This window comes from Quercus lobata, chromosome 8 (assembly GCF_001633185.2).
Source record: "Quercus lobata isolate SW786 chromosome 8, ValleyOak3.0 Primary Assembly, whole genome shotgun sequence".
NCBI lineage: Eukaryota > Viridiplantae > Streptophyta > Magnoliopsida > Fagales > Fagaceae > Quercus > Quercus lobata.
In genome coordinates this window covers 28,692,756-28,756,529 of record NC_044911.1, presented here as the reverse complement: position 1 = coordinate 28,756,529, position 63,774 = coordinate 28,692,756, and the positions used below count along the sequence as shown (strand labels likewise).

The following is a 63,774-nucleotide window of genomic DNA, read 5'->3' as shown; positions in this document are numbered from 1 at the left end:
CTTGGAGAAATAAGAGTCATTATAGAAGAAATTTCAGCAGGATCCTCTAAGTCAAAGAAGACTTACCTGAAGGTGGTACAAAACATCCAACTTTCTGGACGACCACCAAGGACCGGAGGGGGGGGGGGGGCAGATGAGCAGGCCATTACCTTTACAGACAAAGACGCTGGAAGGGTTCATCACCCACATGACGATGCAATCGTCATAACTTTGCTCATTGCAAATTACACGACTAAAAGGGTATTGATAGATAATGGAAGTTCAGCAGACATCCTGTATTATCCCGCTTTCCAGCAGATAAGGCTAGGATGAGACCAACTTCATCCAGTGAACTCTCCCTTAGTAGGATTCGGAGGAATGAAGGTACAACCAATGGGAACTATTACTCTACCTATAGTAGTAGGAGCGTATCCATAGCAGATAGCCAAAGAAGTAAACTTCCTCGTCCTGGATTGCTCGTCTTCCTACAATGCCATCATTGGACGACCAACTCTGAATAGTTGGAAAGCAGTGACATCCACCTACCACCTGTCTATCAAGTTCCCAACAGATTATGGAATAGGGCAAGTACAAGGAGATCAACTAGTAGCTAGGGAATGCTACTTAGCCATGTTGGCTATGGATGAGCATGTGCAGACGATGAATATAGAGGAAAGAAGGGTTGTTGCAAAGCCCACTGAAGTACTAGAACATATCCTTCTCGAAGAGGGTAATTCTGAGAAGTTTACCAGAATAAGAGCAAGTATGGAGGATAAGATAAAGCAAGACCTCATCCAGTTCTTAAGAAAGAGCATCGATGTTTTCGCGTGGAGTCATGAAGACATGCCAAGAATTGACCCAAGTGTTATTACTCATCAATTGAATGTGTATCCATCTTTCAAGCCTGTTTGTCAGAAGAAAAGATCTTTCAAGCCTGTTTGTCAGAAGAAAAGAGTTTTTGCTCTTAAGCAAGATAATGCTATTCAAGGAAGAGGTCCAGAAGTTAGTCACAACAGATTTTATTTGGGAAGTCTATTATCCAGATTGGTTATCCAACGTGGTGATGGTCAATAATGCAAATGGCAAGTGGAGAATGTGTGTAGACTTCATTGATTTAAATAAGGCTTATCCCAAGGATAGTTATCCTTTGCCACGCATTGATCAGTTAGTAGATTCAATGGCGGGTCATCAGTCGCTGAGCTTCATAAATGCCTTCTCAAGGTATTATCAGATAAAGGTGGACGAGGGAGATCAAGAGAAGACATCCTTCATTACCAGTCAAGGCCTGTTTTGCTAAAAAGTTATGCCCTTCGATTTGAAGAATGTAGGGGCAACCTATCAAAGGCTAGTTAACCATATGTTTAGTCCACAAATTGGACGGAATGTAGAAGTATATGTAGATGATATGTTGATGAAAAGCTGGGACGAGGACAAGCATCTGGATGGCTTTCAGGAGACCTTTGATACTTTGAGACGATATAACATGAAGTTGAATCCGAGCAAGTGTGCCTTCAGAGTTTCGTCAGGAAAATTTCTTGGGTTCATGGTTTCACATAGGGGAATTGAAGCAAATCTTGATAAAATCCAAGCAATGCTAAATATGGAACCACCGAGGAATATCAAGGACATCTAATCTCTCACCGGACGAGTTGCAGCCCTTAACAGATTTGTTTCAAAAGCAACTAACAAGTGTTTGCCATTTTTCAAGGTTCTCAAAAAGGCATTTGAATGGATGGACGAGTGTCAGAAGGCCTTCTAAGACCTTAAAGTCTATCTTACCACAACCCCCTTACTAAGTCCATCCATACCAGGTGAGGAGTTGTATTTGTACCTAGCAGTGTCCCCACATGTAGTAAGTTCAGCGCTAGTTAGAGAAGAAGGAAAGATACAGAAGCCTATTTATTATACAAGTCGAGCATTAAGAGGGACTGGAGGACGGTATCCCATGATGGAAAAGCTGGCCTTTGCACTGGTAACAGCTTCCAGGAAATTAAGGCATTACTTCCAAGCTCATGTTATCAATGTCATGATAGATCATCCACTCAGGAAGGTAATGAACAAGTTGGAAGCCACATGACTATTGATATAGTGGGCCATTGAACTTAGTGAGTTCGATATCAGGTATCAACCTAGGAATGCAATAAAAGCCCAAGCCCTAGTAGATTTCATTGCAGAGTTTACTCCAAGCCATGGTGATTTAGATGAAGAAAATAAAACTAAGGGATGGATCATCCAAGCAGATACGTCCACACTATATGCAAGAGGAACAGTAGTTGTATTGAAATACCCAAAATGGGATAAGTTGAAGTATACAACTTGTCTGCAGTACCAAACAACCGACAATGTAGTCAAGTATGAAGCCCTTCTTAAAAGGCTAGAATTGGCTAAGTCCTTAGGGACAGAATCAATAGTCGTCCAAGGAGACTTTCAGTTAATCATAGGCAAAGTAAATGGAACATGTGAAGCAAAAGAAGAACGAATGAAGAAGTACCTCAGTAGGGTGAAACGTCTTATTAAGAAATTTAAAGAAGCCACTTTCATTCAAGTCCCAAAGGAAGAAAACATGGAAGCAAATGCTTTAGCAAAGGCAGCCTCCACAAATGGATCGGTGGACGAGCTTGATGAAGTCCAATACATGCCTAGCGTAGATCTTCTAGAGGTGTAGCAGATAGAAGGCCAAGGGAATTAGATGACCCCAATAATAGTTTACCTAGGGGATGGAAGGCTTCTAGAAGAAAGAGATGAAGCCAGAAAGCTAAGGATTAGATCAGCTAAATATGTCCTTATAGACGAGGTGTTGTACAAAGGAGGTTTTTCTCAACCTTACCTAAGGTGTCTGGCTCTAGATGAGGCAAACTACGTCTTAAGAGAAATTCACGAAAGAGCATATGGAAACCATCCAGGAGCAAAAGCCCTCGTTCACAAGGTCGTCCGCGCAGGTTACTACTGGCCAACCATTCAAACAGATGTTAAGGCCTATGTAAAGGTGTGTGATCAGTGTCAATGCTTCAGCAATGTCCCTAGACAACCGTCAGAGTATCCCACCCTAATGATGGCTCTGTGGCCCTTTGCATAAAGGGGATTGGATATTTTGGGTCCATTTCCGATGGGAACTAGACAAATGAAGTTTCTAGTAGTGGGGATTGATTACTTCACTAAGTGGGTGGAAGCTGAACCTTTAGCAAAAATCACACAACAAAATGTAAAAAAGTTTGTCTGGAAGAGCATTGTGTGCCAATTTAGGGTACTTAGGATACTAGTGTTAGATAATGGACAACAATTCGATAACACACCCTTCAGAGATTTCTGCGAGCAACTTGGAATCAAAAATCATTATTCCTCACCTTCCCACCCGCAAGCAAATGGACAAGTGGAAGTAGCAAACCGATCCTTGTTGAAGATCATCAAGGCTCGACTTGAGGGGGCAAAGGAAGTATGGCCAGGCAAGCTACCAAATGTTCTATGAGCTTACAACTATGAGGACCCCCACAGGGGAAACTCCTTTTAAATTAGCCTATGGAAGTGAAACAATCATAACTATAGAAGTACACGTGGCTAGTCACAAGGTGATGAAGTACCAGGATAAGGAGAATGAAGAACAACTTCATCTTAACCTCGATCTAATAGATGAGGTAAGGATGGAGGTAGAGCAGAGAACAGCAAAGTATAAAAACCTCATGGCTAGAAAGTAAGATGCAGTGGTGAAACCCAGGTGCTTTAACATTGGGGACCTTGTCCTAAAAAGGGTCTCTTTAGCAACCAGGAACCCAACTCATGGGAAACTGGGGCCTAATTAAGAAGGACCTTACAGGGTTATTAATTGCAAGAGGCAAGTATCATAGTACTTGGAAGCCCTGGATGGAAGAAAGCTGGAACACCCTTGGAACGTTGAGCATTTAAGGAAATATTACCAATGAGGTATCATCCTAGACGAGCATCATATTAGACGATCATTCTGGACGAGTCAAAGTTTGTCGTTTTCTGTTACTTATGTTTACTTGTATTTGTTATTAGTAATATATGTTGCTTAGTATTTTAATTCCCTAAAAAAGTGTTAGTTTCTAACTTATGCATTGTCTAAGGACAAGTTTATGATAGACGAAGTTATGTACTTAAGGCACTAGCTTCTAAGCATGTGCCATGCTTGTGGACAATGTTTATGTTATGTTTGAATTCCCAATATATATATTGTTGTGTGAAATTCTAACTTTCATGTTATTTTCATTTAAACTAATCCACAACAAGGCTATAGGCACAAGACGAGTAAAATCTCTAGACACTGGGATGTAACGTCTATAAGCTTTTCATAAGGATAAAGTAAAGAAAAATAAACCTAAGGTACACTCGTCTAATAAATGGACGAGGTAAATCCTAAGGTATATTTGTCTATTCAATTGACAAAATAAAGCCTAAGGTATATTCCTCCAAATAATGGACGAGAAAAAAAACGTGCACAAAAATATTCAAAATCCATGGATAAACCTAACCAATTAAACAATCCATTTTCTGGATGAGTAAATGCTGGAAACCGTCTTGCCCAAAGACGAAGATTAAGCGAGCTATAAGTTAAACTTATAGACAAAAAGCTGGCAAAAGAAATTCCATTCATAGATGAGTTACACGTGCAAAATATAGTGAATGGAATGTTGAGCATAAAAAGTTGTCCGAATATGGATGAACTGAATGCCTTCACAAAGTGGACATACCACACAAGCCATTAGACATTACACGGACGATATAAACAAAAGAAAACTCGTCGATGAACAAAATATAACATGTCCAATAAATAATAAAGAATGAAGATGGAAACAAACATTCATTCATAAATATCTAAAAGGGTAGACAACCATAGTCCAAAAACCCTTATAAAGTTAGCCTAAAAGGCAATTGTATCAGGACTCGCTTCAAAAACATGGACGAGTCAAATGTACTTAAATAAATTCAAATGGTCCAAAACAATGGACCTTATACTTAAATATATAAAAAGAAAGGGAAATAAATTATGACAAGATAAAATTTCAAACATCTTCTACTGAGGTGGGTTCTCTCCAGAATTAGGCTCGTCCTAAGCAGACTAAGTAGTGGCATCATTCTCAATCTTGACATCCTCAGAACTCGTCTGAAGGAGAGAGCTTGCAACACCAGTATTGAGCTTGATGGAGCTAAAGTCAACTTCAAGGAAGTGTTCTTCAGCATCCATACGGAAATCCTCAAAGCCAGCAGCGTAGTTCCTGTCTAAAAGGACGGTAAACTGACTGCAAGCTTTGAACTCCTCAATAGCATCTTCTTTGGCTTTTTTAAGAAGGGCGCGCAACTCATCATTCCCTTTCTGAAGATGGTCAAGACGAGTATCCTTTTTGACAATGTCAGCCATGATTGTATGTTATATGCATACTAGCGTGTGTGTGAGTTAGGATACGAAGTGTTGAACATGTTTTTAATAAGATTAAGACGTAAGACACAATGATAGGAGGCCAATCTTAGGGTTGGGCGATCTTGGGTGTCTAACATCTTCCTAAGAACATACCTAAACTCCGAACTCATACTTTTGTAGTAAGATCAAAGGTCCTTCCTCGAGAGGACGCTATATATATGGTTCCTAGACCATTGCAAAAACTAGGAGAAAATGGGCAAATGCCTCTTTCAAAAAAAAAATCTAGCATTTTGCTCTCTTTCCCAAACTAATTAGGGAAATGTCACTCTTTTGAAACTCGATTTTCTCAAAATTGAGTTATAAAAAAAAAAAAAAAAAAAAAAAATTCTGGAGTCCTATAGTGGCGTTTTAAGGACCTATAGTGGCGTTTTAAGGACCTATAGTGGCGTTTTGTAATCCGATCTCCATGAAGTTGAGTTACATGCAATTTTTTTTTTTTTTTTACCTATAACTCAACTTCATGAATATCGGATTACAAAATGTCACTATAAGTCCTTAAAACGTCACTATAGGCTCCTTAAAAACGTTACTATAGGGCGTAACTCGATTTTGAGAAAATCAAGTTTCAAAAGAGGGACATTTCCCTAATTAATTTGGGAAAGATGGCAAAATGCTGTATTGTTTTTTTGAAATGGGCAAAAGCCTATTTTTTCCCAAAAACTAAGTAGCAACTTCAAAAACCCCTTGTGTCCATAACGGGTACAAAATAAAGTGTGTATAATATTGATGGACCAATCAAGGAGCATATTAGGCAAGGATAGAGGACCAAAATAGGCCTTCGCATCGCCTTCAAAGATGCCTTGTTGCCAATGCTCCTAGACTACAATTTCAACTGCCTATTGGAGAGCAACTGTTTCAACTTGGAGGGAAGAGCAAAAGAGACTACCTTTGTCGCATACTCTAATTACCTCGCCTCTATGGCATCTAGCAATAGTAGCCAATGTTGATCTTGACCCTGACAAAGCAGCATTGGCGTTGATTTTGATCTAACCCAAAGGATGAGGAGTCCACATGGGGAGGTTTAGAGATGCAGGGATGGCTGTAGCTGACACCATCTTGGAGTATTCAAGGAACTTGGTTTGAATATTGTGGATTGACTAGGGAATATCTATGTGCCCCTCTTGGAAGTGACGTGATTCCTCAAACACTAAATCTCGTCCACAGTGTGAGCCATATTAAGGGAGATAAGCCATTGATCGTGACTAGGAAGGGGTGAGTTGGGAGGTTCCATGATCAGCTTGACAAAGCTTCCAATGAAGGGAAGGAGGCTTGTATCAAATCTGAACCCCCAGCATGCGGATAGCCATATAGCTCTAGCTAGGACGGACATTGAAGGAAAATGTGCACGCTTGGTTTTGATTCATTTTTGCAGAGCACACATCTAGGATCGATATGATCCAGCTTTGCATCAAATTTTCTTTGCAATTTTGAGTGACCCTAAACTAATGCCGCTCATCCCCTTACTACTAGCTTTTATTTAACTAAAATATACTTTTTGACTCTTAATGTTTAGGAAGATATATATATATATATATTGTCCCTTAGGTTTCAAAATTTTTTATTTTAGCTCTTCATGTTTGATTTTATTTTCATATTTATATATTCTCTTCGTCCCAGTTTATTTGCCCTCTATTCCATTTTGGAATGTCTCAAAATATTATCCTGATTATAAAAATAAAAGTCATTAATTTACTAATGTTCTCATTATAGCTCTACTTTATTTTCAAGACTATTTGAAAAGAAAACTAACAAATATTTTTAAAAAATTAATCTAATTGGGACACCTTTTTAGTTGTCTCATTAATAATAACTCTTTAAAAAAAAGTTGATAAATTTATTTAAGGGTAATTTTGTAAATTTATACATTTTTATAAGACAGACAAGATAATAAATGATGTTCCTTTAAAAATTGGGACATGAGAATATATTAGAATTACCATTGCGCATTTCCATTAGTATTATGATTGTCCATAATTGATTTGTTTGCTTACAATAATAAAATTACAACATTTTAAAATTAGTATTTTAGGAAATAGTCAAATATGAAGACACTTAAATTAATGGAAATAACGACAGGCCAATATAAAAACAAGATAAAACATTTTTTTTTTTTTAAATGTTAAAAATGAAAATTCAGAAACATTGAAGGACCAAAAATATGTTTTTAAGTAGTGTATTTATTTATTAACATCCCCATCGAAACGCAAAGACGTAAAAAGAGAGCACAGACAATAATAATTCCTACTCCGCTCGCTCGCTCATCTTCTCCTCCTCCCAATCCCAATCCCAATCCAAACTCGATATTTTTGGGATTCGACTTGGAAACCTCTTCTCTCTCCATCTCAATCTGTAACTGGACCCCACACAATCGACGGTTGGAATCCCGAGAGACTTGATGATCGACGGCAGTGATTAAATTAAAACAAAAAACAAAAAAAAAAAAACAAAAGTCAAAGAGAAGAAACGGTTGCACGTGGAATTGGAGCAGCTGATCAGGAATTGCAGCAGTTGGTTTAGAACTCCGAGGACGAGGAGACGAAGGTACCGTAATAGTAGTATAGAAAAGAAAGTTTGATTGCAAAGTTACTTGTTTTTTACTAATTACTATTACGTCTTTAATTCTTCATTTCTAAAATTAATACACTCACCCCTCTTGTAATCGGAATTGGAGGGAGCTCTTTAATTTGTTTGGCTGCTCGGGCTCTGAAAGATAATTGAATTTCGACTTGAAGCATCTGATTTGACTTTTAGAGCTCACTAGTTGGACTAAAATTTATCTAAACACCGTTTGAATTATCTTTCTTTGTCTTTAAATTTTAACTTTCGTTTCGGTTTCTCACCAGCCAAACTGTGGGTTATCTTGTTTGTTGTATGAACTTTGTTTGGCTGCAGAGAAAATTCTCAGCAGCCAAACGGGGGGTAGGTTTGTTCGTTCGTTCGTTCTGCGTTAATTAATTGTACCAACTCTTGTTTGGCTGCTGAGAAAAATGATAGAATTGACCGAGGCTATTAGGACTTTTGTCTAAGCAGCGGTGAATTACCATTTTTTTTTTTTTTTACTCTTTGTTTTCTCAGCAGCCAAACGCAGGGTTAGTTTATTTTCAGTTCTAGGTAATTGTTAGTTATTATTTATATAGATATCTATTGATGGGGTTGGATTCAAGTTACATCTTGTGTATTTCTAAGCAATATTACACCAACCAATAACTTGTTATTAAATTAATATTTTGAAAATCCAACCGTTGAGTTACATGTTTTATATGTTCTTAACATGCATGCCAATTTTCATATCAATTGAATGTTATTTACCATTTTATTTATAAACTCATTTTTTATGCATTATTTGAAACTACAAAAATTTGAATTTTAACAATTGATTGATGACATGACTATTAATTTTTTATCACCTCAAAATTTTGCAAGCATGAAGAATATACGAAGATAATGTAATCTAACGATGGATTTGTCAACATTCGTATCCAATTAAAAAAATATTGAGTGGTATAATATTACTTAAAGTTACACAAGGTATAACTTGGACCCAACTCATATATATATATATATATATATATCTATGAGAAGATTCTGAATCCTTGTTCAAGTAATTGTTACTAAATTGGTTAACATATGTGGGAATTATGGTTTTTAGTAGTTGTTTTATGTATGTGTGGGCAAGAGACTGGTGAATAATTGTACAATTTTCGTTACTTTGCCTTTGCCTTTGCCTTTGTTAGTGCGTAAACGTTGCAAACGGTAAAGGAGGAGGGTTGCGTTTGGACAATGGTCTCTATAAATTTTAGTTATTTTATTGTAAATGGATGATGATGGATCCTTGGTAGTGGAAGACTTAAAACAATCTAATCTAGGTAGAAAAAGTTAAAAAAGACATGTTAATTATGGAGGTGACAAATAAAATAATACGATTATTGATAGGATGAATTAGTGGAGAAGAATACATGTGATGTGGCTGAATTCAATTAGTCTATTGAGGATCCATAAGTAACTTGAAGTTGAAAGTTTTGGGACTAAGGCTTTTTTGTTGGTTGTTTGCTGTTTGACATGGTAAATTTGAAGAATATGATTTATTCAATGTTATTGCATTCCTACCATATGAAACTTATTATTGATCATAGTTACTCGTATGGTATTTAAAATCTTGTGTGGTTTATTCTCAAATTACTTAGTCCTTTACGAAGCAAAATCATATGAATCGGAATGGTATAATTGGAAGATTTTACTGTCTTAAGAATGAAATTCTAAAAGGATGACATGAGTTATGAGTACAAGCCATCTTCCATTATTTGTGTGGTTAGTATAATTTCCAATTGGGCCTCATTGCAAGTTATTAATATGTTCTTGTTTATGTAAGTTTCTTTTTTATGGAATCTTTTCAGGTCTGAACAACTGGTAGCATGTGGGATTTCAATCACAGTAAGGACATCCTGAGTTAAATTGAACTCTTCTGTTTCCACTACCAATTATCAGATTCACATGATTTCTTCGGGGGAATGTGCACCAGATGAAGGTGCTTCAGATAAAATGCAGCATAGACAGAGCTCTGATGGTGGAATTGCATTGGATCAGATACCTGATGATGGACTTCAAGCAAAACAATCAGATCAAGAAGCAGGCACTCCCTCATCAATACCTGAGAAAGCTTCACAGGCACCTCATGCTGCAGTTCAGACAAGTCAATCAGATCAAGAGCAAAGTCCTTCCTCTATAATTTCTGAGAAAGGATCACAGGCCCGTGATCCTAGTAACCTTACATCACAATCAGGTCAGGAAGGAAGCACACCATCTGTAATACGTGAGAAAGTGGTGACAGAAGATGGATATAATTGGCGGAAATATGGACAGAAACTTGTTAAAGGAAATGAATTTATACGGAGTTATTACAAATGTACACATTCAAGGTGTCTGGTGAAAAAGCAACTGGAACGGACACATGGGGGGCAGATTATTGATGCTACCTACTTTGGTCAGCATGATCATCCCAAACCTGAACTTATTGTCCCTGGATCTGTTGGTTTAGCCTTGTCCGTTGTAGATGAAAAACCAAATGAGCCTTCTTCAATTGGTGCGACAGGTGAGAAAGACATATCTTCAATATCTAGTTTTGTTCCATTAATGAAAAAGTGCTTGATTTATTTTGTGACCTCGTATTTTGAAGACAAATCATTGGTTGAGTATGGCCAAACACCTCATCAAATGAAGCCAGTAGATGCCTCTCCATCTCGGTGTTCAATAGTTGCAGTAAGTGATGATGTGAAAGGGGCACTTTCACAAACAAGTAGGATAAGGAATGAGGTTGTTGATGATGATCTAGACTCAAAAAGACGGTATGTTAATGAACTAGCTACTTCAAATTTCTTGTCTACTAGTAGATATTTGAACTAACTCTTTTGAACTGCCAAAAATTGAAATTATTAAACAGGAAAAAGGAAGAGTGTAATGTTGCCGTTTCAGCGGAGAAGCCTAGTGGTGAACAACGTTCTGTTGTTCAGACTTTGAGTGAGGTTGATATTGTAAATGATGGCTACCGCTGGCGCAAATATGGGCAGAAAATGGTGAAAGGCAATCCAAACCCGAGGTATTTAACAATTTCAATGTTTATATACAGTTTCAGACTCTTTATATAATTCCTGCTCGTAGATTTTGGATTACTGGAAATTGAAGATCTTGTCAGTGTGGTTTGCCTTTCTGCTCATGGGTTTTGTATTATCGGAAATTTAAAACTCTTGTCACTGTGATTGTTACAGCTACTTGATATCGTCACAACTAATGTATATCGTGCAAATATCTAGGCAGGAGCAGAGATATAGTTGGTGATCCTTTTTTGTTGGATTGATATAACACCCCATTAATTTCCTCTATTGTAATTTTCATTTCTTAAGGAGTAATTTATCATGCCTTGGTTGAAAGATTAGAAGGATAAGATTATGGACATTTTAGAATACTAGTCTCTTTTAGAATGGGGCAGCCACAAATTCAGGCCACTATAGTATCTGCAAGCTCTCTCCAATTTAATATCTTGCTTGTGGTTTTGATTGGTTGTCTTCTTTGGCGTGTCTCTCAGAGAGGGCTGTGAACCTAATGGCTTCTTTATAGTTGTTTGCTATTAGAGCTTCTTTGGTATTTTGGGTTTGTAATCCTCTTTGACTTACTGGAAAGTGCTTTTTTTGTTTAACTTTTTTGTTCCCAAAGATTAGGTCATTCCTGGATGGCTTCAAAATTAGCACCTTTAGTTCCAATGCTATTAGTCATAGAAAGTTTCCCTTTCATTTGAATATAAGGGTAGATTAGTGATAAATCAAATGTGAAAATATAGGTAAATTAGTGATAATACTTTGCAATCAAGTTTTATACTGACTCTAGTTTTGCAATCGGTTTATGCAGGAGTTACTACAGATGCTCAAATTCTGGATGCCCGGTTAAAAAACACGTAGAGAGGGCATCTCATGATCCAAAAGTGGTTATAACTACATATGAGGGACAACATGACCACGACATGCCTGCTGCAAGGATTGTTACCCATAATACAGCTGGATCAAATGTTCACACAACAGCCCATAACGGTGAGGCAGGCACTAAATCAGAGGAAGTAGATGCTGTTTGCACTGAAGATGAGGAACTGAAGGACAAGCGTAGTAGAACTAAATCAGAAATGAATGGCAAGCCAGGGATTGAGACAAATATAAACGAGCGACAAACGCCAAATCCAGAACCTGTCCAAAGCTGATTCATGATGCTGTTTCTGGTTGCGGCAAGTCAAAGCCTGTATGGACGATGTTTATTCACATGGATTGGGATGGACATGTAGCTTATAGGAATGCTAGAAGAGCACCAACAGGTGTTTTAAAATATGTGTCAAATAACAACAGTACAACACAGAATTTTTCTGCATTTATAATATATATGATAGATGTTTTAGTATTTTCTTGTTAATAACATTGATGCATATTTTTTATTTTTCTGTTTTTTCTTCTCCTGCTTTTATTGTGTGTTGCTATGTATCTTGACAGGGAAGATAGTTCCAATATATCACTGATCTAACAAAAACTATACATAATGCCTTTGAAGGATTATAAGCACAAGCCATAAGCAATGCCTGTGAATTATTCCATAACTAAGTGCGGCCAGTGATTTGATTGTTTCCACAACTACGTACGGTCTACCAAAAACATGCTTAGGATTGGTTTGCTTATGATGCGGTGACTTTGACTAACGCGTATTTCCCCATGCTAGTTTGAGGGAAACATTCAGTCATGGCTCAATTTAATCAGCACAAGTAAAGCCGTTTCAAGCACGTTGAGGGGCTGACTTATTGAAGCCCGCCTCTTGCTCATGCTCAAGTACCTTAAATCTTAATCATGTGGCTTCTTCCAAAATCAATATTTTATTTTCTTGAAAAAGACATAATTTATGTCAAAGCACATCGATGATTAAATTCTGCAATTGCACCAGAATGCCATTCTCTCTGAGCCAGCAAACAATAACTTTCAGGACATTAAATTGGTCTAAATGAAAATGGCCATTTTGGATTTATAAAAGAGTACACACGTTGACAGCACCTTCTTTAGAGCTGTCGACACGGTAAAAACACAACAAAAGCACTAGTTCTACTGCAGCTTTCGATGCTGATTCCTAAAAAATGTCTCAATTGTGCTCTGTAGTTTCACTTCCACGCACAAGAAGCAACCAAGTCTCTGTCCATCCAGCCAAGATACAGAGCTCCGTCTCGTTCTTGAAGCCTATATTTGTTACAGTAGTTCTCCAGCAGTGTTTTAATGGTAGCATTCACCAAGGAGCTTAAAGGGTAAGGAGTAAATCCCGCCATTTTGAACCGTGACCTCCACTTACCAAGAAGCTCATGGCGTTCCACCCTCTCAGGCCCCTCACATGCTAATATGTTAACCACCTCCCTTGCCAAGCAGTGCTGCTCAACATTGATTCGCTCCTTGTGCTCCCTTGGAAGGGTCACATCAATCGACTCAAACATAGCAGTGTAGTAGCTCAGCGTTTCAAGGAACCGTGGATAGAATGCAGCAGTATTTGTGTTAGATTCTTGCTCAACAAGGGTAACCACCTTTGGAGACAGGCTCTTGACCAGCCTCAGCAGCCTGTCCCGATGATTCTGGGTGCTGACACTTTCATCTGGCATGTGATGTAGCATAAAAGCGAAGTTCACAGCCAGAGCTTCCCCTGGTCGAACTCCAAGATTTTCTAGCTGAACCTCGCAACCAGACACGGCCACAGCATGGAACTCAAATGGCACCTTAAAAGACTCCGCAAGCTTAGATAGCCTCTTTCCCACAATATTTAGACCTCCTCCACGAGCATAAGCTGACATGGAATCATCAATACCTGTTATGCGGATGTGGGGTGGCCCACCAGGCCTAGATGCAAAAGCCTGGATTAAAGTAAGCCATTGACTCCCCTGAGCAATTTGGAAATCAATTATGTGAACTCTCTTTTCATCCTTCATGGCTTCTGCAATAGCTCCATTGGCAGACATATACCCAAATTTGAAGTAAGGGCAAACCTCATAAAGAATGTGCATATAAGAGAGGAGATCCTTGCTTTCTGGTTCTTTACATTTCACTGCATTGCAAATCGTACTCCCTGAAGAGGCCAACCGCGCAACAAGCCCTTCCAACATGTATGCTCCCAACCTTTGAATTGGTTCACCAGTAACTGACACCATTTGACGTAATTCATCCATCAACCAATGTGCCATTAACAGATCATTATCTGATACTGCTTTTGCACAGAAGATAAGGATCTGCTTTAAGTTCCTATTAGAAATTGCTTCCATTACTTGTCTACAGCTGTCCATTTCCAGTGAAGTATTGTTTATACCATTCTGGAAGGAACTATCATAGCTATCAAGAAAATTGCAATCAGGACCCAGCATTACATTGCAATCAGGACCCAGCATTACATTTTCCAGTTCTTTCAGTTTGTGCTTGAAATCATGTACTTCATCAGTTATGCAGGACCCACTTATTGGAGAGCCATAGGTATTATCAGGGGAATAGTGTGGGTCGGCAGGGTATGAATGAGAATCTTGCTGAGACATCGGGCTACCATTGGGCGAGAAACTGACAGTTGATGGGGAATTATGAACAGCATAGCTACCATTTGCCGAGGATGACTCCAAAGTGCAATACCGCTCATAGAAATTCTGAGCCAGGTAGTTGTTGGATGCTTGGCTGCTATCATTGTAGTATGGCTGACAGTCAAATGTTTGAAATTGAGGCAAGCAGTTGGCCTCAACTTCTCGAATTGGTTGATAGTACAATCCGTTGGACATGCCTGAAATTCTGAGCCGTTGTGATGCTTGCATTGAAGAATAACTTGCTCACAGAGTCTGCCAGGTCCCTCAACAGAGTCTGTACAGGGAGTCTTTTCAGGGTAGGGCTGTTTTGGAACTCAACTGAAATCAACTGGCCATAAGTTGGCCTCTTCTTCACTGTTATTTGGTGTTCATGGCAGCAACATAGAAAGCCTTGAATTTTCTTTCATAATGCAGCTCAATATCTGTATCACAGTAACAGACATTGGTTACACAAATATAAGCAACTTCATAAAACTTGTCTAAATTTTTAAATGAGTTCTTCTCTGTTGACATGATACATACAGATTTGAGTAATTTGCATAAATAAGTAACAAGATCATATGGTAACTTTCAGAGAATGACCAAAAACACACACACACACACACATGGATGGAATCCTGTGGCAGCATTTGTAAGTGAGTATATCCTAATTTACTTCAGAGAGGAAGTGGCTGTTATATTGTTCATCTCAATAATCCACAAATATCCAGTACTTCTAGGGCATATAAATAACAATTATTCCCCTAAAATATTTCTCCTTCTTCCTTAAATTTCTTCAATCATATCAATTGTAGACAAACTACAGAAACTGTAATCTCTGCATTTTATTAATCTCAGTTAGATAGACTCGAATAATTAAGTGGTCAAATTTTGTAAAACATAGAATTCCAAATGCAAGTCAATATTTCGTGCTCTTTAATTTTATAACACAAATATCACAATCGTTCACATTCATATAGTGTCACACCAATTAGTCAGTGATTTACCTTCCTTTCTCCCTTCAAGGTTATCTTAACCCAGATACCAAAAATCAAGGAGTAACCACTTCACAGATTTATTCAATTCCAAGATAAGTAGATACAAAGTTGAAGAACACTACATAAGATGTCATTCTCTAGAACTAACTCACAATGAAAAACAATTAAGGTTAGACAGTCTTATATTCTCTTTAAACCCCACCCCACTCCACACCACCCCCCCGCTATTACCACAGAATGCATCCTCCATTCCCTCTCTGCATTAAAAGTTACCAAATCTTCCTTCAGCTCATAAAATTCATCCAATTTGATCACGATCTTAACAAGCAAATAAATTATAAGGAACTGTCCAACTAAATGCGTACAATTCTTAAGAAAGAAATGGCAATTTGAAAGACCATAAGATGTAAAAAAGGATCTGAAGTTTAGTATACAATTCAACAATTCAACATATAGATTAACACCCACAAGAGGAAATAAACCATGAACCACATTTCACCCACAAAGTCATCAGCAATCCTCCTCTGACATAAAACAAGGTATTCATCCCTAGCCACAGCACCACAACATTGGAATTGGCTTAAAATCAATGAAACAAAAAAGAAAAAAACAAATGAAAAACTTGTATGCCTCAAGCCAATGACATCCCTCATAAACATGCGAATCCTACTTCACAAAAGGAAAACCATACAATCAACAAATAAGTTCAGTTCCAATTATCTCATTACCATAATTGGTCATCAAATCTCTCTCACACACACACTACCACACTGGCATTCCAAGTAAGAGCCATTTAGAGAGGAAAAAAAAAGGTTCAAGCTTCAATCTTTGAAATCATGAAACAAATATAGATAATAATAAAAACAGAGCAAACACCAAAAGAGAAAAAAAAAAAAATGCATGATAGCTTTTAAAGATCCAACACCAAACCATTTTGAGAAATACTGAAACATGTTTGTGAAAAAGAGTTGGGCCTCAATATTTTGCCTCAAAGAAGTGATTTTTACATACCCAGCAGTAGTAAAATCAGAGACAAAGCAGAGAAGAACTGAAGGAAAAGAAATAAGAGCAAGTGAATTATTAATAATAGGGGTTGAATAGTTTCAGTTTCAGTCTCAGTTTCAAAATCATATCAATATGAGTTTGCTGACAAAAACCCACCTTGCTTCAGAGGAAATTTCAAGGTTGGAATTCCACTTTCCACCACAGACCAAAGTCTTTGAGTCAGATAGAAAGAATGGTCTCCTGTGGCCAAAACCATCTGTCTATGGACTCTATTAAAATAAGTCAATTAGCAAAAGACCTGTAATTAATCAGAAAATACTAATCTGCCACTTGTACGTGTTGATCTTTTAAGGACTTATTTGTTTTAGCTTAAAATCTTAATTCAATTATTGTCATTATTTTTTTATAGAAATTATTGTGCACTTTAGCATTTTACGCTCTTTTTATGTATAATTATGTTTTTTTTTTTTTAATTTATTTCTTTTAAAATATAAGTCAATAAAAATAAGATCATGATGGCATCTATTATGATTTAATTAATTCAGTTTATTTTTTTGGATATATATATATTTTTAAAGAAAAAAAATCTTTTATTCATTTATAAGTATATATACCTTAAACTTAACTTATTTCTATCTCACTAAAATAAATTATATCAAACACACACTTACCTCTGTTTTTTTTTTTCTTTTTTGTTGAAAAGGACACACTTACCTCATAATCATATAAATAATACAAATTACATAAGTGCTATATTTACAGTTCATTGAGTTTTGTTAAATGATAATTTTTTTTTTCTAAGAAAGAAGCAAGAATATCATGACGAAAATGTGTATAGGTATTAAAAAATGAGTTGATCTTTCATAAAATTATATAGTTCATAGAAACTTGTGAAATAGTATGTTTTATATCATTACGATATGGGGTTTTTGTATAGTTATAAATTTATTGTATGTTCTCGAATAAATGAAATAATTATTAATTTATTATTATTATTATAGAATGAAACTTGGGAATTTTTATTAGAAAATCAACCAGTATAGGCTAACAATACAGAATAAAGATGCGAAGGAACATCCTCCATCCACATCGTGTAACCACTAACATGTCAAGTATGTTTAGCTAGATTATGAGCAATAGAATTACCAAGTTGACGTACATGAGAAAAAGAAATACAGTTGGCTTCTGTCATGACTTTGACTGACTTAAGAATATGACCAAAAGCCGAAAGGGAAATCTCTTCACTGCTAAGGGTCTTTATCACAAGTTTTGAATCACCTTCAAGTATAAAGGAGGAACATTCTATTTCCAGAGCAAAAGAAATAGCCTTCGTTGCTGCCAAGGCTTCAACCACATCTGAAGAAAAGAGGAGAGGAATCTGTTCCTACAGAGAAGCAATGGCCTGACCTTGGCTGTCCCGTATCACCACACCTAGTCCTGCTTTGCTGATATCCTTGAATGTCGCTCCATCAAAGTTTACCTTCCAAGAGTTTGAGGGAGGGGGAGACCATCTACTTTGTATGGGAACGTGAGTGGAAATTGGTGATGAGGCTGTGCTGTTTGTTATGCTGAAATTTGGAGTGTTTGTTGTGCATTCGAGGCAATGAAATTGGGTAATCTGCATTCTTCACTCTTATCTGATTTCTGTGAAACCAAATAGTCCATAACAGCATCACCATTTTTTCTAGGTTTTTTCCTTCTTTCGGCATCTAAAATGAGTTCTGTGTTAAGGACATATTTTTATGTAATTGGCACATCATTTGATAAAACGCATTTTACTTGTATTTGGGTAATCTGTATTCTTCATTCTTATATGATTTCTGCAAAACCAGATAGTCCATAACAGCATCACCATTTTTTCTAGGTTTTTTCCTTCTTTCTTGGCATCTAAAATGAGTTCTGTGTTAAGGATATATTTTTATGTAATTGGCACATCATTTGACAAAACGCACTTTACTTGTATTTTGGTAAATTTAAGAAAGTTCAAGATGATCATTACAAGTGGTTAAATTGAAGACATGAAAATTACTCAAGAACAGTTCAAGAAAAGTGCAATCTACAGGTCTCAATACCTCCTCGACAAAAGCTCAATCTGTCGAGATTCATTAAAGCTCGATCTGTCGAGATTTATTAAAACTCGACACATGTCTTGATCTATCAAGCTTACAAGATTCAAACTATAGCCAACAACATTTTTATTCTTAAAGGCTATTTATTTATGGGTTTGTATAATCCTTATAGGACTAGGAAAACCCAAGGTTTGTGGGTTTATATAATCCTCATTGGACTAGGAAAGCCCAAGGTTTGTGTAAACTTATTTGGAATAGGAGAGCCCATTAAGCTCCTATTTAAAGGAGGTGGAAAAAGAAAAACCTAACCCTAGAGAGCTTCAAAAGGTTTTTCTTTTTCGAAACCATAGCCTCCTCCTATAGAAGAAAGAATTCTTGTTGCGTTTCTTGTACGCCTTTGGGTTCTGTAACCAAGCAAAGTCTCTTGCACCAACATTGAAGATCTTATTGGTGTTTTTATGTGAAGCTGCTGCAAATCAACTACAACAATCAAAGGGTTGTTATGGAGTTAGTCAAGTCCTGGGATCTGTACATCATTGGTTAGTCACGTACTGAGAGCCATGCATTGAAAGGAGAGATTGCCACTACATTACAAGTCTAATTGGGTATTGGAGTAAGGATTCAACTGTAGATTGGTATTAGGTACTGAGATTCCTTTTACTTGTAACCGCTTGTTTTGAAAATAGTGGATTTTCGGGAGTGGTAACCTTAAATTCACCCAGTAGGGTTTTGTCTTAGTGGTTTTCCCCATTCATAAACAAATCACCTGTGTCAAATTTATTTTCCACTATATTGTAACTTAGTTGGTGATTTGTTTGTGTTACCACACTTATTGGATGTAATTGAATCTAATTAATTTCACTTGGCTAATTAATTGATTAATTTACCAAATGGGTCAATACATTCTTGACCTATCATTCTGAGATGGTGAAAAAGCCATGAGAGAGATGAAACTTGAACTCTGAGGTAGAGCTCTATACCTATGAGATTTCTGGACAATCCCACAGAGCATGCAACACACTTTCTAAGGCCCTGTTGCAGTGATCACAGGTATCAGATAGAAGGATTTTTTGCTTTTTTAAATTCACCTTCACTAGTATTACATCTCCGCTTGACCTCCAGAGGAAATTTTTGACTTTGTTTGGAACTGATAAGGACTGGACCAGCTTCCAAACTCCACCATTAAGGTTCGGACTTACAATGATTGAGTTATTTGTGTTCTCATTTGTAAGAAAACTACCCAACTGCATTGTTTATTAACCCGAAGAAGTATAAGGCAATATTAGCTTGTCATCAGAGTAAGATCTACACAATGGGATGCTTCTTTTCAAATAAATTTTATGAGGATTAAACAAACCTTGCAGTAGAATTGAATCCCGCTGTCTAGAAACCGAATCAATAAGATTTGCCACCCTTGCTTCCTCAAAACCATCAACCATTGGGGACAAAACTCTTGGATGCTTACAAGATGGTAACCATGAATCAAGCGAAACCCCAACTGACTCTCCATTGCCCACTCTCTATCTAGCACCATTTAAAAGGACATCACTACCTTTTAATATACTATGCCATGCATAAGAGCCAGTACTAGAATCAGTGGCTTCCATGATAGAACAATTAGGAAAAATTTTGGATTTAAAGACTCGGTAAAATAGTGATTCCTTATGATGCAGTAGTCCCCATGCTTTCTTTGCTAACAAAGCATCATTAAAGAGAGCTAAGTTCTTGAACCCCATTCCTCCTTCAGATTTAGCTTGACATAGAGTTTCCCATTTAACCCAATGAACTTTTCTTCGATTACCCTTTTGTCCTTACCAAAACTTCCTAATTAGACTTTCAATCTCTATACATAAGCTCTCTAGGAGTTTGAAGCAACTCATTGTGTATGTTGAGATAACTTGGACCACTGCCTTGATTAATATTTCCCTTCTAGCCTAAGACACTAGCTTTTCTCCTTGAGTTTTTTTCCAAAAATAAGGCAATATGAGAAGTATTTAGGATTATCATTACTTGTGGGGAGGAATAAAAAGGCAAGCTTCTATTATTATTACTAATTGATCTAATGATTTTACTTATCTATATATATATATATATATATATATATATTAGGGATGGCAATTTTTCCCCGCCTCGCTTAACCCGCCCTCCCTGCTTTACCTCATGCGAGTTTTCCCCACCCCGCAAAGGTGGTGGGGTAAGGATGGGACAAGATTTTATCCCTGCACCACAGGGCGGGGTGGGGCAAGGATGGGTTTAAACTTTTTAGACCCCCCCCCCCCCCCCCCCCCCCCGGCCCTGTCTCGCGTTGCTAAGGGTTATCATTGTAAATTTTTCATACCCTAAAACCCTACTATTTAAACAAACATATCAATATTAGCTTATTTTATTATACCCAATGTGATTCTTTGCCTTTATTTTGTTATGTGATTCTATGAGATTTTTTTTATTTTTTTATGATTTTCTTGTTAAACACTTAGATATATTATTCAATTTTTTTTTCTAAAAATTGATTTGATTTGATGGGATAAATTTAGTTGTAATTTCAAGTATATTTTTATTAATGAAATAGGTTTCATTAATAAAATTGTACTAGTTGTAGGGAAAATTAACAAAAAACAGAGTTTTACAGGGTAGGGCTAGGCTTCGCGGGGCCCCACGGGGCAGGGATGAGGTGAGAAAGTTTTCCCCGTCATGCAGGATGAGGCAGGGATGGGGCAAGACAAAATCATGTAGGGCGGGGACGAAGATCCCATCCTTCGGCCTCGCCCTGCCCCATTGTCATCCCTAATATATATATCTAAAAGCTGAAACGTAACGTTTAATATTGTTGCGCTCCTGTTGAGCCACATTAGCGCCACATCATCAACCTATTTTCAATATTTTCTCTCTCCTTTTTAGTTATTTTTCTCCTTATTAATTTGCCACTTTACAATTACACATTCTCCAAGATTTACTAACTTTTACCTTTTTATCTCCTCACTATTCTATAGTCTATACCTTAACCTTACAATTTCTCCATCCCTTCATCTTCTTTTTATTTTGACTCTTCTTCTCCCTTTTTTTTTTGCTATAAAAATTTGTTATGTTCTCTTCCATTCAATTCATATTTTGCTCACACAAAAAGGTGAATACTGTCTCTCTCTCTCTCTCTCTCTCTCTCTCTATATATATATATATATTTTTTTTTTTTTTTGCTTTTGGTGGATGTTTAATTCTTTAGATTGATGGATTTTTATGTTTAACTCTATTTTAGGTTAATATGAATGGGTTATATTTTAATTTTTTATCTTTTTTATTTTATTTTCTTTGTTTGTTATGTGTTATCCTATAAAATTACAGAATGATTTAATGTTATTTTATTACATAGCATGACTTAAATAATTTGGTGTTTACAACTATACATTTTCTTTTGAATATTTATCTACTCATTTTCTTTTATATAATTTTGTTATTTGTCTCACATGCTCTTCCAAAAAAGGTGATTGTTCTCTCTCTCTCTCTCTCTCTCTCTCTCTCTCTCTCTCTCTCTCATATCAAATCTTTTTTGCAACTCTATTTTAGATTGATGATTTTTTTTTTTTTTTTGTCTCTACTTTTGGGTGATACACTTTAGTGGTGTGTTTTTTGAGTTATTTATCACATATACTCTCTATCCCTCTTATAGTTTTGGTTGGAGTTAATTTTTAGATATTTTAAAAGTGAGATGATTATGTATTTGAATGTTTCTATAAATTATTTAAGTAATATTAATTGTAAATTTGTGATGAGGTTTGGTTATCATGATAAGTTTTTTAAGAGAATGAAAAATTCAAATAATTAATTTTGGAACTTAAAAATTTTAGTTATTGAAAAAAAACCATAACACACTATACAAAAGTTTGAATAATACAGATTACTTAAAAAAAATAGTATTTCTATGTTTTATCTCTAAAATAATAATAATAATAATGAAATAATAGTTTAATATTTTCACGAATCGCATGGATATGTGACTAGTATTATAATTGAACATGATCAATACATGGCCAAAAGCAACGCCATCCATAGCTAGCAACAACTTCTACCATAAATGTTTTATTTTTGTATTGTTTTTTGGCCCTAAAAACCTCTGCCATAATTCATAATCGTAGTACACTATTAACTGGTTGGTTTTATTCACATCAGTCACCGGAATAGGATGGGAGCAATAAATGAGATTAGCTTGTGACTTACGAGAGAGGTGTATGAAAAAGATCATTAATCATATAGAAATAAATAAGACCCATGGGCTACCAAATTTTTCAATAAGATAAAAGTTTGCTTGCAAATGAGAGAGAGAGAGAGAGAGAGAGAGAGTCATTAAAATATTTCAACTAGGATTTGTATGGATGCCTAGGCATCTATATTTGAAAAGAAGGTCAGTATATGGTTATTAAAAAATAATATGGTTTAAGTGTAGCTAACTACTACATCTACATGATGACACATTAGTGATTTGTATACAATAACCTTTTTATCATGTGTTTGCATGCGAGTGCCAACTACTAGGACTACCTTAAGCTCCGTTTGGCTCACCTGCAGAGGATGAACTCCACTGGGCTGGGACTCCCAAATCCCTATACTGGAAAATTAATAACTAAAAATTTGCTTTCATGCCATTTGAATGGAGAAAAATGCTAATTTTGATTAATTTATCAAATATTGGAATTTAATTAATTTATCTCCCGTGTACACACACAAAATTGAGAATCATGTGGTTCTATTGCTGTGGAATTCACGTATTAACATTAGGGCTGTACATTAATCAAATGGCTTATTAACCGTTTGGGTTCGAATTTGAGAAAAAAAAATTGTTTATATTTGTTTATTTAACAAATAAGTCAAGTTTAGTTTATGTTTAGACTCAACTATTAAACAAGTCAAATTCAAACAAATAATGTGCTCGTGAACAAATTCATGAACATGAGGCTCAATTAATATATATATATATATATATATAATATTATATCTTTATATATATATATAAATTTTTAATATATATAGACTAAGGTTGGACTATGTAAAATTGTAAAGAAGTTCATGCATCAAATTATTTCCATGTAAGTTTGATGATATGAATAGTTCATTTTGTGGTAATATTATAGGACAAATTATAACTTACTCACCTATCGTTTGGTTGAAATTTAAGTTGCCAACTTATGGTTTGAAATTTGACACTTTACCTATCTAAGGTTGGACTAAAATTTAAGTTGTCTATTTGTGATTTGAAATCCAATGATGCAAGTGTTCCGTTAGATTCTTTTTTATCTTATTTGATCTTGTATTTTCGTGTTTTTTGTAATTTTGGAAGAGGTGGACATAAAAATGGAGTAAAATTACATATTTAACTATGTTTTTAACAGAGATGGGTAATGGAAATCTAATTGAGCTAACCTCAGTTGGGTAAAGTGTCAAATTTCAAACCACATATAAACAACTTAAATTTCAGCCAAATTACAAGTGGGTAACTTGTAATTTGCCCAAAATTATATACAACTTTTAACAATACAAAGTTAGTGAATGAAATTTTTATAAATTCATGAAAAAAATTTCAATCTAAATTATTTAAACAATATAGTTTCAATTATAATTTAGTTATTAATTATTACTATTATAAAATTTGTGAAGATAAAGATAAAATTTTTAGTTGTAATGTTTAATATATATATATATATATATAATGAAGTAGTTTATAAAACTTGTTCGACAAGAAAATTATATATATATATATATATAATGAAGTAGTTTATAAAACTTGTTCGACAAGAAAATAAATCAAACATAAACATGTAATCTAGTTTGATAAAAAGCTTAAATTGAAAATATATGAACCAAACAAGCCCGTTCAATTGCATTCAAAATAGGCCAACTAAGACCTACCAAGCCGCCAAATGCTTTGTAGCTGAATTGGCACATCCCTATGTACAAAATGCTTGGGATTTAGGAGGAAAAAGATTCGAGCTGCCGGTTAACAACATATTGTAATTATCTCTTAAAAAAAAAAAAAAAAAAAAAAAAAAAAAAAAAAAAAAAAAAAGAGACCACCAAGCCAACCATATAGCATGAAGTTAATGCTAAACCATTAGTAATTGTAATTATTTATTAGATTGTTGCGCATGGATAAGATACTCATTTATTTTGGTTATCTGCAAAATATCTTGAAAAATTGGTGATGAATATGGAAGTCTTTTTGGTTGATGCCTTGCCTGGGGTCTACTACTATACACTACAGTACATGGTTAAGCGGACAGAACTGAAGCTTACGTTAAAGGCATACATGACGTTGAAAGTAGTGCCTTACACTTCAACTAAAAGCTAACATTGCTCCGTTTTTTTTTTTTTTCTCTCCTAGTAACTTGTCCTTTCACTTTCAGTATCTTCAATATTATAATTCCCCCTTTTTTTTATAGGTATAATTCCCCATTTTACTGTCTCTTCAATATCTAATATTATCCCAATATCCACTAAGACCTTACTGCCCTCCTATTGATTCCTTTTAATTTGACATATCAATGAGTTTTTCTTCTTTTTTTTTTTTGGTACTTCTTTGGTCAATTAATAATAATTTGTTATAGTGAAAATTTGTTTTGATATGATTTACATTGATTTTTAAGGTTAGATTTTATTGAAACTGCAAATGATCTTATCATCAAAATGATTGTCTGATATCATGAGTGATATTTACTTTTGCTATTACACATATTTAACTAGGAAAAGTATTTTATCTTCCTATAGCATCTTGTTTTTAAACTTTTTTGATATGCATGCCTTAAGCTACAAAGATCATGTCTTTGACTCCACATTGATTCAAAATTGAACAACCCACCCACCTCAGTCTAAAGATGGGAAGAAATATATATAAAAATAAATAAATAAATAAATAAAGAAGAAAATTGTGTTGAGAAAAACCCCTTTATAAATTAAAAATAAAAAAGAAAAAGATTAATTTAAACAATGTTAGGGAATAGTGGACATCCTCAATGTTGGACTTGGTATCTCATTTACTTATTTTGTCCCATTACTTTATGCGCATGCTAATATAAGATAGAATATATAATATAGTACTGAATTTTGTGAGATCCTATCCTAAGCTCAAATAACAAATTCGTTTATCTAGAAGAACCATAAAATTAATAAGGAATAAGAAGAATTGAAGGGGTTATCTGTAACTCAAAGATTTGAAAACCTTAAACATATCCACTCTTTGATGCTAATTAATGAGCATCCGTGTTTTGAGAATAAGAATAATAATAGTACAACTTTATGATCATGCAAGTAATCCAACCCTTAAAAATAAAATGCTTATGGGAATCAATTGTGCGAAAGAACTGAGAAAAAGGTAATCTTGTTGCTATCTTGTCCCCTCCAAAGTTAGTGTACCTTATGGCCCACATAATTCTTATCTTCAATCTCCCTCTTTAATTCTTGATTGCACATTTGGAAATTTGTCTGTCCTTATACCTGTTGTATGTATTTGTGGGGGACATTATAGTGCTTTTAGCTTTGCTTCAATTCTCTAAAAAATAAAAAAATAAAAAAAAATGCTTTGCTTCAAATTAATACAGCTTGCAAGTGAAAATGACCCACCGAAATGGTTTAATTTTTCTTGATTGTTTGCTTCTGCATATATGACGTTGATTGTATTGGTTGTGGCTGACTGCTTTCTTATTAGAATCTTTCCCACAACCTTACGCCAAGGTCCTTATTATGCCTAAAAAACAAAAGGTTCTGTATGGTTCATACAAACACAACAATGAGAATTTCGAAAAGTCTATCAGACTGCTGTTGCCCATCGTACGCTGTATTGTATTTTATATGGCAATGTTTTTATGATTGATGAACAGGGTTTTATCTGTAGGTTTCTCATGGAAAATTTTAGTAGCAAATAATAATGACAAAGACTCAAAGAGACATGAATTTTTTCATTTTCTTTATCACTGACCAAAAGTTTTCCTTTGACATTGTGATCTATTAGACATATTTAGGTACGTGCCTTGAAACTGTCTGCAGGATGCACGGAGAAAAGGAACATCTAGACATATTTTTGATGAATTGAATTCATGCTAAACAATTAAAATTCTTCACCCATTTTATTTGAAAATTAAAAGATTCTTTTTTCTTTCATCAGAGGCCTATTAAGCTTATAGATGCATAACAGAAGGATATAATTTCTTTCCCTTAAACCTCCTTTCTTTAGGTGTAGGTCAAATTTGGTTTCAAATTCCTTATTTTAACAATAAATTTTATCAATTGAATTTGTTGATAGCCTCAAAAACAAGGCTTAAAAAGAAAGCATTGGTAAAGTGTGCCATGTCCCCCTCACCCTCTCACCAATAATTATTTTCTGTCCAATCTATATATTTTTTCTCCTATAATATGAGAACTCTATACTTGAACAAAATGGGCAATTGTCCCTTTCAAAAAAAAATCCAGCATTTTGCCCCATTTCCCAAACCAATTAGGGAAATGTCCTTCTTTTGAAACTCGATTTTCTCAAAATCGAGTTATAAAAAAAAATAAAATAAAATAAAAAAATTCTAGAGCCCTATAGTGGCGTTTTAAGGAGTCTATAGTGACATTTTAAGGACCTATAGTAGCGTTTTGTAACTTAAGCTCCATGAAATTGAGTTACATGCAATTTTTTTTTTCTTTTTTTTACCTATAACTCGAGTTCAAGGAGCTCGAGTTTGAAAACACTACTATATGTCCTTAAAACATCACTATAAGCTCCTTAAAAATGCCACTACAGGATTTAACTCGATTTTGAGAAAATCGAATTTCAAAAGAGAGGCATTCTCTAATTAGTTTGGGAAATGAGGCAAAATATTGGATTGTTTTTTTAAAAAGGACAAAGGCCAATTTTTTCCCTCTATACTCTATAGTTGAATGGGATTGACACAACTTAAAAGAGATAATGCATATAAGAGATGTCTTTTCCACATTAAAAAGTTAATATTGATTATAATATGACACGTGTTATTAAAAGTATATTAATTAATAAGATAATAAATAAAATTTTTAATTAATTTTTATTTTAGATTTGAAAATTATTACATGAATTTAAAAAATTTTGTATAATAACATTCACAACATCCCTATCAAACACTTCACAACATTGGGATGATAATATAAACATGTGCATGTACCTGCTCTGTGAACTGTGAGACTAAAGGTAACTAGCAGTCCAAATTCATGTCTGAACTTTACAAAGTTCCATGAAGCAATTGGGAGAACCAAAGTCATTATGAGACCTTGACTTTGTATGCATATTTCCCTGTCATCACGCCGACCATGCTAGGGCTTTTGGGAGATTGGCTCTATTAATATTTTTTTTGCTTTGTTATTTGCAGGTTTTGTCCTCATCTTCCCAAAGTAGAAGCCCCGGCAGAATGTAATGGGTCCAATAACCCATTTTGTTATACATTTTAGGTCACACGTGGACCCTTGTTGGCACTTAGCGTATCTATCTTGGACCTCATTGTTGAATTCTTTGCTTCAAGTTTTAGGCTCTTTATTTTATTTATCAATAGCGTGGCAAAAAGCAATATGAGAGATGTCCACGTTTTGTTTCTTGGGCACAAAGATGCCTGGGAGAGAAAAAGACTTATTTTTTATTTTTTTGAAAGTAGACTTCTATTCATTCATCAAGAGAAATTGGAGTACAACATGGTGGAGCAAATGAAAAAACAAAGACTATTTCATAGCTTATGGGGGGCATGGTAGAGCAGGGAATGAGACAGAGGGGGCACAGTTCCTTTCTAGACCTGGGTGATACTTAGGGGTGTTTACAGTGTGTAGTGCAGTTTTGGGTCATTTTTAGCACCGCACTTTGCGGTGTAGTTTAGCCAAAATCATAACTGTACTGCACCTCATTTTTGCAATCACATGTGCGGTGTGGTGCGGTTTAGAGTTTAGCCAAAATCATTACCACACTACACCTCATTTTTGTGATCACATGTGCGGTGTGGAGTATAAGATGCGATTTGAAGCTAGTATTTTTTTCAAATTTTGGGCTTTTCCTGCCCAACCCAAAACTGATTTTTCCCTTTGTTTTGGGCCAAGTTTTAAATTATTGAGCTAATTTTTCTTTATTTTAAGTTGGCTTTTCTAATCAACACTTGCTAGGGTTATTAATTTTTTTAATGAAAACTAGGGTTATTAAACTATTAATAATATATTTAATATTAAAAAATAAATATATTAATATATAGTGAGGGTGTAGTACAGTGCAGTTTATGCAGTTTTCTTATTATAAAACTGCAAATTGCACTACAGCATGCGATGTGGTGCACTGTTACTTACAGTATGGTATGGTTATGCCATTTTGCAGGTGGTCTTAGTGTGGTTTGGTGAACACCCCTACCGCTGCAGACTTTGCAAGTTAAGCAAGATCATGGACTACTTTGTTGTGTTCCCTTTGTAGGCGATGAAGAGTCCAGCTACTAAAGGAGGGTAAAGTGTTGAGGATTCCACTAAAGATGTGGCCAAGTGACCCATCAGTCTTCCTGGCATTGACAGATTGCATAGTGGCTAGAGAATCTGATTCAAAGATAGGGTGGGAGATGTTCATTTCTTGGGAAAGAACGGTACCACTTTCCAAGGCAATGGCTTCAGCTACATCGAAAGGGTAGTGCGCTAGGAGGATTTTGCTCATTACAACAATGACATGCCTAGTGGAATCATGGATGATCACACTGATGCAGGAAGGCTTGTTATCAGGGCTTGTTGCTCCATCCACATTAATTTTATGGAATCCAAGTTGGGGGGGGGGGGGGGGGGGGGCTTTCTAGTGGGTGGTTTAGCTCCTTGGCAACTGAATTATGGATGACATTACACCTTGCAGTCCTTGGCTAGTCTCATAATAGAATTCCAGATTTGACTAGGGAGGAGGAAGGTGGAGTCATGTACTATTTGGTTTCGATTGTACCAGATAGACCAGGCTGTGACAAAAAGAGTCTCAAGGTCATGGGAAGAGCCTTGGCTAATGATTTGTAAGGCCAAGTCTGAGATGTCAATTGATTTTGCGTTAAAATTGACTGGGTAGTCTTCCTAATAGCACTAGACACATTTGGGGATATCACAGGCAAAGAGGGCTTAAGCAGTATTTTCAGGGCAATGGTCACATATGGGGTAACAACCATCTGTGTTGACACCTCATGTCCTCAGATTCTGCATAGTGAGGAGGGCGTTCATGCATGCTCGCCAAGCAAAGATTCTGATTTTTGCAGGAATGTTAAGGTGCCACATTCTCTTCCATAGAAGGGTTCGAGGGTCGCCAGAGGAGCTTTCTCCCTCATGAGTTGTTTCAACAATTGGGAGAGCGACATAGTAAGCACTCTTGACAGAAAATTCCCCCCTTTTGTTCCCGGTCCAAGTGAGCTTGTCCTTCTGGGAGGGAGTAGCTCAGTGGGATGTTTAAGATGGTGTTAGCTTCGAAAGGAAGAAAATTTCTTCAAACTAGGCCTGCATTCCATCGCTTAGTGTCTTGATTAATGAGAGCTGATACCATAGGAAAGTAATCAAAGATTCGGTTAAGACTGATAACCTTGAATGTTGTAGGGGTTGGAAGCCATTTTTCTTCCCAGATATGAATCAGTTTGACATTGCCTACTTGCCATCTTGTGCCTTTATGGATCACTTCAAGGCTATTATGGATGCTGTGCCAAGCATAGGATGGGTTGCTTCCTAAATTGGCATTAAAAATGTTTGATGATGGAAATATTTGGCCTTGTAGATTCTCAAGATCAAGGAGTCAAGACTAGTGAGCATTCTCCATGCCTACTTAGCTAGCATGGCCAAGTTAAAAGCTTGGAGATTTCGGAATCCCATTCCCCCATAAAGTTTGGACTTGCACATCTTTTTCCAAGTGACCCAAGGTATTTTTTGTTCCTGTTGGCATTGTCCCACCAAAAGTTTCACATCATGCCTTCAAGTTCATCACAAAGCCCATTTGGTAGGAGGAAATAGCTCATGGGAGGAAATAGACCAATATGGTGTAATCTGTTATATAAATCATATATTATGTTTGTGTTCAGTGTTTGTTGTTATTGACATTTTGCTTTTGTTTAATCAATTTTGAGCATCACTGTTTTGGCTTTTATTATTAAATAAAATTTCAAGCTTATGCTGTTTGTATTTTGCCTTTTTTTTGAGTTTTTATTTTTTGTATAAGTAGGATATTGTTTCTCCTTTTTGGTTTGTGTGGTTATTATTATTATTATTAGTATTAAAGCATTAATTTTATTGTTATTCTAGTTTGCTAATACATATTTTTTATTTTCTTAGGTCATGGAAACCTCCACTAATGAACCCTCTGTCCAAACACTAGTTGCTACACAAGCTGATGGTGCTATTCCCACCAAAGTCGAAGCTTTTGCTGCTACCCAAGTTGAAGCAATTGCTGCTAATGAGTTGCCCCTAGTTCCACCATGCAAAGTGAGTATGACAATTCTTGTTAGTGGTACTTGTAGTGATAGGAAAAAGTCAATTGTTTAGGGCCATTTTGAAAAAATAAAGATAGGAGAGGGTGATACTAGTAAAACTAAGGCTATTTGTAATTATTGCCAAAAAATCGTATAATGCTGATAGTAAGAGTTGTGGTACTAATAATTTGTTAGCTCATGTGCCAAATTGTCCCAAGAACCCTAATAGAGAAGATCTAGTTAAAGGGCAGCAAACATTAGCTTTTGAACCCAAAAAGGATGGAGAAGATGGGTTCCAGTCTGTGTCAACAACCTTTTCTATCGAGACTTCTAGAAAGGCATTGGCCGAAATGATTATAATTGATGAGTTTCCTTTTAGGTGTGTCAAGGGGTATGGGTTTAAGAAATATGTAACTACCTTACAACCTAAGCTTCATTTAAAGGATATCCCATCTCGTCAAACTGTGACTAGAGATGTGATTGGCATTTATAATAGTGAGAGAGAGAAGCTAAGGAAATCCTTGAGGGATTGTAGGGTGTGTCTCACTATGGACACATGGACTTCTATTCAAAATTTAAATTATATGTGTCTCACATTTCACTTTATTGATGATGCTTGGAAATTGCATAAGAGAATTTTAAATTTTTGTCAAGTTGAAAACCACAAGGGGGAGACTATAGGTAGAAAGATTGAGAATATCTTTGCGTGAGTGGGGTATTGATGGGACATTCACTTTGACAATGGATAATGCTAGCTCAAATTTAACAACAATTAAATTTTTGCAAATGGTGACTAAAGATTGGAATGGGACAGTTTTAGGAAATGAGTTCATGCACATGAGGTGTTGTGCCCATATCCTAAATCTCATTGTGGAGGAGGGTTTGAAAGAGATTGATGCATTTGTCGCTGAAGTGTGTGAAGCTGTGAGGTATGTGAATTCCTCACCCAATAGAAATTAAACTTTTAGAAGTTTTATGGAGAGGTTAGGTATGGAGTCCAAGAGTCTTCTTTTTCTAGATGTACGTGCAACTCGACCTACCTCATGTTAGAAACTGCTAAAAATTTTGAAAAAGTGTTCCTTCGAATGGATTTTTAAGATGATGGTTATTCGTTGTACTTTAGGACCAAGGAAGATAGTGGTGGTTTGGGATCTCCTTGTATGTGTGATTTCCAAAACTGAAGGGCATTTGTGACTTTCTTAAGGCTTTTTTATAATACAACAAAGAAGTTCTCTGGTTCTTAGTATTTTACTTCAAATGCCTTCTATGATGAGATTTTTGTTATTCAGGAGAGTATTTCTAATTTAGTTAAATCCCAAAACACTCTCTTGAAAAACACAGCCACAAACATGCAAACAAATTTGAGAAGTATTGGGGGGAAAGGGAAGAAAATTAATCATCTTTTGTATGTGGCTATGTTTCTTGATCCACGAAAAAAATTGAGGTTTTTGAAGTTTTCTTTTTCTGAAATTTATGGGAATGCAGTGGTAGAAGTGATGGTTGATAAGGTGAAAGATATTTTGTATAAGTTGTATAATTTTTACTCTTCTATTCATTCACCAAATGTGCAAGAACAAAGTGGGAGTAAGAGGACAGAACTGGAAAGTGATGCCAGTGATCCATATGTGATAGTTCACTCGCGATATGAATGTTTCTTGCAAGTTGAGCAATCTGTAGGTTGTAGTAATGAGCTTGAAAAGTATTTGGCTGAAAACTGTGATGGTAGAAAGGATGTGAATTTTGAGATATTGGAATGGTGGAGGGACAAATGTAGTAGGTACCAAGTGTTGTCTAAAGTGGTTAAAGATGTGATGGCTATACTAGTTTCCGTTGTTGCATCTGAGTTAGCATTTAGTACCGGAGGCCGCACTGTTGATCCATTTCAAAGTTCACTCTCTCCTCTCATGGTTCAAAACCTTGTATGTTCACAAAATTGGCTTCAAGCCACAGTTCCAATTTCTCATCGCCAGTCAAGGGATGATGTAGAGGCATTGGAGGAGAAGTTACTTGACTTAGGTAATATGTTTAAATTTTGAAACTTATTGGCTATTAATTGTATTGAATTTCTCATGTATTCAAGCAAAATTTAATCTATTGTGTTTATTTCCTATTCTTTTCTAGTTTTAAATCAACAACCAACAGCAAGTGCAACAGCAAATACCAACTCAAGCAAGAGTTCCACCTTAGGGAAACGACCCTTAATTAGCATTAATGATTAATCATTGACTTGGTATGATTTTTCCTTTAGCCCATTGTTAGTTGGTCTTGAATTTGGTACTAATGTATTGTTTGTTGAATATTTTTTTGTCTATTGTAGGAGGATGGTCATTTATTTTGTAAAGAAAGCAGCTTTTTGGAAACATTTTGGAAGCTTGTTATGGAAATATTGCTTTTCTAACAATGCTTAACTCTCAATGCTTATAGAAAAGAAATCTTAGTTCATAGGTTTTCCTTTCTATAAATTATAGACTTATTAACTATAGAGCAGTCATTTAATACTTTGCAAAAGCTATTTTTTGGAAATACCTATGGTATTTCATTATTGTAACTAATTATATTGCTAGGAACATTGTATAACTAGCAAGCTTTCTGCCTTATGGTTTACTGCCCAAAAAACTTGCAGTAACTCCTCTATGGTACTAGGTATATATATCCATTAATTGGAATATTGTAGTATACTATTATCTGTTGTGATTTATTTGTTGCTGACTTGCTAGAAATATTATTTGTTGTGATTGGCAGGTTTAATAGGTGTTGAGCTACTAGCTTACTGCCGAGATGCTTATTATATTATTTAACATATCACAAGTGGTAAAATCAAGGTTTTTGTAGGTTGTGTTGTGCTATCTTTAGTCTATTTTGTTGTGTTTATTTTTTGTAGTTAATGTGGGAAAGATTATATATTTGGATTGATATGTACTGCTTAGGTGCTTCTATTATTTCAGAGATTAAAAAAAAAAAAAAAAGGCTTTGGTGTGTTGTGTTGTGTTATTCTGTCCAAGTTTAAATTTGTGAAAATTTGTGAGAAACTACAAGATTATATTGGGTTTGATATGTCCTAAAGGCCCAATAAATCTAGTGTAGTTCTTAATATAAGCTAAGCTTGAAGGCCTATTTTAAAATAAATTAAGTAAAAAGAGGCCCAATTTAAAATATATAGGAAATTCAAAAAATCTGAAATCAATATGGTTTATTAAACTGCTAAACCGAGTAATTTGAGCTAAAAAGGCCCAAAAAAAAGAAATTACAATAATTTTAACTATGTCCAAAATTTTGGGCCAATCTAAAGCCCAAACCCGACAAATCGACAACTCCGACCCGGCCAACCGATTACCCCAAACGTCGGATCCGACCCGAATAATTGGTCAAATACGGGTCTGAAACTCAACAACCCGATCCAACTAGGTCAAGTTCAGTTTAGGCCTTAAATCGACCTGGCCCGACCCGTGGACAATCCTAATTAAGAGCATCTTCAATCCTAATAGGTAATGACAAAAGCCTGCTATTATAAACCGGAAGCAAGTTCTTGATGATCATGTTGATTTGGTCTTTCTCATTTGGCCTATTGACCATTCTAGACGCCTTGGTCTTCCATCTAGTCATTTACTCGGAAAATGTCTCCCCCACACCTTGCTTGGTAGTCTCTAAATCTCTTAGAGTCCCATCAATCATGGTGTTGAAGATGAATTGGTCCACAAACAACTCTACTAGTTCATTCCACACCTTAGTTTTGCTTAGGTCAAGGCTATAGTACCACCTTGATACACCTCCCGTGAGTGAAAGGGGAAACGCATGCAAAGTTTGCTTCTCATCTAGCCCTTTTTATTTCAGCAATGCTTAGATATGTTCTTATGTGTTGCATTGTATCCCCGGTCCCATCAAAATTTTCCACATCGAAGATCTTGAACTTGGCAGGCAATGCAAAAGGAGCCTTTGAGCTTACTCCCCCCATGTTATAGAAGTAATCATCCATTCCTTGTGCCTTACAGAAGGCAAGTTACATCTTCTCCATCTATTCCCTCATAGCCATGGTTATTGCAGTGAGCTTTTTAAATTGCTTGTTCCTTTCATATTCCACTTTGTCCTTTTCATCCCATTCTTCATCTTCTTCCTCATCATCATGGATCCACATGTGGGGGTTTCTTGAGCTTAGATTCTTCCAACCTAGTGATATGCCCTCCCATTTTCTTAAGGGCCTCTCCATGTTCTTCCAAAGCCTTAAGGATCTTTTGTGCTGTTGGGTCTTCCATGGAGGTAGCCATTGTTTCTTGGCGATTTTCTTCTTCTTGGTGTGTGTCTTCTATCTTGTTCAAGTGCTTGCCTTTCTCTCGAATCCAATGGGAGTAGGGACGTGTTTTCTTGACTTTGATGGTGCAATGATGCTTGAAAAGAAGCCTTATTTTCATTAAGTTCATGTCCCAATTAAAGGTTCCTTTTAAACTTTAGATGTCCTTAGAAAATTCTTAAGTTCATTTTAATGAAGGCCCAATTACAATGTCACTCTCTTTCCTCTCATGGATCCTTGCCCCTTTACTCTCATGGGCTTTCATTAGAATGTACTTAGGAATTTTTCAACCCTTTGTCTCAAACTTTGGGCTCTCAATGTATTCATCACTTTTGGGCTTTTCATTCTTTATTCTTTATTTCATCATTTTTTCTTGAAATAGCCCTCTAGCTAGAATACATTGTTGCCTTTCTCTCAAAGTCTATGAATTTCTCATCATTTTGGGCCTAGGCATGCAACAAGGAGGCTCAAGATTAAGGAAGTTCATATTGGCTTTGTATTATTTTGAATGCTAAGTCCATAGCGTATTTGTTACCTTAGGCCCAAAGTCCTCTTTTTCAAAATGGTTTTTTTCACTTGGGCTTATGATAGCAATTATGCTATGGTCTTATGAACCTTTCAAGTTAAAATATACCTTTGGATTTAGGTACAAGCCTTTTATATGTGAGAAATTATTTTCTTTTATCTCATAACATCTTAGGGTATATCATAACTTTAGGGCCATCCCTTCCACTTTTAAGATCTTTTATTTGTCCTTAGAATTAGATGAACACATGGTATATGGTTGAACAAATAAGAGATATATAAAGGGTATCATTTGTGATAGGGTCTAAAATCTCTCTAGTGTGGGTACGCTCCCTAAGGCTAAAGGGATAGATAAATAGGTCACTCATAACTAGGTGTGCTATGATTCCAATAGAGGGCCTAAGTGAACCCCATAGTGGATTGGTAGCAAACATTTAACGTACTCAAAGCCCATTATAGGCAATGGTACCGATTGTGAGTTGGTGGGATGAACTTCGGAAAATTTGGGCCCGAATGGAGCATTTTATCTTCCCAATCATCACTAACCATGGTTAAGGGACAAAAGAGAACAAGTGATGTGTGTGTAAACAAGTATCGAAATAATTTCTATTAAGGTTAAGAAACATGACACATAGGAATTAAACTCACTATCCCCAGTGGAGTCGTCACCTAATTTTGCAATGGTCTAGGAACCATATATATAGCGTCCTTTTTGAGGAAGGGCCTTTTGATCTTACTACCAAAGTATGGGTTCGGAGTTTAGATACGCTCTTGGGAAGGTGTTCGACACCCAAGATCGCCAAACCTTAAGGTTGGCCTCCCATCATTGTGTTTTATGTCTTAACCCTATTAAAAACTATTTAAATACTTGCGTTCTAAACTCACACACGCATTAACATACATCTAACAAACATGGCATTTTTAACCCTAAACAAGCATACTTATCTATCCACAAAGCAAAGAGAGCCAAAAACACAATAGAAACCCTAGCATTCATCTAACATATGAAAACCTTATTATACATCTAAACATGTTTCATCATATCATCAAAGCACAAATGCATAGACATTTCTAATGTATGACTTACCCTTTACTTACCTTGCAGCAACACAGCACCTATAGCATTATGCATGAGCATGTGAATGGATTGCATAGCATCAAAGCAAGGAAACAAAACAAACCTTAATCTAAACATATGATAACAAACAAGCACATGAAAGAGGTAAACAGGAACTTATAAAGCCTAAAACATGTGAAATTTTAGAGGCTAAAAGAACAAACATGCAAAGGTATAAACAAAACAAACAAACAAAAAATTTTAGGGTCTCTAGGCAATGGCATCATGCATGCTAGAACAGGCCTGCATACGCATAATCAAGCCTGTGTGTGTAGGCAAGATTATGTATATGCAAGTCCTTGCCCAGAAAACCTAAAAACACGAAAAATCGAGCACAAGCAAGAAAAACCTAATCCTAACACCCTAGCATGCTCAAAACCTAAACAGAACTATATACTACCCTAGGAAAACATGCATAAACATAAACAAAACTAAAAACAAGATTAAAACAAGAAAAGAAAGGCAGAAAAGAAAAAGAAAAGCTAAAAAGAATACCTTAAAGCAAAAGCTCCTAGGCTTGATTTTTTACAATTCCCCTTAGTCAAATCTATTCACAAACCAATAAGAAAGTGATTAGCAACGTTAAACTAAAAGGATTGGGGCCAAAAAAAGGTCTCAATCAAATAAAACTGACATAAGGGTCTTTTGTGAAAAACTCCCTTTTGATTCATTATTTTCTAGTGAATCTTAGGTTTTTCCCGTGAGATTTTTGTGTGTTTTGAAACTGTACCATGTAAGACTTTTTATAGTTAAAAAAAAGGGGTTTGGAATGGCTCCCACACGATATGGGATTCATTCCAAACCTCAACCATTATTGCAGAAAACTTGTCTTTCTTATGTTTCTGAAACCCTAGCTGCGTACGCAGAAACGTGCCTGCATACGCATGCTTTGGCCTACATACGCAGGCCGCAACCCACGTACATAGGCCAAAGGCCATTTTGGTCATTTTATTTCCAAAAATAGATTTTCTGCTCATTTAAAAGGTTATATTTTCCATTTCAACACTCCTCAAGTCAATTTGATATCTGATTGAGCTCTAAACTGGCCTTAGGCCTTAAAGTTAGAGCATCATTGGGGAATGGGGGCCCAAGTCGTAAAGGTTACAAAATACGGTATCTACAACAGAGACTTCAGAGAAGAGGCTCATTGGATCGAGTTATCTGTCGAGAGGTATTGAGAAAACCCAGAAATTCTCAATAGATCAAGGAGGTGTCGAGCAGCTATCAAGCTTTTATTGAAAGTTCAGAAAAGATGTGTTTCAAGAAGGAAAATAGCAAGAGATGAATGCAACCAAGATAGACACCAAAACAATCAAATAAGAGCATGTTAAGCAATCAAACACATCATTAACTCTAGATGCAAAGCATTCCTAGATAAAAAAACACACTAAACAAATCTAACCAATTTTATTTCAAAAACAAGTTTAGACAATTTAACGAGCATATAATACCATATGTATTCCTTATGATGGCCAAATCACATTGTACCTATACAATGGTATCAAGAGTAGCAAAAAGTATGCATGTTGTGTGTGAAACTTTTGCAAGAGTATAAGTAAATCATTATATGAAGAGTAATGATATAGGAGGATCAAATACATTCACACACAATCATAACTATTTGATGGAGACTATCACCTTTGAGGTACATCGTATAATTCCCACATCTCCTAAAAACACGCTTGCAACCATATTTGAAAGCATTTTGATTCTTTTTGCTTTACATGTTCTTTGCATATTTTTTTTTAAGCATAAAATGACATAACATGCATAGGTATATAAGAGAGAAAAGAATTACCCAATTATGTAAGCCAAACATCTTGTTTTTGTTGTGCAAGCGCTAAACCTTACCGAGCACGGCTTTTATGAATTACACACAGATGTTTTATGATTAACGAGTTTTAGTGGTGAGATGATTATTTATACATTTCTCTTAGGATTTTTTAGTCCTTCCCATAAAAAAGAGTGATTTAAGATATGAAAGATAAAAGATCAACCAAATCATACAAATCACATGAAAGAGCCACAAAGTTCACATTGCTTAGTTGTGCATAAAGATTGCTACAAGAGATACAAAGTTAAGAACTTTGTTTCAAAGGCCATCCAAGGTACACAAGTACCAGCATACACATACACACATTGTTTTTGTATTTTTTTAAATTTTTCCCTTTTTTTATTAAAAACAACTTAAAGCAAAGCATAAAGAAAACAAGCAAGTAAATAAACAAAGCATAAAAAATTAGACTGACTCAAACCACAACTCACACCATGCATGAGATTAGGAAAGTGAAGGAATCACTTGGAATCTTTTTCCTTCTAGATGGAAGACTTGGATGGAGAGACTTTTTTTTGCATGAACCTTTGTTTAGAAGGATAAGGGGGAGAGTTGAAACCATTAAAATTAGAGATTAACATAACCACCTTAAGAAGTTCTCCAAGAGGGCTAAAGAAAGTTGGAGTTGATTTTGGTTCCCAAAAGATGACACATTATTACTTTGTTGAGTGGCTAACCACTTATAGCAATTTGGACGAGTGTGCCTAGATGCTCCACAGTAATGGCAGAAATGAGGTTTCTTTAGTTGAGACTTCTTGTTGGTGGAGTGATAATTATTCTGCTTAATCTTTTTCTTACCAACCTTAGGGAGTGCTCCTAGAATAGATTTTCCTTTATCACTTTTATCCTCACTCACATTTTCAGTCTTAGTATTAGTTACCTCAGAGTTATAATTATTAGCAAGTAGAACAAAAATAACTCTATTTAAAGTATTAGAAGAGGTATTGCAAGAAGATAGAGAATGATCATACTCGAGACCTGTTTTGTTAGATGCAAACTTCTGGAAATTGAGCATTTTATCCAGCTTGGCACTTGAAATCCTTTCCAATTGTGCTCTTACCTGAAACAGTTAAGTATCCAAATTCTTGGTCTTTTCATCAAGAAAGTTGTTCTCAAACCTCAGTGCTCCAATGGTTTGATTAGCTTCATCAACCTTGGTGGAGAGTTCCTCTCGTTCCAAATCCACTTCACTAAGTTTTCTCATAGCTAACTTGTAAAGTTTCTCATACTTCTCAGAGACCTTGTACAACTTAGAGTTGGAAGCGCGGATGTCATCTTATTCATCTATCTTCTCAAACTTTGATTCTTTCAGCTCTTCTTCCTCATTAATTAGTCCTACTGTTTCCTTAGGGGACTTAATAGTAGCTGTGAAAGCACTCACTATTCCATCTTGATCATTTTCATTAGAATCTGCTTCTAGTTCTGTATCACTCAAGGTGGCAACTAGGGCTTTGCTTTTGCCAATGGATTTGAGATATTTGGAACATTCTTGCTTCATGTGTCCAAATCCTTGACACCCGTAGCTAGGGCTATCCAGCAGGCCAGAGACCGGATCAAACCGACCAAATCCAACCAAACCGAAGCCTAGCGGGTGGAACCAAATGGCCTGGTCGATCAGATACGGGTCTACTTTCTTTGAAAACTGAAACTTTGGTTTAGGTGGCTGGTTGAAGAATCAGAGACCCGCATAAATTGACCTGACCGAAGTGCATTTGAAATGTGTTTTAAATTTCTCTCCCCCCATGTGTCTTCCTCTCATTGGTAGAAAATCTACCACCTTATCTTCCAAAAATTATATTTTTTTTTAGCCCTCATCGATTTTAAGGCAGAGTGATAAGTTTTAAAAAAATTTCCAGCACATGTCTTTCTCTCATTGGTAGAAAATCTACCGCCTATCTTAAAAAAAAAAAAAAAAAATTTCATCTCGTTAGTTTCTAGGCAGGTTGTATATAGCTGGCTTACACCTTATTATGAGACTTGCACGCAAAATAAATACATCAACTCAAACTAAAAATAAAAAATAATAATAATAAAATTTGGATCTCTCTCTTCCTCTCTTTACTTTCCACTTTTCACCTCTCATTTTTCAAGCTCTCTCCAGTCTTGAGACTCTTCTCCAGCTACCCCTATCATCACCATGTCTCTACCTCACTCTCTTTCCCCCATGTCTCTACCTCTATTGGCTTACTGATGGAGTACCAACACCTTATGGCAACACAACAAAGCTCCTGCGAAAAGACTAGTGGTGGTCTTCCTTATAGTTGATTGCTGGCACGGCTTTGGCAGTTTCTTTTTTCATTTTGCTGGCATGGGGATTTTTTTAGGTGGGTTATGTTGTTTTTGAAAATGGGCCTCTCCTTGTAAACTTTTTCTTTGTAAACTCTTTTTCTCTTTTAATAATATTCCTATCTTTTATCTTAAAAAAAATTATAGTTAATGATTTGATTTGTTTAGTCATAGATTTGAGTTATCACTTAGCAAACTCAAAACATTAACTTAAAAAATTAAAACCCAAACTTAAAATAAATCATTTGTTTGAAATATTTTATTGATAATTTGTTTGATTTATTTTGTTACCTAATCTATAGTTCAAACCCACTAAACCGACAATTCCAACCCGCCCAATCGACAACCCTAAACGTCAGGTTTGACCCGCATGTTCGGTCGAGTACGGGTTTAATTCTTAGTCACCCAACTCCATTGGGTCGAGTACAGGTAAGCTCCAAACCCGATCTGACTCGACCCGTGGACAGCTCTACCCGTAGCACTTTGGCCCAACAAGAACACAATTGCCTTGACCAGCATCCTTGAATTCTCTCTTGCCTTTGTCTTGGGACTTGAATTAAGAGAATGCCGATTGTTTGCGATCCTTATCACTTGCTTTGACGTTCGCATTCTTAATGAACATCTTGAATTGTCTGGTGATATAATATTTTAACTTATTATCCTCATCTTTAGACGACTCATAATTATCATCATTCTTAACCTTCAAAGTCATGTTCTTGCCTTGGCTACCCTTGCCAACCCTTGCTAACCTTAGTTCATAGGTTTGCAAGTTCCCAATCAGTTTTGTCAAAGGAATAGAGTCAAGATCTTTTGATTCTTCTATGGCAGTGATCTTGACATGGAATCTTTCCGAAAGAGATCTGAGAATCTTCCTAACATTCTTGGGCTCTAGAATCTGTTCTCCGAGATTGAAGGCTGAATTCACTATGTCCTTGAGCTTGGCATAGAATTCATCAAATTACTCGTCCTCATCCATCCTTATTTCCTCAAAATTGGTAGTTAACCTTTGGAGCTTGGAGTTTTTAACAGCTTTTGTGCCCTCGTAGGTATTCTGAAGAATAGTCCATGCTTCCTTTGCATTGTCAGTGGAAGAGATCTTCTTAAATTCTTCTAACCTACTTCAACTGCAAGCCATACTTTCTCATCTAAAGACTGCGCAAAGGCTCTCATGCGTACTTTTCAATGTGCATAGTTAGTACCATCAAATAAAGGAGGAATAATTAGGGATTGCCCACGATCCATAACAACAAGGGTCAATGGATCACACAGTAATGATTAAAACCTAATCAGAGTATGTCTATTTTGACACCACTTGTTGGGTTAAGATAGCTTGACCCTGGCTAATTAATTCAATTACTCAAGTTGATTAATTAGGTTCAATTGTATTCAAATCGTGAAGGCACCTACAAATCACCAATTAAACTAAATGTAGTGGAAATTAAATTGACACGGTGATTTGTTGACAAATGGGGAAAACCTCTCACAAGGCAAAAATCCACCGGGTGATTTTAAAGTCACCACTTCCAAGAATTCACTAATCAACAATCAAGTAGCAGCCTTCTTTCCCTTGATGCATAATCTCCAATATGTGACTAACCCTTTACATGGATCCCAATACGTGACTAACTCTACCAACTTGAATAGATGTTATTGGTTGCAAAGTTCTTCACTTCATCAACAATGAAGATTAGGAAGCACTTGGTTACAAAACCCTATGGTGTACAAATGTAGCTTCTCACAGAGAAAATAAGTCTCTTGGTCTCTGTCTCCATGTTGACGGCTTTTAAAATAAGTCTTATATATGTCTAGTGTTGTGAGAAAAGAAATCCTAAACAAATACAAAAGTCTGGGCTGAATTTCAGATTTGGAAAACTGAAAATCGTAAGTCTTGATATGACCCTAACAAATATGAATGCAAATGTTTATGAAAAATCTTAGCGACAACAAATCCGTAAGTCCAAACTTGGTATGATCCAGTCAAAAATCTTCCAATGCCAATTTATTAGTGATTAAACCAAATGATGCAACAAAAAGAAAAAGTGATGAAAGATAAAAAATTGAACAAATAAGGATGAACTAAACTTCAAACGTTGAAGATGAAGAAACAGATGATGATAACATACACCTCAACAAGCTTTACAAATTCGTCATACCCCAATAAAAAAGCATTGAAGAAACAAAAACAAAAACAAAAAAAACAAAAAAACAAAATCGTAATAAAGCTCTTTATTACATCACATAATAAAAATCAATAATATGAAATGAATTAATATACTTTTATCAACTTTTATTATACAATATTACTCCAAAAGTTTTTTTTTTTTATTGCTTATTACTTGAACAAAATAATTATAATAGGTATGCGTGAGCAATTTATAATTATTACTTCTTATGATGAATTCATTACTAAGTAAGTTTTATAACAAATATGCTAAAATAATGTACAACATTCTCCAAAAAAAAAAAAAATCACATTGAACATTACAACATTATTCATGTATCGCACGAACAACTTACTAGTTTAAGATAATTGAAACATCTATACATAAAACATCATTACCCACTCCTTATTTAAATTAAGACTTTCGTGATACTGAACAAGGATACAGGGAACTTGAAGTTTAAGGCCTTTCTCAACCTAAAGTCATTGTTGTTTATTAGTTTTCAATTTTCATATCGAGTCTTAAATAAAATATCGAACTAATGCAAGCTGCATTGCAATACAAGAACATGTAACATGATTTCGTAAGAAAAATTCAAACTTGTCATCATGTTACCATACTTGCTTTTGATCCTTCTTAGGCTAGACCTCTGATACTTTTAATATCAAAAGGAAAATCGTTGAATTCAAATGCACAAAAGTAAACGATTCAATTCTCTTAAAATAGAAATAAAAACTCCGGAGATGTCAGTTTCACTGGTCTTTAACAAAGAACAAATGTCTGATTCCATTCAAACTCAATATAATATATTGACTTCACTTCAATAGTAGACCTTAATGGTTTATAAATAATTCTTTCGGTGAACATAGAGTAAAAAAAAAAAATTAAAGTTGACTTGTGTTGCAGAGCTGTGTAAAGTATTTTCAACCAACTAAAAAGGTTTGAATGAATTAAGAAATTCCGTTTCTTCGAATGTGCATCTCTACTCTTTCTAAGAAAGATGAAAGCTAATATTAATATACCCTTTGGGAGAATTGAAAAAGAAGTACCCGTAAGAAAGCGTGGGTCATATTACGTAAGACAGACGAAGGGAATGAATACGAATCTGTTCTTCATCTCTACATCTTATGACTTTGTCAAAAAGAAAAGAATAAGGTTTGGAGACCTTCTGGTGGTCTTTCTCCAACTCCAACTCACATGGCCCCGGCCAGAATCTATTCCCTCTTTTTTACGTGTCAATGTTTTAATAGGGCTTTATGACCAAATTGTCTTGCTTAATGTTTATGTAGTCTTTGCCTAATTTTTTATTCTTTTTTAAGTTTTTGCTTGTTTATGCCCCCCCCCCCCAAAAAAAAAAAAAAAAAGAATCTTTCTGAAGTAATTCCATTGGTTTGTGAAAGCTGGTTAAACAATTAAAAAGACTTGACCAAATTAACATAGTTGAGCTTGCCATGGACAATGTTTCACTTCAATCCATTATATGGTCACTCACAAAACATTTCATGCATATCAAACTATATAACTTATTAAATGATTTAAACAAGTTATATGACTCATTAAATATATTATGTGACAACAATTATATATGGACATTCATTTGAATCATTATGTAGAAAGTTGAAATTTTTTTCCTTTAAACTAATTTGGAGATAAACTTTGTTCTTAATACATTGTTTAACACACGCAAGTTGCAACACAAAATGAGTTTACACTGGAGATAAAAAATTTTGTAGAATGGAACAATCCATACATTAACAAAAGCAACAAATGATAGTTATTCTTTGTTAAAAAAATAAAAATAAAAAGAAGAAAAAGATTATTTCAGTTGCTCATAATCATGACTCTACTTAAGTGGTAAGTGCAAAATGGGCTCTTTCTCAATCACCACCTTCATGGGGCGGCCCGGCCTGGGGATCCACTCCTAATAATACCCAAAACGTGCAATAAGGGAGTTACGACCACACATTTTTAATCATATTGAATGGTCTTTGAAATTGTGGACAAGTGAAGCTGAAGGATGGAAACCTGACAACTTTGCTATAGACAACATCAGTGTCATGATCATGGGTATGGGTATGGGGGGTATGTTATCCCGGGTATTTACAGACAGTGATGGAACTAAATATGCATGGAACTACAAAGCTAACTCAAGTTCACCTACTTTGCCAACTAGAACACTAATAAGGACCATCTACCTTTGTCCATGTCCAACAAACGCTTCTCTTCTATTTTTTATAGTAAAAAGCAAAGGAAGCCCAACCCTAGTCCAACCACATGTACTCAAGTGAGAGTTCATGCCCAAGTCAACTTGGCTTATCCAGCCCAATATATATGCAGCCCATTCTAAGTTTTCAATCCAAGCATGGTATTCTTGCCTGTTTTCACAATGAAATCATATCATAGCTCTATTTTATATCTTTTGGGATGATATGGTTGCTATAAAGTTTCTTACCGTCTTCTCAAAACAAAAACAAAAAAATAGAGCCACTAACAGGCTTTACGGAATTTACATAAAATACTCTCACAGAAATATCTTGCAGTTATTAACTTTGATGCCGGTCTACATTTGTTGGTTACTGCAACTATTTTTAAGAACATACGTGTTAAATGGATTCCATAAATCTCAAAGAAAGTTTAACGGTTAGTAACTCTTAAGGTTTTATAACACAATAGTACTTATAAATACATTTATAACTTTTAATAAGAGGCACTAGTAACTTTCATATTCAATAAATGAAAAAAAATTTGTAAGTTATATTTATCATTAGAACCGTAATATATAAACACTTACTGTTGTTACCCCATCCAAAACACAGCCTCCTCCTCCTTTGTTATTACACAATATAGACTTTTGTCGTAGGCTTGTAACACAAAAAAAAAAAAGTACTCCAATAGTGATGGCTTCTTTCAAGTACTTCATCTTAACTTTATTCATTGCAATGCTCATCTCGAACATTAATTTTAGCCTTGCAGCTGGCCATCTTTTACAATCATCTCAACTCGTTATACCAACCTTGTCAATCATACCTACGTTACCTAAGCTAACACTACCACCTCTGCTTCCATTTCCAAAACTAGCATTACCACCTTTGGCTCCATTGCCAGTATCACCAAAGCCAACATTACCACCTTTGCCTCCATTGCCACCGTTGCCAAAACTAGCATTGCCATCTTTACCTCCATTTCCAATGGTTCCAAAGTCAGCACTACAACCTTTGCCTTTGTTGCCACCTTCATTGCTAGTGTTGACATAGTCAACACTTCCACCTTTGCCTTGGTTGACAATGTTGCCAAAGTCAACATTGCCACATTTGCCTCCATTGCCAACATTGCCAAAACCAATGGTGCCATCTTTGCCTTCATAGCCAATATTACCAAAGCCTTATTTCCATGCATCCCTACTATTCCAACTTTACCAAAACCAACACTTCCAACCATTCCCTCAATCCCCAATTACAAATGCTTAGTCTATTTCCCAAGGTATTTTAGTTCAATTATAGGGTTTGCTTGTAATACTCTAAAAAAAAAATTAAAGGCTATTGTACTCACTACCAAAAAAAGTTCTATAGCCACATTTTTAAAACGCGGCTATAGGTTCGAAAAACGTGGCTATAGAACGATTTGGCCTATAGCCGCGTTTTTTTAAGCCGCGTTTTCAAATGTGGCCTAAACCCCGGGACTATAAGCCGGAGGGGGTCTATGGCCACACTTTTTCAAACGTGGCATAAGACTTGGTCTTAGGCCGCGTTTAAAACATGGCCTAAGGTGAAGGCTATAGCCACATTTAAAACAGGCCCTCAATTTTACTACCATCACCCAGTACTGGGTGATGGTAGTAAAATTGAGGGCCTGTTGCTTTTTTAGTATCTCTAATGTTATGTGAGAATTCAATTTGTTTTTTGAGTGTTTATTCTATATCATTTTGGAGTTTGATTTCACATTATCATCCTTAATAATTTATCTCTGTAATAATCTTTAATAATTTATCTCTGTAATAATCCTTCAAATTTATCTCTCTAATAATCCTTCAAAACTTACAATTGCCATTTCTTCTTATTTGTTGTTGCTGTTGTTAAGAAATGAGAATGATGCCTATCCATTAACATTGGCTATTAGCTTATCTTCCATCAAGATTAAAGTTTAAAGGCTTGAATAAGAGATGATTAAGAAAGTGTATACAAAGTAACAAATTTAATCAATAGCATTAAAAACCATCGCCAAGAACTTTATAGTTCAATTGGTAACTCATTGTAGATAAATTATATATATATATATATATATATATATATATATATATAAGCTGAGAGAAAGTTAAATCATACAATGTCTCATATTTTGTCATGTAAAAAAAACAGCCACATATGTACAGATTTTAGTTACAAGGTATATTGTTTCAGGATTATTTAACTTTTGTAATTGTTTACTATTTCAAACGTCGTTATAATCCCAGTCTGTTGCTTAAAAGTTAAAACCCATAGAGCTCTGCATCTTCAACACCCCCAAACCATAAAATTTTAGGCTTTGGTATTTCAATTGAATAGCTTTTGATTTAGGCTTACGTTTGGGTAAGTTATTTTGTAGGATGATTACTAGATAACAGTTATTAACGATAATTGTTAAGGTTTAGGTCAATTTTCTTTTTCTTTTTTTTTTTCTTTTTTTTTTTTTTTTTTTTTTTTTTTTTTTTTTTTTTTTTTTTTTTTTTTTTTTTTGTCTTGACAACGTTGTTGGGTTGATCATTAAATAATTTATGTCTTCTTCTAAATCTGCTATAGTGGCTATTGATTATTTTAATACGTTATGCATAGTCTTGTATGATAGGTGATTAGAAATTGAATTCATAGATTGATGGGATTGGAGGAGCCGTAGTGAGTTTTGATAATTCTAACCAATTATTGGCTTCTGTTGGTATTATTGACAAGGGTGTCTAATATTACATTATTATGCAATTTCATAATCCCTGTTTTGACACCGTTTAGCCATTGATTTGCTGCAATAAGAACTACCCAAACAAGTTGAAAGGTCCGCATAGCCTAATTGTTTTACACCTTGGTTTTATTTCTAATGCAATTCTCTTTTTCCTTTTTTTTTTTTCTTAGTACTCTATGCAGTTTGGGGTTTATACTATTTAGGCAGTGATAAAGTTAAGCCAACATATTCACAACAAAAGATAAAAAGATACCCAGAAAAACAAACAGACTATCCAAAAAAGAAAATATCTCATCTGTTTAAGCAAAGAAATTACAACTGATTTAAAAATAACTTACTTTGAAATTTTGAATATGAAAATTAATTAATTAAGTTTATATGTTTGCAATCAGATTGAGAAAATATTATCAATTGCAAAAACATTTAAGAATTAATCAAAGACTTTAAAAACTCAAATTGTGTGGAAAAGTCAATGAGAAGGTTTCTAGTGATTTTTTTTAATATTTCTTTGTCTTTTTTTATTCTCTTAAAATATAGATGTAAAGAGAGTACTAATTTGGAGGCTACATAAGTGAAGGAAGAGAGTGTTGAGTGATCTAAGAAAGATAATATGTGGAAACTTCATGCAAGATTTTGTACTTTACATTGTGTAGATGGGAAGTAGTAGCTAACTTATATTTTATTACAAGCAAAACTCTCATAAAAAAAGTAAAGAGGTTCAATAAATCTCCTATAAAAAAATATTCTAAGGAAAATACAAGCATGTGTGCACTTTTGTGTACACACATACATCACTTAATGACACCCTTATGGAAAATCACTGCTAAAATCATGCCCTCAATTCAATTTTTTGAGATAAACAGAATACAAATTGATTTCAATCTCGCTTTTTTTTTTTTTTCTTTTTTTGCCTTTTGAGTTTGCTTCCATTAAGGAAAATCAAACGCACTGTAGTGGTACATGGGAAAATCTAGAAACAAGAAAATCCTCTCAAATCGTTACTTAAGTATAGGCATTTCAAATATTGATTTTCTTTTGAATCAAGGAAAATACTCGTAGAGGCAAGAGTTATGACCTGCAAGCAAACATTTAAATGAACAAATATGATTTAGGGAAAAAATAGAAATATTAAAGCAATAATCTTTAATGTATGACAGACTAGGCAAATTGATTAAGATCACTTTTATAAGTGATTCCTTCCTTTAAATTGAAGAAATGAGCATTCATTCCATAATTTCCATTACTTATATCTTTCTTTTACAGCTTATTGAAAAATGAAATGTACAGCAACATAATTTAGTAGATTCCATGTGGGTTTTGTTCTTGATTTGTCTTCTTCAAGATCAAATGAAGGTTAATTCCTCTAGCATCACATAGTTGAAAGTATTCATTAAAATTGAGAAAGAAAAAAAAAATTAATCCATTGTAACCTCACGTGACTAGATTTTCTAGGCACATGGTATATGCACTGTCCTAGACTCAACTCCATGTGATTATGCATAGGCTATGCCAAAAATCCAATCCAACATAAAGAAAGTAAGAGAATAGTTATTAAGGGATGTTTAATGTTTATTACTTGGGTCAAGTTCTGTGATCATGGCAGCACCCTTGAAGTAGCAAGATCCACCTTTGTGCTTGAAATTCTGAAAGTAGTTATTGAAGGCATAGGAAGCATGGTCTTTTACGGTGTTAGGGAAATAGCAAGGTTGGTTCACCTGAATCTTACTACAATTTGCACCTCCTTTCCCACAAGCCCAATCCAAGGCCACCTGCAACTCCTTATCTGGGGTCTGTACATCGGCTACACACCATTGCTCAAGCTCCCCATCTAATTTATGAACACACATTGGTTGAACAACAATATGAGTATAGCTGCATTTTGCTAATATGGTAAGGGACGACAAGAGCTCCTAAAGTTAGAAATGTGTCTATTGCTCTTTATGTGATTCACTGGATAGGATTTTTCTTAACTCTGAGTTAAGCAGAAATGCATAGAAGACTAATAGATAGAACAAGCATGGGAATTCACAAATTTGAATTTCAATATAAAGTTGAAACTTAAGTTTGGCATGCTGCATTGGCTATATATATTTTGGAGTTGCATGAGACTGATAATTGATAAAAGATTTTGAAGTATTGATCAATTGGAAACTCTTGTGAGAGTCAGTTAATTTACCTGAATTCTGTGGCATTATAGACAGAAAGAGCAGAGCCAGAAATATGATCAGCAAAACATTTGACATTGTATGTGTGGGTGTGAGATACTGAGAGAAAGAGGGCGCAGTGCTGATGAGTGATCTATCCTTAGAAGTTTCAGAGACCACAAAAGAAAATAAATTCTGGTTTTTTGTTTATTAATTAATGTTTAAGAATTATTCTCATAAAAAAAAAAAAGAAAAAAAGTAGGGAATCCTGTAAAGGTGGCACATGTTATGTAGGATTTGATGGTTAGTGGGTTCCAGGTAAGCTATTACGTCCTAACAAAAAAAGGTTATGGGTTTTCAAACTAAACAATTATATCTTATTGAAAAAGAGCAGGGCTGCAGGAATTGATTTTTACCCCCTGCATGGACAAAACTGTGTGTTGATAACAAGATCTAATAGTAATTTTCTTGTGGTGTTTATTCTTGCAACTCACTATTAGTGGCTGCCAGTTTTTTGCCTACTTTTTACAATTACATAAAGGGAAGTCTCCAGCCTTGCTCCTCAATCACAATCTTGAATATCCATCTCTTTTTTATATTTTCTAGTAAGTGCTGAGTTGGTGACCTCCATAGTTGGAAGGGGATTTGGGGTTTGGGTTTATTGAAAAAGAGAGAGATGATGGCATGAGAGAAATCAAAGTTTTTCATTTCTTATCTTTCTTTCTTTTTTTTGGGGGGGTGGGGGAGAGGTGGAGGTGGGGTTAGAATTTGAAAAGGAGAGATAAAGTAAAACTTAACACTTTATCCACATCTGGTTTGGGTCAAATTTTGCTTTTGCCAGCTACAGCCAGTGCAATATACCCCACTGGAGATGTAATTGTATTTGTTCAATCGTTCTTGAATGTAATACGTTCATATTGCACATTGAAATCGGATTACTGTTTTTTTGTCACCAAAGGCGGATTACTGTTTTTTTGTCACCAAAGGCATACCATTGGAAGTATAATTGATTCTCAACTATGCACTCCCCTTGAGCAGTAAGTCCAACAAATCAATCAAACCAAAGAAAACGTATAGAGAGGGAAGAAATCGGGGTTGCGACAGTCACAATTAAGCTACTTATTATTTCACTATACCAATATATATATTACAATTCAATTACACAATTTAATACAAATACTGTGAAGATGAGGGTAATAGATCATTCATCTCACAGATTGAAAATTGGGTGATTTCATCATACTTTATCCTTAACCTACCTACTTCAATAGACATGCATAATAAATAAAAAATAGGGGCACTAACTTACTTACAAACATATAAAAATCCTCCTGAGTGCTTTATGTTCCACCAATCACGGTATGCCATGCCTACTAGTAGCAACAGTGGATATATACAGAAAAAGCCTCTCTCAAATTGTCCTTGGAGGGTGATCAGGCAATGTGGAATGGTTTAGGACAAACTGCTGACATTTGATTGCTCTCCTCCAATATGCATATAGTTGTTAAACCTGTTACTTTGGTCACACGCCAAGATTCCTGAAAGCAAATAACTAGTCAGTGAGCACCCATGATAAACATTTTTTAGCAGGATAAAGTTAAAGATTGTGTGCAAACGTAGACACTAGAATATTACTCTGACATGTACTGATTTAAAGTAAATCTTATACGAAATTCTACATCATTGAGTCTTCATTATTACTAACGAAATAATAAATATAAAAAATGCAAAGTTAAAATGCCTCATGCAGTATATAACATATATGATGCTGACATGCGTGTCCAAATTCAAAACATCAGCTAGAGTAATGCTGAAATTACCATGTTCATGAAGATGGCAAATGCAGTCGGGATTAGCCTAACTGCCAGCTCATAGCAGTGAAGCTTGTCATTAGCCAGATAGCTCTAATTTATTGAGGGTCAATCCCGAATGTAACACAGATCAACCGCTTGGCTAAACCAGTAATGAAGAACCAATCATGTTAGTTCAGTTCATCAACCAGACTCAAAGAAATGTGCCACTGCTGAATAAAGTTGTTCCTCTTCAAATGGTTTTGACACATAATCATCCATCCCACACTTCATGCACTCTTCATTTGTAGCCTGAATCACATCCGCTGTCATAGCTAATATTGGTGTGTGCCAATGAGCCTTATTCCCAAACATCTCTATTGATGCATCCCCTGACACAATTTCCTTATTAACCTTACTCTCCATGCAGCGGATTTGCCTTGTCGCTTCAAATCTGCATAATTGTAGACAGTACAAGAATGTAATCCATTCACAGGATGGGATTTATTAAATGGGCAACCTCCCCATAAGATGCTAGAACTAAAAGTATTCTTAATCTATATCACTTTTCTAAACTTATTAAACTTGAAGATCAATTGGCATAAAATCCAGTTAACAACAAATAAGTGAACAATAATTTTAATAACTAATTAATAAAAAAACTACAGTTTTCCAATCTGGACTAAACAAAAAATTACAGAATTGACTAGGTCAATGATCCACTCAATGCCCCACTAAACTGAAACATTACTATTTAAGTATTAACCATATTCAAGGAGTACTTATATACAGGAATTAAATAACTCTATCACAATCAATGTAACAAAGACAGCAATAAAAAATAAATCCTGGTGTGAAAGTTCTAAGTGAGATAGGATGACTTTTGGCCTCAAGAACCTCAAGTGAGGCCCCATCACATTCTTTATATGCTGTCAAACAAACTTGGTAAGGTCCTCAGTTTTGTCAGATAAGTCACTAAATCCCTTTGCATTTAAAAATTAAAAAGGAAATTAGGGACTAAAGAGCAAAAAAGATTGATTACCCATCCATTTCAGGCATCTGGAGATCCATAAAGCAAGCATCGAAACTGTGGGGTGGCTTAAGCATTGCTAAAGCAGCCTTGCCACTCTCTACACAGGTCACAATTGCTCCATACTTTGATAGAGCACCTTCTGCAACTCTTCTATTAACTACATTGTCATCCACCACCAAAATTCGCTTTTGTCTTAGTAAAATTCCAAGTATAGATGGTTTTTTTCTGCTTACTTGCCCCTTTTTACCACTTGCAAAGGCTTCTTGGAGGCAGGCAATTAAGACACCTAACCGAAGAGGCTTAATCAGTACATTATCCACAAAACCAGCAGATTTAATCTCAAAGCGTTCTCTAGGGCTAATGGAGGTAGTCAAGAGAAATATCTTTGGAAGGTTTATAGAAATTTCAGTGCTGCTGTTTTGCCTGTGATCTTTGAGAAACTGATGGAATGAGACACAGGTTTCTTTATCCCAAACATCTTTGTCAATAAGGACCATGGACAAATTTGTTGATAAACTGTAGACCAAACAATTAATATGTGTTAGCAAATCAAGCATGAGTTGTACAGTAAAATTGAAAGAAATCTTTATAATTCATTTACCAATAATATGCTCTATTTCCCTTAATTCTATGATAGGCAGAGTAACTCTTTCTTTAAACGTCTAACATATGGGCTTTGAGAAGAAAAAATATTTGATGCAACTCTTAAACCTTAACAAATAAGCTTTTAGTTGAGAATGATACTCAAGATGAGTTCAGCTCACCAGAAGAATTTTTTTTTTTTTTTTTGTCTTTTAAAAAAAAAAAAAAAAAAACTATCTGATGCTCCAAAGAGCAAGCAAAGTAAAATCTACCTTGTTTTGCAAGCACTTGATAGATAAGAGCAAGCTAATTTCAAACTGAAAGCTATATCCGCAGTTATCCCCAACCTCTGCAGATGATATCTTGTAACCTCAGCTCTGATGCTGCTTTTATCAATTACCAATGCTCTCAATCCTTGGAACTCTGAAACAGAAGGATCACACTGTTGCCACTTTGTATCCAGAGAACTTGTTTCTCCTTTCCTGAAAACTCCAGTAAATGAAAAAGTACTCCCAATGCCAGGTTCACTCACAAACCCTATCTCCCCACCCATGAGATGCACCAGACGTTCACTAATGCTCAATCCTATTCCCGTCCCACCATATGTTCGAGAAGTGGAACTGTCAGCCTGCATGAAAGGCGTGAAAATACGGCTTTGTGCCTCCAGAGGAATTCCAACTCCTGTATCCTCAACTGTTACTAGTAACTTGATCATTTCGGATTCCTCCATTGAAATTGTACTGCCCAACTTTTTAAAAGATTTCCAGCTTTTCCATCTGTCAACCACAGGAATCCCACTCAATGTCTTATAAGTTCCATCAGACATGTCATGAGCTAAACTCAAGCCTCGTCCCAGAACTTGGTCCATAATAACTGGTGTGCCCCTCACTTCATCTGCCAGATGCACTGAGATAAATATATGTCCTTCGTCATTAGTGAACTGCAGTTTAAACAAGTAAAAAGTCAGGGAACCACAATTATGAAACCAGAAGCTTTATTTAAGAATGCATGACCATATAGAACAGACTGTTCTAAAAATGATCATCTGATTGGATGTGTAGCACAAGTTAAACATGTGGATTTGCATGGAGAGTATAATCCAATAGATATATAGAACAGAATGTCAATGAGATTTTTTTAATAATAATAATCTTAAATAAGAGGAATCTTTGCAAGGACTAGCAAGAAGCAATACTAACCTTAATTGAATTTCCAACAAGATTTGTAATTATCTGCCTGAACCGTCCAGGGTCACCAATGACTACTTCCGGTACTTGATTGGAAACATAAACAGCCAACTTCTCTCACCCAAAGGAACACCCACATTCAAGTTTGTATAAGAACTGATATCAGCAACAACAGCAAAAGAATAAATTAAAGGAGTAGAAAGAAGATAACTTAGTTTTACCTCAATCCCTTTTTTGTTAGATTTGCCTGAGAGAAGTGATAAAACATTATCAAGAACAGCGCGCAGATCAAAAGGTACAGCTTCAAGCTCAAGCCTGCCTGATTCTATTTTAGCCTGATCAAGAACCTCATTTATCAGTGCTATGAGATCTTTTCCACTAGCATGAGCAGTTTGAGCATAATCCAGTTGGTTTGGATTAAGATCAGTGTCCATCAGCATTTGCAGCATACCTGTAACATGATTGGAAATAGTATCTTGTTAATTAATCTTGACAGGATTCACACAATATACTTTGTAATTGACAGACTTATTATACCTAAAACACCATTCATTGGAGTCCTGATCTCATGGGAAACAGTTGCAAGAAACTGCAAGAAGAGAAAAACTCAGTTACAGGATAATTTGAAGAAAATTTACATCAGAAATAAATTTACAAGGAGATGGGAAAAAAAATGAGAATGTGAAACTCATGATGTTATGATCTAAAGCTGTGAATGTAAAACCCATTACTATGAGAAATATAGAGAATCATCCTGCAGTTATGAGTCACCTAAATCTTTTATTGCTAATGCCAAAGGATCTACACAAAAAGAAGACTGGAACTAAAGTGCACCTGAGTTTTTGCCACATCTGCAGCTTCAGCACGAACTTTGAGCTTTGTCATTATACGACAAGCCTCCTCCACTTTTGCAATTCGATTTATGGCTGCATAAAAGATATGTCCAACAAGCAAAGTAATAACTAGGAGTCCAACTGATGCATTTATCGCCGTCCATGGTAAAGGAGGTTTCTGCTTAAACCTGCAATCAAAGGAACACAATTAGAACCATCGAAAAATATGTGACTCGTTATCTTAGGCTGACATGTAGACATGATAACATGTGGGAGCTAACCTGCAATGCATCTCATGCTTCCGTTGTGGATCCCCAAAATCAAGGTTGCTTGTTTGTAAGAGGCCAGTATCAGTAACTTCATCACCATACATGTTGATGGGAGCAGATGCATTAGTTGTATCATAAACATTCACAACAATCATTTGCTTGCTGGCAAGTTGATGCAGAAGCTTCTCCACTAGTGATGGGACATCATAAGAAGCACCCAGATACCTTTTTAATAAGAGACCCCCAGTATATGAATCAATTCCACCTCATTGATATTAACAGTCTAATTCACAACAGTGAATAGATGAGTTTAAGGCCACAAGAAATAAAGAAAATAACTGGAAGATAAAATTACCCCACAGTAGCTTCAATACGTTGCTCTGCCGTAGCATCCAGAGGGAGGTCAGTGTTGTAGACAGCAAATGTGAGTACCACACCAAGGTGATTTGATTTCAATAGCTTAAAAGGAGATGTAAGCACTCCTTTCCCAGTTGCTCTTGCTCGCAGGATGTTCTCACGATCTTCCTATATTAAAATTAAAAACAGAAATTCTTTTATATTGATGCAATCAAATTGATGGGTGGAAAATTATAAGTACACGTAAAGAGTTGTGCCCAAACATAAATCTTTTCAAAAGACTTGTAATCTTGATTTATAATGATACAATGAGATGAAGATCTCAAATAGATGTGCTTCAAATGCAAGAGGCTGAGTACAGTTCTGCAATATTGGACCTGTAGAATTAGCTCTATATGAACCAAAACTCCTCATGCATACATACATGAACACCTAATTTTGACTGACTAAACACATCACCAAACAGCACAGCACAAATCCAAAGCTTTAGAATCAAACCCCAGGGACATCAATAAGTTAAATTCCTTTGACTTACGTTTTTTTCTTATATTGAAAGTTTTTAATCATCTAACTAGGTCAATGTCCTAGTCAATAAAATCAACTAGGATAGCGCCATTACACAGAAGGTAAGTCACCATGTGAGGTCCAGAGACAGTTCTATGGTGCATCAGTTACATGGAGTCTTGGAATTTTTTTGAGCTAAAATTGTGATCATAAGGCTTGGTGTACTGCATGATTAAAATCAAAGTAGTAAACTGAATGAGGAAACAACATTAGATAAATCAAGTTCACCTTTCCAGACATCATGTCTATAGAGACAATATGGGAGACAGTTTCCTGAGAAAATATCACAGGTGCATATTCATCATGAATAGGTGCAGGATCCAACTTTTCTGGAATACAATCTTGGACTAAAGTTTGGTCCTCTGTTTCCATTTTCTTGATTGTCCATCCATGCTGCTTCTCAAACAGCTCCCTCTCTGAGTGAGGAACTTTCAGAGCATAAGCAACACCACTAGTAAGCGGTCTCTCAAAAGCTGTTCTCTCAGTATATGCACCAAATGTTTTCTGTAATCATTGAAAAAACTGAATTAACATCACTGAAATATCAAACTAGTATTGCACAAGGTTACAATTATGACTTGTTCCTTACATCAAAGCTATTTGAATTGTTAAACAAATGAATTATACATTAAAGCTATTTGAAATATTAAGCAAATATATTTCAAACCTATAACAACAATTTCATCCTTTCAGGATGGTTTTGCCTGACTATCTACCCATTATTATATGAGGAAACAAATAGGCATTATCATGATTTGCCTATTACGTATTAAAAACTATACCTTTTATATATGTCATTTATCTGCATGGCAGGAGAGTTTAAGAGTGATATGGGGTCACCTTTCTTCCTCATTTAAAGTTCAAATAACCATTAGTTTCCCATTAGTTTTGAACAAGCCAATTCCAACAACTGATTCTAAGGTAATACTCGAGTAAACTTTGTAAAGAAAGCTCCGAAATGTTTACATATAAGTGAAGAAGCAATAGACAAATAATTAAAAATTAAGGCAGATAGGAAACCTGATCAATGGCAGAAGGATGTTTCCCATGGTGAAAGGTGGAGACTAGAATAGCCAAGGCATGAACATGGTTCATGCTCACATTAAACTGGTCCTGCAACATTCGGGCTCGTTCATCACACATGTTGGCTAGTGTTTCCTCCCTCCTCAAAATGATTCCTTTGTTCAAGTACCAAAATAACCAAATTGACGTAATAACTCCAAACAAGACAAAAATTAGTAGAAGCATCTTCCTCCACTTCCCAGCACCTTTAGGAGTATGGGCTTGCTGTTGCCACTTCTGCTGCTGTTGCTGTTGTTGCTGCTGAGCCACCAGCTGTTGATGACCAACCTTATTCTTTTGGTTCCTCCACAACTGTAAATGCAAACCAGACATCTTGCAGCTTACTATAGCTACAACAAGGAGCAACCAACTTACTTTTATAATTGTACAGAAACTCTCGCAATGCTCTTTTACACAATCCACCAGTGCCCCTGATTGCAATATGTTCTGAGTGAAAAATACAAAAACATTAATTCTTTAGATCATCACTCAAGTATATAAACTTTAACATTTTCCAAACATTAGCTCTTTCAATAAGAATTCTAATTCAGAAAAGTGTTAGGTATTATGATATGAGAGTACTCATTAGCTCATGTAACCCCTTGTTCAAAATTTCATATTTAATGCACTATGCTCATAACTCTGATTAGAGATTGAAACATCTCATGGTGTATGAATGGAGTTCTAAACCAAACCTATCCCAAAACTATCTCCCCCACCCCCAAAAAAAAATGAAAACATTTTATGAAATTGCTTTTAGAAAGGTCCCATTTTTAAACCTATCATAGTCCCTTGGTTCATGCATGAGAAAATCATATTCCTCTTACAACATGGTTATACCTTTTCACAAATCTGATTATTAGCTGAAATTGAATAAACTTTAGATTGTGAGATAAATGGTACAGGGCTGTCATCTAGCATTGACAGGCTATCCTTCCTGGAGATGTTCTCATCTTGAACTGGGCATTGGTCCCTTGGTTCATCATTGTCTGCAACCCATCTATGCTGCTTGTGAAGCTGCTGCATCTCTGAACATGTTACACTAAGAGCACAGGTAATGCCATCACTTAACTGCACTTTGGATCCTAATTCTTTGGTACATTGGAGGGATGTCATCTGTTATACATTAACTAGTGAGAGGAACTAATAAAGCAAACAATAAAAATGAAACTATTCATCCTTTTCATCTAATATGTAACTTGATAGATGGTCTCAGGCACTTTTTGCACATAGATTCTTTAAATTGTATATCAATAAAAATGAAACTATTCATCCTTTTCATCTAATATGTAACTTGATAGATGGTCTCAGGCACTTTTTGCACATAGATTCTTTAAATTGTATATCAAATTAGAAGGAAGAAATTACATGTAAAAGCCAATTCAATGGAGAGATCTATCACACATTGATCAATAGTTTAAAAACAAAAGCCTTGTAATGTATCTGCCGTATAGTGTCATCATAGAAATATGTGCTTATCTAACATAGAAATCTTTGTCTCTCTTCTGTCTAATTACAAATCTTTATCACTTCTAATATATTCTACTTATATAAAGATATTATCCTTAAAACAAATATAATATTTTTTAATGACAAAGCAGCTAAGAATATTTCCATAACATACTTACCCTTATTTGAATTTCAAGAGGAGTTTGATCTTTTTGCCACTCAATTATTCAACTATATAAAAAACAATAATCATAATAGCAAAACTGGTCACTGTATTAAAATCCTATTTTCAGCTTCAAACCACCTTGCATCCCTAGTCCATCTCTCATTTCTGACCAATTTTTTCACCATAGTCCAATTCAAAATGTTTTTCTTCTTCTATTCTTTTAAATTTATAAGAACTCCAATTTTCACTACAGTCCAATTAAACTGTAATTAACTCAGAGATCATACGTTGACTACAAAACTGGTTCTACAAGTACAAAATTTGTATTTAAAGCAACGCAAAAGACAATTCAAGTTATAATGAAACAGTCAAGACTAACGCAGTAAGAGTCCAGAGCTATTAAAGACGCAATTTAAAAGCTATAAACACAGTACCTGATCTGATTCAGATAATAAGGAAGTTAAAGCATGAATCTGGTTCTTGCTAAGATTGAAACGCTGTAGCAAGATTTGAGCTTTTTCTTCACAAGAGTTTGGAGCCTTCTCCTTCCCCCATAAAGTTCCATGATTAAAACTTAAGAGAAACCCAATGCTTCCTAGAACAACAGAAACTAAAAGACAGAAGAAAAACAGAAGCTTTCTTCTCCATTTTCTGACAGAATTAGGCCCATGTAAAGGTTCCTTTGCCTTCTTCAGCTTGGAACAGTTTGGTAATCTACCATTAAGGCCGGAGAGCTTGCAATTTAGAGACATCCTAACCAAAACCCACCTATGCATCTTTACAAAGAGCCTTGAAAGCTTGAGAAAAACCCCAGCTCCAGCAGAACAAGTCATCAAAATCAAACCTTGTAGAGAAAATTCCAAATGAGAGTAAAAGTTGCTGAAAACTAACCAAATTATTAACCAAGCCCAAGTCAAGACCAATGCTTTGGCTAAGCAGATACAAGTAAGAAGTGAAATTGCAAGAAACCCAGTTCCTATTTCAACAAACACAGCTCCAATTATCCAGCATGCCAAGAAAACAAAGTGGCTCGAGCTCTTTAAATCCCTCCTGCACTTTTCCACTTAATGATCCAGTTCCAGGAACAAGTTTATTTTCTCTACAACATGTCAAGCATTAAAGCCCTTCAAAAGCACACCTCTTTTGAAGCCAAACCAAAGAGTAAATAATCATGCCAAACTACAAACTGAACCAAACCCAGTTGTCATTTTGGCAAAGCTGTGATGTGAGTGTGAGGGAATCATGAATGAGATAAGAAAGAAATTGGACTTTTTCTAAAACTGGTTCTTTCTGCCTCCCACAGCCGAAAAGAAGCATCAAGAGTGTAACATTTTCAAAGCAAAACCCATCATCAACAAAGTTTGGATTAAACCCAACCCCAAGTGGAATCAATGATCAGAGTGGGATAAAAAAGTGGTCCCTCTTTCTTTTTCCTCTTTAACCCAAAACAGAGAAACACACATACACAGTTACACACACTCTCTTTTTCTTTTCTTTTTCTCTCTCTCTCTCTCTCACTGTTCAGTTTGGTGTCCAGCATTTGATATTCGAGGTTGGCTACATGATTATCTCATCATCTGTTGGGGGAAGTTAAACAAAACAAAAGCAAACGAAACCCAAGTAAAAAATAACACCAAAAACAAACAAACAAACAAAAAAACTTTAGTTTTGTTTCATTATTTTATTTTTGCTTAAGTTGTAATTACCTAGCTTTTGTTTTTTTTCTTTTACTTTTATGTTGAGAGTTGAAAGAGACTGCACCATTCAGCGATTAAAGTTGAGGGGCATTTGTTTTGTTTTCTGCTTCTCTGCATTTGCTCTGCATAGCTGATATACGGATTTGGAAGTGAGAGAGAAGTAGAATTTATTTATGTGGAGTATTGTAAAATAGCAATTCACGTGATGTTTGTAATTCTAGGATCGAAGGTTCTAACTTCTAACGTCTAACTAATTTTTGGATTTCTTTAATTTTTCTCCATTATTATTAATGATTAAAAGTATTTTAGTTTTTTGCTCCAAAAAAAAAAAAGTATTTTAGTTTTGGCATGAATAACGTGGATTTAGATTTTAATTTGCCTCTTGTTTCTCAAAAAAAAAAAAAAGATTTTAATTTGCCTCTTGAATTATTCTATTAAAAAAAAAAAGTAAGCATAAATGCATAATGCAAAAAAGTCCTTAAAATACAAAATACAGTACTTAATCTCTGGTGCTTTCATACCTCTTGAACCGCATCCTAAACGGAAAAAACAAGCAATAGATAAAGAAAACATTCACTCAGCTATTCCCATCACTGGGGTTGGTACTCAATCGCCCTCCAAACCATGAAAATTCTTAGCCTCAACTGCCTTGGGCTTGAGATCCTAGAGGTTGTTCTAGAATTTTCGCTGTTTATCAATTGAAGAAAGTCCCCAAGTTTTTGTTTCTATGTGGAAACTAGACTTGTTCATAAAAATAAAAATAAAAATAAAATAAAAAAGTGAAAACTAGACTTGACAACCATTGATGATGCTTCCAAACACAACATGGCTTCAAACTCTAATCCAACTGAATTATGTATGCACCTGCTATGAGATTGTTCCTTTGCACAAGTCATTTGGCTTCATGCTCCTTATTGGAACTCATTAGGCCAGCCATGCATGTTTAGCTTATAGAATTTAAATGAATTAACGTTTGAAGTCTATGGTCTCGTACTACTATTTACACTATGGAGTTCATGGAGGTCAATACAATCAAAATTAGGTTGTGTTCTTTGGAAGTGGCTGGGTAGATCTTGAAGGATATTAAGTTGATTTGTAAACAATTTGTTAGTATTTTTTTTTTTTTTTCGAGATGTAATTGTATTGCTCTAGTTCTTGTTAATGTTGTAAAAGAGAATGAGGAGGTCATTGTTTTGACCCTCTTTTTTCTTTTTCATTGTATAGCATGATATTAAATGAATAAAGTTTGCTATCATTTCCTCTCAACAACCAAAAAAAAATGTTCAAATTTTTACAAAATGCGTAAAACATGCAAATCTTTCTTTTCTTTTTCCTTTTAGTTTCCTCTCTCTCTCTCTTCTCTCTCTTTCTCATTCTTCCAATTACACCAAAATAGGAGAAGATGGGACTCTACGTCATACATAATTGAGGGTTTTGGACGGTGAGACTCGGATTATGGAGGCATTGTGGTGGGTGTTGATTTACAAATTGATTTGGGTATTAGGTGTGGGTTTGCAAATCGGTTTGGCGATGGTTATTGGGTTTAGTAGCGATGATTGCTAGGCTACGAGGTTGATGGGTCATGGGTGGTGGCACCAATGATTTGATTGTGTTACTAGGTTTTTGTGGGGCATTGCTGATTTTTTTTTTTTTTTTTTGGTTGACGGGGTTGCTATTGGGTTAGGAATTGAGAAAGAAAATTATTTTTAATAGGGTTGTGTTTACAGGCACCATAAGGTGCCCATTCACAATAGTTTTTTGGGCAGCTTTTGGTAAATTTTTTGACAACTTTTTTCTTTTCTTTTTTTAAGTCAGACCCATATAGGAAAATCTTAACAGACACCGCACAATACTTATTAGCATTTCCTTTTTTAATATACCATATTGCAAATAAAGATTGGAATGTGGAATGTATTTCAAGAATGGGTTGGTAAAATAAATAAATTTTTTTGGTAATGTAAAATAGATATAAATATTTTGTTTGACATTCCCATATGAATGGACAAAACTTTGATAAATAACTGTCATTGCCATATTATATATTTACTTTTAAATAGCATAAAAGCCTTTGTGACTTGGAAAAAAAAAAGGAAATAAATTATTCAATTTTTCTTGAGTAAAACTAAAGCTTTACCCAAAACCATGAATCATTAAGGCCTTTCTATTTTAAATAAGTTTCATGCATAAAGAGCATTATATCATCATGGGTGTAATAACATAATAACATCTCTGAAAAGTCTCTTAATTGAACTATAAAGTTTTATCCATACTTACTTCTTTTTTTTTAAAACTAAATTATTAAATTAATAAAGTGGATAAAAAATTAATTAATTAACTAAATATCAAAATAAATACAATTGTATTTATATATTTTTTTAAAATAAAAAAGCAGAGATTTCCCTCAAATAATTGGATAGATATATAGTTTTCTTCACTAACAACATCATAATAGTATGAAATTTGACTGAAAACACGATG

General features: G+C 35.2%; 4 protein-coding genes across 5 annotated transcripts; 1 reads left to right on the top strand and 3 right to left on the bottom strand.

The window, feature by feature from the left end:
* The first annotated feature begins 7,603 nt into the window (after nucleotides 1–7,603).
* Nucleotides 7,604–12,349, top strand: LOC115958355 (WRKY transcription factor 1-like). Its single transcript, XM_031076764.1, has 5 exons — nucleotides 7,604–7,954; nucleotides 9,808–10,502; nucleotides 10,587–10,755; nucleotides 10,851–11,006; nucleotides 11,813–12,349. The coding sequence occupies exons 2-5, from the start codon at nucleotides 9,905–9,907 to the stop codon at nucleotides 12,153–12,155; spliced, it is 1,266 nt and encodes a 421-aa protein (XP_030932624.1). The 5' UTR covers nucleotides 7,604–7,954; nucleotides 9,808–9,904; the 3' UTR covers nucleotides 12,156–12,349.
* A 579-nt stretch (nucleotides 12,350–12,928) lies between these two features.
* LOC115958353 (scarecrow-like transcription factor PAT1) lies at nucleotides 12,929–16,775 on the bottom strand. Its single transcript, XM_031076761.1, has 2 exons — nucleotides 16,673–16,775; nucleotides 12,929–14,956 (listed from the first exon to the last, which is right to left on the bottom strand). Exon 2 carries the CDS (start codon nucleotides 14,760–14,762, stop codon nucleotides 13,092–13,094), a length of 1,671 nt encoding a protein of 556 aa, XP_030932621.1. The 5' UTR covers nucleotides 14,763–14,956; nucleotides 16,673–16,775; the 3' UTR covers nucleotides 12,929–13,091.
* A 32,198-nt stretch (nucleotides 16,776–48,973) lies between these two features.
* Nucleotides 48,974–50,471, bottom strand: LOC115958357 (glucan endo-1,3-beta-glucosidase 1). Its single transcript, XM_031076767.1, has 3 exons — nucleotides 50,340–50,471; nucleotides 49,740–49,991; nucleotides 48,974–49,238 (listed from the first exon to the last, which is right to left on the bottom strand). Exons 1-3 carry the CDS (start codon nucleotides 50,404–50,406, stop codon nucleotides 49,204–49,206), a joined length of 354 nt encoding a protein of 117 aa, XP_030932627.1. The 5' UTR covers nucleotides 50,407–50,471; the 3' UTR covers nucleotides 48,974–49,203.
* A 931-nt stretch (nucleotides 50,472–51,402) lies between these two features.
* On the bottom strand, nucleotides 51,403–61,228 carry LOC115958351 (histidine kinase 2). 2 transcript variants are annotated; one of them, XM_031076760.1, is made up of 15 exons: nucleotides 60,491–61,228; nucleotides 60,034–60,396; nucleotides 58,825–59,100; nucleotides 57,943–58,431; nucleotides 57,151–57,426; nucleotides 56,357–56,526; nucleotides 56,014–56,226; nucleotides 55,734–55,920; nucleotides 55,437–55,488; nucleotides 55,121–55,350; nucleotides 54,912–55,010; nucleotides 53,985–54,652; nucleotides 53,140–53,646; nucleotides 52,128–52,551; nucleotides 51,403–51,845 (listed from the first exon to the last, which is right to left on the bottom strand). In XM_031076760.1, the coding sequence occupies exons 2-14, from the start codon at nucleotides 60,373–60,375 to the stop codon at nucleotides 52,302–52,304; spliced, it is 3,759 nt and encodes a 1,252-aa protein (XP_030932620.1). In that variant the 5' UTR covers nucleotides 60,376–60,396; nucleotides 60,491–61,228; the 3' UTR covers nucleotides 51,403–51,845; nucleotides 52,128–52,301. The 2 variants fall into 2 exon arrangements, with proteins under 2 accessions (XP_030932620.1, XP_030932619.1); XM_031076759.1 differs by having other exon boundaries at nucleotides 60,034–61,228.
* Nucleotides 61,229–63,774: the final 2,546 nt, after the last annotated feature.

Coding starts and splice junctions, on each gene's coding strand:
- LOC115958355 (XM_031076764.1), top strand. CDS start 9,905: ATGATTTCTTCGGGGGAATGTGCACCAGATGAAGGTGCTTCAGATAAA. Junction 10,756..10,850: donor GATCTAGACTCAAAAAGACG/GTATGTTAATGA, acceptor ATTATTAAACAG/GAAAAAGGAAGAGTGTAATG. Junction 11,007..11,812: donor AAAGGCAATCCAAACCCGAG/GTATTTAACAAT, acceptor CGGTTTATGCAG/GAGTTACTACAGATGCTCAA.
- LOC115958353 (XM_031076761.1), bottom strand. CDS start 14,762: ATGCAAGCATCACAACGGCTCAGAATTTCAGGCATGTCCAACGGATTG.
- LOC115958357 (XM_031076767.1), bottom strand. CDS start 50,406: ATGTCAAATGTTTTGCTGATCATATTTCTGGCTCTGCTCTTTCTGTCT. Junction 49,992..50,339: donor TATAATGCCACAGAATTCAG/GTAAATTAACTG, acceptor TTCATAAATTAG/ATGGGGAGCTTGAGCAATGG. Junction 49,239..49,739: donor GATCACAGAACTTGACCCAA/GTAATAAACATT, acceptor GTTTGCTTGCAG/GTCATAACTCTTGCCTCTAC.
- LOC115958351 (XM_031076759.1), bottom strand. CDS start 60,432: ATGACTTGTTCTGCTGGAGCTGGGGTTTTTCTCAAGCTTTCAAGGCTC. Junction 56,527..57,150: donor TAGACATGATGTCTGGAAAG/GTGAACTTGATT, acceptor ATTTTAATATAG/GAAGATCGTGAGAACATCCT. Junction 55,351..55,436: donor TCCAATGAATGGTGTTTTAG/GTATAATAAGTC, acceptor ATCATGTTACAG/GTATGCTGCAAATGCTGATG.